The sequence below is a fragment of the Nuphar pumila genome, chromosome 1 (assembly GCF_984573655.1).
Source record: "Nuphar pumila chromosome 1, dmNupPumi1.hap1.1, whole genome shotgun sequence".
Classification (NCBI taxonomy): Eukaryota; Viridiplantae; Streptophyta; class Magnoliopsida; order Nymphaeales; family Nymphaeaceae; genus Nuphar; species Nuphar pumila.
In genome coordinates, this window is record NC_143249.1 from 174,270,793 (window position 1) to 174,342,881 (window position 72,089).

Below are 72,089 nucleotides of genomic sequence, written 5' to 3' on the forward strand. Positions count from 1 at the left end.
GCATATGAATCTGGATCTAGATCCATACACGCGTTAAATAACACACGCACAATGTAGTTTCATTAATGGCATTTCTGTAATATCGTCTATTGTATATTTGCTTTTACTTTATAAGGATTCGGGCTCAGTGGTCGTGAAGGTTTTGAGCCGCCCCAACCATTCTACATCTCTCTCTCTCTCTTCCTCTCCCTTTTTTCTATGCAGATTGGACTGCGATAGAGTCTTCTCAAGACATCTTATATGGTATCAGAGCTTGAGGTTGCAAAATCCTACCAGAGAATCGTTTTAACGAGATCTTCATTTCCTGTGATATCTTTTAAATCTAAATCCCTGTCGGTAAAGTTTCTGACCCTCTTTTCCTTTGATTCAAAGCTTCACGCACAACCCTCAACATTCTTTTCTTAAACCTCTGTCGTAAGTTCCCTTAATTCTTTTCCTTTTGTTTTACGGCATCCTTTTTCGATTCTGTTTTCTTTAACTTATTGTTATTTGTCTTTTGTCCCTAAGACAATAAGTTATATCAGATAATCAATATCATTGCTCTATTATGCATTTCTTTTTCTCTTTTCCTTGACGTCATTGGTTATCAGGTTGTGATTTCCCTTTTAATCTACAACTTACACAAGTCTGAATCGTTTTCTTTTATATATTGTTGAACGTCAGTCACTGTTATATCATTCCCGAACTTGTATTTCTGTGCATTTCAATTATCAGTAAAACCAGTTCTGTGCTTATCTGCGCAATATCTATAGGCAGCCTATAACTGTTTAGATTAAAAAAAAAGGTTGTTTCTTCCCTTTCGACATGTTTGCTTATTCGTTGTTTCATCGACATGGATTTTTTTTCGTCTTCCGGTCCCTCTGTAAATTTCTTAAATAAACTTATTACAGAAAAACTTACTTATTCTAATTTCTTGACAAGGAAGAGACAAATACTTCTGTTTATACTAAGTCAGGATCTCGATAAACATCTGGATGGTTCTGTTCATGTACCATCACGACTTGTTTTGTAGGAAACCAATGATGAGAAGGGTGACATCATTACAAAATCTATTAAAAATTCAGAGTATACAACTTGAAGAAAGAGGGATCAATCTTTGGTTGCTTATATTACATTAACACTCTCTCACGAAGTGTTGGCGACTCTTTCAGATGATTGCACTGCAGCAAAACTATGGAGTAAGCTCTCTCAGACATACTCTCAGATATCTGAAGCTTGGGTTATGTACTTGAAAAATGAGTTTCAGAGTTTGAAGAAAGGCTCAATGACAGTTATGGAATACATAGGCCGCATGAAGAGTATCATTGACTAACTGGCTGTTATTGTAAGTGCTATTTCAGATGAAGATAAAGTACAACTTCTTAATGGATTGGGCCTTGATTTTGACATATTTACCATAGCTTTATCATGTCTTTCCCACTTGCTCAACTTTGACGATCTTCAGGCAAAACTTCTTCAGCATGAGATGATTATGAAACAAATGGTAGAAGGAAATGAATCAGCCCGTACTCACTCAGTTTTGGCCATGGACACTTCTGTTGGCTTTGGACGAGGATATGGCGGCAATCAAGGAGGCAAGAGTCGAGGACGTTTTGGGCAGAGAGGACGTGGTATTTTGCCTACACATAATAGTTCAGGTGTCTTTAATGCAGGGAATCAGAGGAGAGTGTCCACTTGCTTGTTATGTAACAAACGAGGACATGTAAAAGCCAATTGCTGGTTTAATTTGCAGAACAAAGGAAAAATAAACAAAATTAAAAATAAGCCAGCTACGATTATGGACTCGAAAGCAACATTTGCAGATATGCAACAACTTTTACTATCTGCATTGTCACAAATGATGATCAAGCAAAATAAACAAGGAGAATGGCATGTTGATTCTGCTGCTGCCACACATATCACAGGTAATGTGGGTAAGTTATCTCACTTATTGCCTTATCTTGAAAAAGATAGTATAGTTACGGGAGATGGAACTTATCACTCCATCAGTCATATTGTCAATGCACATATTTCTCTGTCAAAAACCTCACTTCACTTGTCCAATGTTCTTCTTACTCCTAATATTAAAAAGAACATTGTCTCTGTGGCTAAACTTGTTGACGATATGAATTCTTCAGTCGAATTTACTCCCTCCTCTGTTTATGTTAAGGATCTTTGAACGAATGAGACGTTCGCTAAGGGGGAACGACGAGGAAACATGTACGTCTTCAACAAGATTCCCTCAGTTCTGGTTCTCCAGATGGAGTCGTCCAAGCATTCTTCAGTATCTTCGCCTTTAGAGTCTTTGTCTTTCCGTCTATTAGAAATGTTTGATTCATCTCATTGTAATAATCCAGATATCTGGCACAGTCGCTTGGGACATTGTAGTTGGGGTTTCATTGAAAAACTTGTATCTGATGGTCTTGTACCAAAGTCTAGTTTATGTTCCTTTTTAGCGAATAAAAAATGTTCATCTTGTGCACTCTGCAAAAGCCATGTTCTTCTTTTTCATGTTATTAATAAAAGAGCTTCAAAACCATTTGAAATTGTTTCTTTCGATGTTTGGGGACCTGCTCCTATTCCTTCTCTCTCTGGCAGTCGTTACTATGTTATATTTATTGATTCTTATTCTCGCTATACTTGGATATATTTTTTGAAACATAAGCATGAAGTTTTTTGAATATTTTGGGAATTCTACTCGATGGTCAACACAAAGTTTTCCTGTAATATTGTGCATTTACAATGTGATGGTGGAAGAGAGTATTCATCGAATGAGTTTATTGCATTTCTTCGAGATAAAGGTATAAGTCGACAAGTTTCTTGCCCTCATACCCCTCAACAAAATAGGGTTGCAGAGAGAAAACACTGGCATATTGTCGAAAGTGCGATGAGCATGTTACATGACAGCAATGTGCTCATTGGTCTTTGGACAAAAGTTTTTCACACATCTGTTCATGTCATAAATCGTCTTCATATGACACTTCTGGATCAAAAATCCCCTTATTATACTTTATTTGGGCAACATCCCTCTTGTCAGGAGCTGTGTGTTTTTTGTTGTATATGTTATGTACATATTGATTCATCTTTGCGAAATAAGTTACAGGACAAGGCCACTAAGTGCCAATTTATTGGGTATGTGGATGAATATAAAGGCTATCGATGTTATGACTCTAGCGTAAAACGTATTAGGACCTCTCGGAATGTTGTTTTTGATGAACAAAATTTTCAGATCAATGACTCTGAACCGTTGTCATCTTGAGCAGTAGAGGTGTATGATCAATGGATAAGCGCAACCCTTTTTGCCAATACAAGAAAGACATGTCAGACGCCTTGTCTTCCTTCAACTTGAATAGAGAGTTGAGTAACACACAGATCCATGTCAATCCATCCTTCGTTGAGCCACCTCCAACTGAATGCTTTTCTGGAGAGGTCTACACTAGACGGGACAGAAATACAGGGCCGAGAGATGTAGAAATCATTTCTAGTCATCCGGCTCAAAGGTCGTCATGCATCAGGCACCCTATTCAGCGATGGGTGAGTTATGAGACATTTTCTCTTGATTTTCAGTTGTTTATGTCTCAACTCGCAAAACAGAATGAACCCACTTGTTTTAATCAAGCTCTTCAATCCCGTCATTGGATTGAGGCTATGAATGAAGAAATGGAAGCTCTTCATGAGTGTCAAACTTGGGAAATAGTACCTCGGCCGGAAGGAAAGAATGTAGTTGGCTCAAAATGGGTTTATAAGACAAAATATAAGCCTAAAGAAAGTGTTGATAGATATAAGACACGACTTGTTGCTCGGGGATTCACGCAATAATATGGTGAAGATTATGATAAAACTTTTAGTACGGTTGTCAAAATGGGCACAATTTGTGTCATCATATCATTAGCAGTCGACCGAGGATGGAAGCTTAGTCAGATGGATGTTAAAAATGCATTCTTGCATGGGGCTCTAAAGGAGGAAGTATATATGGAGCAACCTCTTGGGTATGCCGATAAGGATCCTACTGCCTGGGTGTGCAAGCTAAGGAAATCTCTATATAGGTTGAAACAGGCGTCTTGCTCTTGGTTTGAAAGTTTCTCCATGCAAATTCAAGGCTACGACTTTAGAAGATGCTCTCTGGACCACTCACTCTTTATTTACCAGGAGACATACATAGTTACACTTCTTATATATGTTGATGATATTGTGATCACGAGGAACTCAGATAATCATGTGCAAGAAGTGAAGCAGTTTTTGATGAAAACTTTCAAAATGAAAGATTTAGGGGAGTTGAGATACTTTCTTGGTGTAGAGGTTGACAGACAAGAAAACACATTGACACTCATACAACAAAAGTACACTCTTGATCTTCTGAAAAAAGCCGGAATGACGAATTGCAAACCTATCAACACTCCGAGTGTACTACATTAAAGGCTGAGCTCTGAAGATGGACACCTTTGTATCAATCCTACAACATATAGAAGTCTCATACGGATGCTACAGTATTTGACTTTTACCAGACCTGATATAGTTTATGCTGTAAATCAGGTATCTTAGTTTATGCATGCTCCAATGGAAGGTCATATGGAAGTTGTGAAGCGTATTCTACACTATTTGAAAGGAACTATAGGAGACAAACTTGTTTACTGCAAAAATGATAACCTACATACAGGACATGAACTCGTCACTTATACAGACCCAAATTGGGCAGGGGATCCAGATGAGAGACGATTCGTCTCTAGATACTGTGTATACATTGGACATAATTTAGTGTCTTGGAGCAGCAAAAAACAAAAGGCAGTGGCACGATCGAGTATAGAGGCAGAATACAGGTCGATAGCTGCAGGCACAACAGAAGTTACATGGATTAAACACTTATTGAGTGACCTTGGGGAGACAATTATTCGATCATTTATCCTATGCGACAATCAAAGCGCAATCAATATTGCATGCAACCCTATTCAGCATAGCAGAACGGAGCATATTGAGATTGATCAACATTTTATATGGCAGAAAGTCGAGATGAAAGAGATAGAACTACATCATGTTTGAACAGAAGATCAAGTGGCAGACTTGTTTACCAAGGGGTTAACAGGACCTCAATTTTGGCTATTCAAGAGCAAGTTGTACATGCTCCAAAACCATGTACAACTTGAGGGAGGGTGTTAAAATACAGTATGAGTATGGATCTGGATCCAGATCCATACACATGTTAAATAACACATGCACAATGTTATTTCATTAATGGCATTTCTGTAATATCGTCTATTATATATTTTATTTTACTTTATAAGGATTAGGGCTCAATGGTCGTGAAGGTTTTGAGCCACCCCAGCCATTCTACATCTCTCTCTGCTTTCTGTTTTCTGTGCAGATTGGACTGCGGTAGAGTCTTCTCAAGACATCTTATACTGTCCAGCAAAAGTTTGACATTCGTAGCTCTACTAGAAGCTAGTCGTTTCACTGATCTTTTATGGCTACAAAAAATCATAAAAAGAGGGTGTCAGAAATTTGAAGAATTCGGCGTACGAAACCCTCTAATGAAATAAATGAGCATAAAGAATACATATAAATTTTTATGCAATAATTTAGATGAATGCAATTATGATAGTTACATAATTCAAGTAAGCATTCATGCAACAAGAATCACAATTTAAACAAGCAAGATATTTAAAGTATATTAGAAATTTAACGTCATGCATCCACCAACATATGATAATTAAGAAAACAGGTAAAATGTACATGATCTAATGCATAGCAGAAATATGCATGATTTATGTGCAATGCATGAACACTTTATTATCTTTCTTTAAAGTTTTCCTTTCCATATGCATGCCCTATTAAATGCATAAATTTAAGTTCCTCTTTTTAATTACTGTTGCCCGCGGATACACCAAACGAGTAAAATTTTTCGATGTCAAGTTATGTTCCTAGGGCAACTTAACACACAAATTGTATTTTATTACTGAGTTTCAAACTTAGCCCTCGATCGAATCACCTTCGGAACATTAGACATCCACATCTAATGTCGGAATACCAGAGACCCTCCACGCCCACAAGTGTCACTTTCTTGGTATACCAAAACAATAGTTGTGTAGAACACACCACCCCCAGGTAAAGTGACGGGCTCTCTCTAAAACCATGGCCAGGAAAAAGAACCTCAATATCGGGTTTAGGGATAAACATTAGTGTACACAAAGTCTTTTTTTGTATCCTCGTGGTCCCCCAAAACCGAATCTCTAAGATTCTCATTCTTTCGATGAAAAATCTCAGAACGTAGATTACACTATTTTTATTCATTATCTTTTTATTAAAAGCCAATTATTGGGTTTTTCAAATCAACATGCAAAAGCAAAGGCAAAAGCTCGCATCTACCTCTACGAGAACCATCACGGGACTCCCACCTGTGGAAACACATAGAACACTGCAATAAAAATAAATGTGATTTTTGCGATGCATTTAAAATACATAAAGAAAGAGCAAACCAATGCTCGAGGCCCATGATGATTCATTTCGATCATCAATGCATCGTATGCAAAAATCATAATAATATGCAATTTATGCAATGATTCCATATGCACATTCATTCACACCAATTTAACAATGTGCATGAGCTACCACAGTCATATGCACGTGTTCACCATCTATGTGCAATTGCTTTCTTGTAATCACTTAGCACACATGCATTCATTCATAATTCATAAGTACATGAGAACATTTATGTAGGATTGTACATGTTAAACACACATCGATTTCATGTATGCACATGCACTTGAAACCAATCCATAAATGCACGATAATTAAACATGTCTCATAAATGTAGACATATGAAACTTTTCATTCATAACATGCATTAACATCCACACACATGAACATAACCCGGATCTAGAAATTGAATTTCAGGGTTGCACACATTCATATCATGTATGCACCTGTACCAAAACAAGCTTTGCAATAACATGTTAACAGACATGCATTCATATCCAACATGCTAAATTCAAACTAAAGCATAAGAAGAACTCCATTCATCAGATTAAGTCCACCATACTTAGCAAAAATTCTGGAAAATAATCACATGATTAGGCAAGCCTCCATTAAAGAAACATATAATAAATATTTTTAGTATTATGCGTACATGTAGTTACAAATTAGAGGCTCAAATATGCACGTTTAAACATATGTTCATATTCACATATAACTGTCAACCAATTGAGCTATATGTGCATGATAAAAAATCTAACGTGAACTTTAAACGCATTTGTACATACCTATTCAACAATGCGTATTCATCCAATGTTTTCAATAAGCATGCCATTACATATATGTTTTCTGAAAAATATATGCGTATAACATCATTTCCACGCCTATATGCATGCATATACACAACCCATATTAAAATCCACCATTGGAAATCGATATTTAGCATAGGGGTCCCTCATAGGACCACTCATTTCACGAATAAAAATTTTGTTATACATGGATAAAGTTTTTACTTCATGAAAAGAGGTAAAAATATGCAAAAAATTAGCCATGGAGGACGATCCATGGATCATCCTCCATGCGTTCAATGGATAGAGGCAAGCCCCCACCCTGCCTGCCCTGAAAATCCGATCGACCGGAGTTACGGCCCACTATCAGATGGAGAAGGGGCAGGCAACAGCTCTGCCACCTAACAAAAAGGAAAAGAAAAGAAAAAACATGCAGAGGAAGAAAACAGATAGAGGAAGAGAGAGGTGGAGCAGGGAGGAGGGCGATGCCCCACCCCTGCGAGCCTCACACCAAGCAAGAGAGGGGAAGAGCAGAGGAGCCCTCCCATCCTTTGCAACAGAGGGAGAACGAAGAAAAGAGAAAGAAGAAGGCAACACGGGGGATTTACCTGCGAGGTGATCGACGAGGGAGAACCCAGGGGCACTGGCGACGATGAGGGACTCAGGCGGTGAGGGTCGTCGGTTGGTCGGGCGATCGTCCGAGATCTCAGCAGAGGGGGCAACGGTGTTGCTGGAGATCCCAGCTACGAGAGCGAAAAGGGACAGGAGACAGAGAGGGGTTTCTTTGGAGGGTCTCGCAAGGGGCTGCTGGATTGGGGTGGTTGCCGGCGACAGCGAGCGCTGGCGGCGATGCGCCGCAGGGAGGGAGAGACGGTGCAAGGAGGGTAACAGGGTAGCAGGGAGAGAAAAAGAGGTAGATGACGACGAGGTCGCTGGCGCGGTTGCCCGCAACTCTGGTCGTCGGCAGCCGCAAGGAAAAAGGAGGAGGAGAGGTGGAGGAGGAGGAGAGAGGTGCCTTCGATGGGAGCCCTCCCTCCCCTCATGCTCTTTTAAACGGAGGTCAGGGAGGAGCCCAACAGGAAACCCCGAAGGGTTTCCTGTTTCTTCGCGTGGAGTGGGAAACACAGAGGCAAGGGGGGGGGGGGGGGGAGAAGAGGGATTAAAAGAAACCCTCACCCCCGATAACCCTAGCGGGTCCAGGTCTGACCCGGCTCCGAATTTTTTTCCGAAAAAATGTGGGTTTTACATTCTGTCCAAACATTTCTGTTCTGGTTGGCCAGTCTCATTGTCCTTTATCTTTTAGGCAAGAAAATTAGGGAACAATTCCTCTTGGCGAAAGCTGAGTAGTAGTTCTTCAGAACCTCCATTGGTTAGTCAGTATTTAGTGATGAAATCAGTCTTAGCTAGAAATTGATAGTGTTCTGGGTCAATGGTTACTGTTTCCAAAATCAACGACTGCTACATGGATAGTTTTATGTGCATACGGTATTCTATTTTCTGAATTTTGGATGCGTTGGGAAAAGGCCACTGCCTATTTCATCCCTAGTGACACAAGCGGACATGATTTTAATACAACCTTTAATGCCTTTAAAGTCGGTAATACAACCTTTAAAATGCTGACACATACTCTCAATATATTATTATTATTTTAATATTATTTTAAAAGTTTTTTTTAAATATTATTTCATAAAAATACATTTTATTGATTAAAAAATAAAAAATTGTGTCCTTTTGACCTATTTCTAAAAAAAATCAAACTTACGAGCTGAACCTGCATCAGGCGTCCTTGTGTCCACATATCTTTGTGAAATAGGGTCATGCTAACATTGATGAAGACATTAAAATATTACCTGTAGCTTTGAGAATAACATCACATTTCATTTATAAAAATGAAATCGCTTGGGGCTGTATGATTTCTTAAACATCTTTCCTTCAAATATTTCTTATTCGTGTAAATTTTAGATTTACTAATCTTCACACCTAACTCTGAAATTATTTAAAATGACATTTTTTGCAAAGCATTGTTCTTCTTTGGATGATTTTGCATTTTTCTATCTGTATTTCTCTTCGGAGATTATGTTATTTAGGCTTTCCATGAAATGTATTTTTTTTCCATCCATGATGTCATCTTTGGCAGCATAAAAATATTTGTTTCTTTTTTTTTTGGATCTGATTAGTATAAAAAAATATTATCTTGTTTGTCCAATATTATCTACATTCCACAATGTCACATTTTTCTGTTGTTTAGCTTACAAAACATAAATGTGAGTAAAAACACAATCTAACTGCCATTCTGGAGGCAAGTCATGCACTCGGATTACAGAGAAAAATATTGTATTTGTTAGTCTAGAAAAATTATACTTTAAGTATTCTGCTGAAGAATACATCAAAGTATTTTTGCCGTTGATACCTGAGTTCTGAAAAGGAAGTATTTTGAAAGGCCTGGTGTCCTAAGGCAGTGGTGGTCCTGGTGCCGGTGAAAATGGGGTCAATGGTGTCCGGGATTTCCTTTAGAGAAGAGGTGCAAAGCCTGTTTTGTTTGGCAAGAAAATGTGTCCTAAGAAAATGAAAGTGATTGAATGTGTAGGTAAAATTTGGAACTGTTTTTTGCATTACCACTAATAGAGAAGGTGCATTCGTGACACTACAATTTATATGAATGATGACCATGACTTTCTGAATTGCTACACGCTTATATGATGCAGTTATGCATGCCTGTCTTTGTTTATGTATGTGTGGTTGCAAATATGCACACGTGTGCACGCGTTACACTTCTGTGCTCCAAGGATAGCTTAAGATGTCCAAGAAAAAAAAACATATAACGTAACTTAAATTGATTTAGCTTACTCTTTTGTTCAGAATGGATGAGATTGAGGCTGATCCCACAGCCTTTATATATTCTGCAAATCAGACAGCTGTGGTTGTCTCTCCAATAGGAAGGTATGCCCTGATTCTCCAAACAGCTTATGTTGCACATGAATTATGTTCAAAGACACAGGACTGTGATCAGGATCTGGCTAATTTACAAGGTTTAGCTTGACTCAGGAGCATTGAGATCCATGGACTGGAGCAACTTGGTTGATTTTGGTGAGCCAATTTTGGCTCACATTGGGCCAGTGTTGCTCTAAGTTGATCCGTGTGCAATTTGAACAAGGACAGCAGGATATTCTAGACTGAAGCTAGCTGTCCATGTCATATTGAACTATGGATTCTTGTCACTTATTTTAAAGGTTGTATTACTGAGTCAACCATGTATTTTTAATATTTTTCATGAGCATCGTGACAGTATTCCTGTGTCTTAGATGGAAGTAATTTCAGTTACTATTTTCATGAGCATTGTAACTGTATACTTGTGTCTTGGATGGAAGTAATTTCAATTAAACCTCACCTCTGTCATGATTAAATTGTGAACGCATGATTTTCTGTTAATGCAGTCCTGAGAAGGTCAAACCGAAATCTTTGCCGAGGAAGAGAAACATAAGAAAACCGAACAAGGAGAGGGATATTTTCAGCAAGAGCTATTTTCATGCATGTGAGAACCTGCTGACAGTGCTTGTAGATAAACATTCAGATAAAACATTGATCTTGGCCTTGAAGAAATCCAGTCCAGTGTTGACACAGATGCTTAGTAATTTCTCGGTTGGGATTGCTGGAACCGGCCTTGCTGTCATACTCTTTATCTTCATCAAGGCTGTCAATGGCAGGTTCATCTTCAGTGCAAATAAGCTTCTAAACATGGGGTTTAGATTTGGTCTTGTCAGGGTTTCGTGGGCTGTGAACAGTTTGAGCGAGACCATTGTATCTGTTAGTAGGCCTTCAAGCAAGCTGAATGTGGGGAATCAGAAGATTGCTAGGAGGCTGAAGAAAAACCTGAATCAAATTGTGTTTAGGGCTGCAACTGTGATGGCAGTGGTTGTGCCGAGGTTTGCATGATTAAGAGACTATAATATGTGAAGTGGTCTAGCAAATTTTCGTGTCCACCTTTGTGTAACTCTATGGAAACTTCTTTCTCTTGTTGGTTTGTAGAATGTCCATGTAAAATCCAACTTCATTATTATTTAATTGTATATGCTCTCTCTCTCTCTCTCTCTCAAGAAGCCAACTCGTCCCCTGAGTGGAAGCAAGCCATGCAAGAGGAGCTCAATGCCCTCTGCAAAAATCACATTTGGGATATACGATTAACTAACCAGACATGTTTGATACGTAACGGAGTCAGATCATCCTTTTGATTTGGATTCAGACCCAAAACTGCGTACTAATAATTGGATTCATATTTGGTTGGATATACACGGGCATGATGTCAGAAATAACCACGATATTTTAAAAGTACAGAGGTTTTACTGCTTTATATGTTTTAAAAGAAATTCTGTCAAAAATCAAGTAGTTTCCAAAGCAAAGCACGCTTCAAAATATACCTTTAAAAATATCGTGACGTTATCACCGTATTAGCAGTTTTAGTATTTTATATTTTTATATTTTTTGCAAGTTATTAATTTTTTATTTCATAAAATGATGATATTTTCTCGAGATCTTATAGAAGCAGCCCAATTTATCGTGAGATGTTTCATTTACCAAAAATTAGAAAAAATAAAAAATAGTTACCGTCGATTTAGAAAAAATAAAAAATAATCCTTCAAAAATTAAATTGAGTAATTAGCTACAAAAATAGTTAACAGCTACCACTTTCTCTCCCTTACCATACCTTACAAATCTTGCAAACAGCGGCTGGAAAACGCGAACAATTACCGTCGATCATATTTTGTAGTATATGAGGTTATATTCCATCACCACCGCACATCTCGCATGAAAGGCATACGGTGGGCCGACAATCACATTTCTCACAATTTAACAAGTGAGATGTGCGGTGGGGATTGAATGTAATCGACGATCCGTTGTACACGAAAGAGGAGAAGGGGAAGAAAAGAGAGAACATGTTCTCCGTTTTTTTTCAGTCGTAACGCCTGATCTTCAAAATGGAGAGTCTGAGACAGGGAGGCGACGGTCTAATGGTATGTCCTTCCCTTCCCCTGCTCTGTAATATCAGCCTGTCTCTGCCATTGTGGTGTTTTGATTCTTATTTTGTTTAGTTATAGTTTGATTATAGTTTTTCAGCATATCTTTTCAATTTTGTCCTGCAAACTATCATTGCCAATCGCTTGAAACTGGAAACTAATTCTTCTGGTAGTCTGCCTTTCTGTTCAGCCAAGCATATTAGAAACCATTAACCGGTCTTTGGGTGTACCCACTTATCTAGAAAAACGGGATAAGCTGGGAAACTGCATTATTTACCATAATAGAGCACCCCACCTTATCCCGTTTATTTGGATAAGTGGGCGTATCCGCTCCTTAAATTCGTTTTTTTTGTAATTCTCTTTCATCTTCCTTTCTAATCCTAGAGATCTTTGTTGCTTCTGTGATTTAGTGATTTCTATGGCTTATGATGATAAATTCATGGTGGTGGTAGGGCTGTTTTAGCCTGCCAAGCTTCTCTCCCTCCCTTAGCACCTAGTTGCTTGCCTATGGAAGTACCCTGCCTGTGTCTCTTTCCTTTAAACATCTAAAGCTCAAACTTTCAGGATAGACACTTGTGCTGCTCACTAAAGTTGAAACCCCACGACCCACTTTTAGATTCCGGAGTTGATCCAGTTTTAGTTCATCCTTACGCTATTTCCCTTCATTGTCCCCCACCATCAAGCTCATTCACACCTTCTCCTCCATTCCATCGCTAGCGCTTTGACGCTTGTTGTTTACTTGTTCTATTTGTCTTTCTAACTTCTTGTGTAGGTGTAGGGATCCTGAGGTTGTAGCTGCCCAGTGAAAGAAGCAAAATGCGAGCACTGTGCTTACCACCAAGGGTGCTACCATTTAAAAACTGTGGTAAACACTCTCTTTTCCTGGCCCTTTCTTACAATGTACTGGATCATGTCAGTCTGATTAGATTGAGTCTGTACATGTGCCTGTGTCAGAACTGGAAAGGATATGGATCTGGAAGGATCTGCATTATGTTTTGCTAATTTTTAACAATTAAGGTATATACACGGTTACAACTGAATACGTGTATAGGGTTTATCTAATATTGAACTTTTTAGAAGCACTGAACTGATTATAATGATTACAATAAGCTTAAAAGCAATTGTATTTCTGAAAATACATGGTTAATTTTTGAGGTAAAGTGAGTCTTGTGTATTGGAAGAAACAAAATGTCAAATCCGCTTTTCAAAAAGTGGCATTATGTACTTTAATAATTTGAATTTGAAAAGTGAAAGCGTTTGTTTTTGTCCTCAAAATTAACTCTGTATTTTCAAATGTGTGTGTGTGTGTGTGTGAGCGTGCATGCATAGTATACACCTGCAACATAGATACATGCTTAACCAATTGAACTTGCTTTCCATGCCTGCATCATATTGGACTTTTCTGCACAACAAACAATAGCTTTCATGCGTCATGCTCAACATTGAGAAATTGAGGGAAATAGTTTTCTCTTAAATTGCTTCATGCTTAGACATCAGTCAAAATCATCATCTGATCTCTTCCATTTGTTCTTCAGATTTTTTTTTACTTGTACTGTTTGCAGCATGCTTGAGATTCATAGGTTGAACCATGGTTGCCAGTCGAGGAAGCGGGAGCTGGAAGCGGAAGCGGAAGCGGAAGCGGAAGCAGAAGCGGGAAGCAGGAAGCAGGAAGCAGGAAGCAGGAAGCAGGAAGCAGGAAGCGAGGCACTTCCAAAATTTTAGGAAGCGGGAAGCGTGGGACGACTTAGAAGCGAATCAAGAATTATCTCGGAAGCGACCTAGGAAGCGAACTGGAAGCGAGGGGGAAGCGAAAAAGAGAAAAATAAAATAAAATAAAAATACAAAAAAAATGAAAAAAACGAGGGAAGCGCGCTTCCCAGCGCGTTTCGGAAGCGCGACGTTTTGCACTTCCGAAATGCGCTTCGGGGAAGCACGCTTCCCTGCTTGGCTAGGCGTTTCCGGTAACTCTGGGTTGAACATTTATCAACCTTTCTTGCATCAAAAGGCATTTTCTGTAACGCCTCAAAAATCCAGGACTTGTAACTTTTAGAATAGTTTAGAAAGCTTTAAAATCATACAATAATCAGAGTTTAAATAGTACTTTAGCGGAAAATGATATTTTTAAAACCACAAGTCAATGAACCTTGAGCGCATTACAGCGTAAACTTTCCTTTACCGAATTCCGCACGACTATTGAAATCAAAGCGTTTTTAAAATGCAATTTCAATGATTTAGAATTTGTTTGTTGAAACCAAGAAGAAGTTTACTAAAACAATTTTAGTAACTCAAGGTTTAATAAAAAGAGAAATTTGAAATACACTTTATACCAAATTTACCAACATGTCCTCAGGTGCGAAACGTCAGGGAAAATGCTCTATCTTGAACTCATCGCGCCATCGTGTCATCGCAGAGTGTATCACCTATACATCACCTGCCAATAAAATGGGTCAGTTTCACTAAAAACTGGTAGGTGCACATACAAGACGATATAGAACATAGTTAAGCAAAATAATTTAATATGTCAAGTAGACAGGCAATTATATAGCGATTTAATTTCAACAGATTCATGGAACAACTATCATGAGTAAAATGCTAAAACTAATACAAGCATTTCACTGGCACATGTAAGCTAATTATTATAAGCAAAGCATTGCATAAGCAAGCAAAATACGATGCTACATCAACCACACACACAATTTCATAAGTATTGAAACCCGTTGCATGCTATAGCTTTCATACGTGCATAACTCAACAAATTGTGTGATCGGATTTAAATTATGTTTCGATAATAACTGGCCAAGTGGGTACGCACAAGGCACGACTCTAGAAACAGCCTAGACTGATCTGGGGGTTTATTATGCTATGTATTTTAAGATAACCCGGATAGTTGACTAAGTCTGCACCTAAGGGGACGATCGCTGAAAGGGAAATGGTTCCACAAAAAGAAACCCCAACAGATATTATCTGCAAAAGAATTAATACAACACAGCCTGGCAAGATAAGTCTTGAATTCACTTCAACAACATTTTTCATATTTCATGATGCAAGGTCATCTCAGATCTCTCGTCCGATCAACAAAGTACTTAACATGTTGTGCATGTCTAAAAGTACGCTATACTAAACCAGGGAGGTGTGTGGGCTTCTCAAAAGGAACACCCAACACACAACTTCATAACGATCCAAAGAATAAAGGAGTGCTCATTTGACACGATTCATCCTTAAAAGCCATAATGCCACATTAAGTCATTCACGCAAGGCACAACACTACCAATCTTACGTCCAAAATTTATCTTAGTATCGACATGTGACACTAGATTGATAAATAAAGAATGGGTCCTTCAACAGAACCCCACTCATTCATATGCCCATGCTCCTGATCGGGGTTATTCGAATTGGGTCGCAACTCGAATCGGGGTTATAAAATATTTCTCCCAAGTGTGTGGACCTGGGAGGGCCTATATGTGACTTCGAAATCCGACAGGACTTAAAACTTAACTTTGCAAAAGTTGTGCACTTTGAAGAGCCCTGGGTTCGCAGAAGGAAATCCTCTTTAAAAGAACTATAGCGCACAAGTACAACTTCTAGTGTTTTGAAAATAAGTGATAACAGGATAGGCACAAGACTACATTTATGTAAGTACATATTTACCATGAGTGTGAGCCAGTGTTATTAAAAACGCGCCTCAAGGCGCAAAAAGCGCGCCTCGCCTTAAGGCGAGGGCCTTTGTGCCTTGAGGCACAAATGCACAGAGGCGTACGCCTCAGAGGCCTTGAGGCGTACGCCTCGAGGCGAGGCACGTCTCAGGGTGAGGCGTGCACGCCTTATGATTATGGTCAAATGAGGGTCAAAGCCCTCATTTGACCATAATTAAAATCTTGCCCCCGACCCTAACGAGGGTCGGGGGCCCTAAATAGTCTCTCACAATCTCTCCCTCTCTCTCGCAGCCTCTCTCCCTCTCTCGCAGCCCCTTTCCCATCTCTCTCTCTCTCTCTCGCAGACTTTTTTTTTAATGACAAGGAACTCTCGCTGAGAACTGGGTCACTTAATGGGGGAATCCCACTGAAAGGTAAACCCTGGGTGGGGTCACCAACACCCAAGCCATTACAGAGCTACTGGGAATTCTGTGAGGTCAGGGGTACCCTTTACCGACCCCTTAGATGCTGTTCAGCCATGCGAAACCACCGATGGTTCTCTCAGAGGGAACTTGTGCTTACTCCATTGTCCATTTTGTATGCTCTAGATGCTGTTTTTCTAGAAAATGGATGGCTCAAAAAAAACTGTGGGATCCATAACAGTAAGGGAAGAAGCAAAGCAAGGAAGGAGAATATGTAGTCAGTGCACGTCTCCTTGAGTTGGGACGTTGCAAGTTCGAACCCCAAATGGTATGGTTGTATTAATTGGTAGGGGTCTGCCTAACCCCAGCTTTCGCTGTCGATAAAGAATAAGTAGTTATAAATTGAACAAGCAGCTGCTGAATTTGTTCAAGCAACTGAGAGTGAGCAGCTGTCATTGGGTCAGAGGAAGTCAGTCTCAAAAGCATGACTTAGGACCAGTAGAGCAAATTTTCTCATTCCCAACAGTATTACCTGTGGATGGTGCAGAAATAACAAATTTCTTCTTTTTTCAAATTGAGACGTATACATCATTTGTTTCAATTTCAACTCCTTATGATAGAATTCACCTTATGGTGCTCATCTCAATGTCAGAATGGTATAGAGTAGACCACCTCACTGCAACCAACACTAAATCGTATGCAACTCTACTTTATTTGTCTCTTCAGCCATAATCTCAACTAAGGTCTAAGTCAAAGAAAAAAAAGCCACTATAAACTATAGCAATTCTTACATTATCATGTTGCCTTGATTTCCTCCAGTTGATGTCTCTCTCATTGATGTTTTGCTTCAGTTTTTTCTCTCAACATTGCAAATATTCTGTGAAGTATGATTAGTTATTGTTGATATGAAATTCTGTGCAGAATTCTGTCTCCTAGTTCTGTTTCCCGTGAATTAATGTACCCCAGAAAAGATACTAATATAAGCTAAGGTTTTGTCTAAATTTTTCTTTCTATAAAAAAATATAGACATTATTTTTCTTTATACTAATTATCTCATATTTTTTTCTGTATTTATTTGAGATTTTTTATTTCGTGTTGGTTGGTGCTTCATCAATAAAACATTTCTTATTTATTTATAATTTTAGATAATTTTTATAGTTTTTATAAGATTAAATTTTTTTTTGAGGCTTACGCTTTGCGCCTCGAGGCTTACGCCTCGCCTCATATTTTGGTGGAGCACCTCGCTACGCCTCAATGCTTTTCACAACACTGGTGTGAGCATATGCAGGTTATAACATGTCAACAAACAACTCTCGACTTGCGATGCCACACATCGAGGGAAAAACGCATAAGTAACACACGAGGTGCCAAACCATACCTTGACCACTTAGATAGGTAGACACATAAGGTCATAAGTAATACATGAGACACGAAGTCGTACCTCACTCAAAGGAAATATGCAGCCATAAATGTATACATGCAAACAAGGGCATATGTATTTCAAAAAGTACGAAACCACACCTCAAATTCATAAACAACTACGCAAAATAATAATCGAAGAATGAAATTGTACATCAACCCATAGGACGTACAAACAAGTATATATGCAAGCAATTAAGGGCATAAGTATTGCAAAAAGTGCGAAACCACCTTCAACACATAAGCAAATACGCAAATTAATATTCAAAGAGTAAAATCATACCTCGACTCATAAACATGCAGACAAGAATAATACGCCACACAAAAACAATATAAATCTAAGTACAACTAGCATGGACATCTTAATTATTTCAACTTAATTAGATCTATTGCCCCTTGTGCGACTTTACCCTACCTTGGGATGTCGTGCAGTTGCGTACGCCTACGCGTGAGGATAATACGAGGGTCGGCCCACGGAGCACGAACGTGACCTGTTGCGTAAACTGCAAAGGTACGTTATTAGTATGCATTTAAATGAATAGGAAAAACGACAACAAAGGATTGGGGTCTCGACTTTTCTGCAAAACAAGGCAGGGATCAACGATCCCTGCTGACCTGAAACAGAATGGGGTAGGGTCTAATGACCCATGCTGCCAAAAGAAACAGGTGCAGGGGCCATCGGCCCCTGCCGGATATCTAAAAAAGGGCAGGGGCCATCGGCCCCTGCCAGACGACTAAGAGAGGGGCAGGGGCCATCGGCCCCTGCTGGGTTTCCGAAAAGGGAGGCAGGAGCCGAAGGCTCCTGCTGGCTTTAAAGGAAGGGCAAGGGCCATCGGCCCCTACCAGAAAGAGAAATGGAATGAGCAGAGAGAGGGGAGCGCAGGGGCCAAAGGCCCCCTGCGGCTTTCAAAGAGGAGGTAGGGGCCAATGGCCAATGGCCCCTGTCGTTCATGGAGAAAAAGGGCAGGGGCCATCGGCCCCTGCTGGTCTTTAAAAGAGGAGGGCAGGGGCCAAAGGCCCCTGTCGGTCTTGGAAGAAAAATGGCAGGGGCCATCGACCCCTGCTGGGTTTTAAAATAAGAGGGACAGGGGCCGATGGCCCCTGCCGGAAGGTAAGAGAGAGAGAGAGAGAGAGAGAGATCAGGGAGGCAGGAGCCACCAGCCTCCTGCCGACCCCCTACGCAGGTCAAGGAAGAGGGGAGGGTGACAGGGGGACGACCGACCTCCTGTCGGTCGCCCGATCTCCCACGGGGAAGAGAAGGGGGTCCGCAGGGGCCATTGGCCCCTGCCGTCACTCCGGCGTACCCCCAGAGACGGGGGTCCCGTAGGCCCCCTGTCGGTCTCTGATGGCTACGCAGGGCGCGGCAGGGGCCGTGTGCCACCTGCCGGCCCACCTGTGAATCCCAAAGAAGGGGGAAAAAGAGGGAGGTGAAGAGGGTGGAGACGGCGTACCTGGAAGGGGCGGATCGCCGGCGGTGGTCGCAGCGGCGGCGGCGATCGGACCAGCAGGAGGAGGCGTCGGTAGGTTTGCCGGCGAGGTTGTCGCCTGCAGGGAACGAGAAGGGGGGCGGGGCATCGATCCTCCCCTCCCGCAACGCTCTTTAAAGAGCTCGGGGAGGGGCGACAAAAGGGGAAACCCCGATGGGTTTCCCTTATCGGGTCGAAGGCGCGGTGGGGGGTGCGGCGCACAGGAGAAAGGGTTTTCTCAAAACCCTTTCCCTTGTGTCGGGTTTTTTAAAAACCCTAACGACGATGAGCCCGGGTCGGGTCCGGACCCGACCCGGCCCGGGTCCGATAAATTTTTTTAAATGCGGTTTTACATTTTCACTCATACAGAATGAGCCGTTCATGCATTCAGCTCATTAAAACCACAAAATGTTAGTCCATAACATCCAAAAAGTCCTCTAGGAAAATGGCTTTATGGCATCAGCCACCATGACTGTTGGTGAAAATGACACCCTAGTCTTTTGCCTTTTTATGATCTATCAGTAGCATTCTCGAACATTTAGAAGGGTCTGACAGCCTTTTTAATATTATGCTCCATGCACATATTCACGTGAATGTTATTATGCTCTTTAATAATATTGGTCAATGTCCTATGCTTTTTCATTTCGTTTAGGAGTTTGTAACATAGAAATTGGGCTCCAACATATAGCCAACTCTTTGTATCCTTTCAATTTGGGGCAGAGGAAAAGATCTATCAGTTTCAAGTGTAGGAAACTTGGGCAGTTGTATAATGAGGCTGTAAATGATTGGTCTATTGAAACATTGCTTCCAACAGCGGCACAAGATATGTTGGAAATGAAAAAGGGTTGAAGGGCATAGATGGTTAGTTCAATTGAGTAGCTGTTGTTTAAATGATTTTTGATACATTAACTGGCAATGTTCTATCCACCCTTCTGTCTTTTTTCTTTTAAACTTAGGCTTTGCCTTGAGACTTTGTGCTATCCATTTCTGCCAGACACAAGTTGTCAACTTTGTGAGCTATTTGTGCTACTTCCTGTTTTCTTAGAACTAACATTTAATATTGCCATTATTATTTGCTCAATTACATTTATCATATTTTATTCTTGAGACCTGCTGCTTCCATTGTTTCCAAACTTAAGCCAACAAGTGGAGTGCACCATTGGTGTTACCTTATGTAAACTAATCATGTTTACCTGGCTTTATTCTTTGTCTGCTTGATTACAAATTTTTATGGTCGATTGCTTTGTTTGGAACTGTTAAGGTCCTCAGGCAATTCATGGGACCAATAATGGCTCGACCAATTTTGCCATCCAAGGAACAAACCTCAGTTTTTCCATCATGAAACAAGGAAGGGTTGTGCCTATCCTCAATGATTGTTCCCTACACATTCCTAAGGGACAGTTCTGGATGTTGCTTGGTCCAAATGGCTGTGGCAAATCAACCCTTCTAAAGGTATCTCTCTCATGACTTTGACTTTTTGCAGTTATGGGTTTATATATGAAGTGCTGTGGATGACTAAATGTGCAAGTTATATTTTAATGGCCTTACATGTTTATCCATGTACCATATCATATGTAAGTGCTACAGATAACTATATGTATAGGCTACCTTTATCATATGTAAGTGCTACAGATAACTATATGCATAGGCTACCTTTTAATAACCATAACTGTTCAAGGATTTATTTTAAGTTGTTTCTGGTAATAGTGTCCCTTACATTGTTTTATTGTCAAAAATTTGACATTTTGATTTGCCGTCAGTTTTTTTGTATCGTTATTAGCTTTTGACATTGCTTTTATATTTGACCATACAATCTTTAGTTCAGTTAAGTTCAATTGTGCTTCATCCAAGACTAGATTATGGAGGTCAATAGAGCACTCTAAAGTTAAGCATGCTTTGGATCAACATGTTTGTATGCTAGTTTCTTTGTGAAGGTCATTTTGCAAAATCTGCCCCCTTAGTGTTACTAAAACTCACACATGCAGGAAAATAAAGAAAATATTTAACATGGATAGGCAGGTTATGCCTACATCCGCGACCCCAATACTCTCTTCCTCTCTCAACTTGAACGTGAGGAAGAGTTTCCCTTATATGCAAAACCTTTACAATCCAATAGAAGCTGTTTACAATGAGTTTCCATAGAAGTAGGTTTCTTTTCTGAATTGGTTTCGTTATAAACCTTACAATCTGACTGTATATCATTAGAAACTTTCTTGATTGCCTTATCTTGAGTTTGCTTGATCAACACGTTGGAACTCCTGTAGACATGAATTTGGATCACAACCACCACCTTGATGTTTTGGAACCCTCTAGGCATGTTTTGTATTTGATGAAACTCGGTTCTCATTTCAAGAATCTGAGCCTAAACTGAATCCATCTTCATCCGACTCCATCAACCAAATCAGCTCTCTTACCTATAACTGTACCCTTAGTTCAAGCTCATGAATCGGCCACAGACCATGACTTGCATGAAGATCAACCTTAAAATATTCAAACTGAACCTATTTCTCCCATTCCTGAGTCTCAACAAGTAGAAAAACTTGTTTCTGCATGTATAAATTAACTATATAAATTATTGCACGAAACTTATTTTTCTGTTCCAACTTCACCGATTCTATCGGACCTCTCGGTATTGACTTCTATATCCAAACAAAAGGAAAGAGGTTGAGTTTTTTCTGTTTTTCATTTATTTATCCTCTTGCCCTATTTCATCAAGTATCTCTGGAAACAGGATGTGCAAACACTCAAATGTTCACAATATATTGTTCGCAACTCATCTCCTTGTTTGACAAATGGGCCATTCCTATACAATAATCACAATGTAGCGGGTATAGTTTAGTGGTAAAAGTGTTATTCGTTCTATTACCAATTGAAATAGTTAACCATTCTTTCAGTTTGATACATTCATATTCCGATTAAAAACTTTATTTCTTACAAGGGTTTAATCCTTTCCTATCAATGCCACAATTGGGGAAGAATATACACTTTCATGATTTGCATCCAAAAACTGGGATTATGAAATCGTGAAGCATAATTTTTTTTAGTTCTCCAATTAGATAAGTATGAGTAAAAGATCTATGGATCAAGATACAAGAGTGTTTTTAATCATAACTAGATCAATTTTTTTGAAGGGGAGATTGAATTCAAATAGCTATTAAACAAAGACTTCGGTTTACTGGGGTCATCGACATATATATTGTTTTAGCTCGGTGGAAATAAGATTCTTTTCCTAAGGATTCATGTCACTAGAAATAGGGAACAAAATAGCTAGAATAGAAGGATTCTTATAATAACCCTCCCCTCTTCTAGGGGATCATCTAGAAAGTGAATAGCTTTGGATTAGATACATAGGTGTTATGGATCAAATTTTTCTTATTCCGATTTGCTTTGCTATGACTTCCTTAGACAAACTCATGGGCCCAACTTGAGTGGAGATATTTGAAAGTTCAATAGAATAGTTTCGAGAAGCTTTTCAACCACTTTCTTCTGTCGTGCCCACAAGTGTTTACATAGAAAAAGATCTGGTCATTCAATGTGGATTCACTCTGTATAATAGAAAACACAAGCTAATTGCATTCAACATTGGAGCTGCTACATGTTTGTGAGAACACTCGTCTTGCAAACCTCTGCAGCTCAGGAATATGACTGCAGTAGAACTCCCATCATACCACATGCCTATACAAGACAATTACAAAAACATCATGAACCCCTTTCACAGGTGAATCTCAATGAAAGTTAGAAACTGGGTGTGTACAAATTTCTGGCTTGCATGACCTCATCAAATCGAAATGCTCCCATCTCCCTTTTAGTTCTGGTCAACTGTAGCACAATTGTGTGGAAAATAGGCTGTGTGGGTCATACCAAGCATTAATAGAGGCCCTGACTCTGGATCATCCAACATTGAGTCTCACAAAGTACAGGTTCAGATAAGCCCCTGCAACATGTATAGGTCTATGGAACATGCCAGTCCACCTCCTATCCGATATGTTAAAGGACTCTATCCAAAACATCAATGTGGTGGTTGTGATCCAAATTCATGTCCAGAGGTTTCCAATGTGTTGATCAAGCAAACTCGAAATAAGGCAATCAAGAAAGTTTCTAATGATGTACAATCCTCAGAATGTAAGGTTTCCAAAGAAACCAATTCAGAAAAGAAACCTACTTTGTGAAAAAACAGTAAACCAAACAAACAAACTACTTGATTCACTATCCAAAAAGTTGGGTGTCCAAGATGCTGATGCCACTTATCAATACTTATCCTTTCTTCGTCACAAACCTCCTTTCGACCAATCGACAACTTGATCTGGTACAACCCATGATCACTCTTGCCCCACATGATTTCTTTCCTCATTACCTGGTCCTTAACACAACAAAAATTCGGGTGAAATTCAAATATAACTTGGTTATCTCAAGAGAACTTATTTACAAAAAGTAAATTTCGAGCAACTTCGGGATCCCTGTAGAACATCATTAAGCATAACCGAGAATATGAAACTGAAAAACTTGTGGACCCAATGTTACTAATACCCAAACCTGTACCATTTGCTATTTTAATAACGTCATGACCTTCATAGGGAGCATGTACTGACAGGTTATTCAGGTCATACATAATATGATGTGACACACCTGAATCAGGATACCAACTTCCTTTTCTAGAAACGGATGGAGCAATGTGATAAGCTTGCGGCTGATTGTTATTTCCAATGTTCCCAGGATTTGCACCGAGATTGCAGTTGATTTAGAAGCAAGACTTAGCCATATGCCCAGGTTTTTCGTAGTATTGGCACAAGATTCTGTTCCTGTCTTGATCTGGCCGATTATTCTGTTGTTGTTCACATCCCTAACCTCTACTTTTATTCTGGCCAAACTGACGATTGCCACAACCACCATTGTTAAATTGGCGAGGCTGCTGATTATAGCCTCGCTGCTGAACATATTTCACAACAGGGGTGGACGGTTTAGATTCATAATCAGCAAGCCACGACTCTTGCATCAAAAGCAAACCATGTAACTCGGTGACAGTGATAGGATCACTATGAGTGGATATAGTGGTCCTGAAAGCCGAGTATTCAATTGGAAGACCACGTAGAAGATGCAACACAATATTTCGTCATTGACAGGTTTAGATGCCATTGAGAGTTGGTGGGTGATCATTTTCGCTCTTTGACAATATTCATCAATGAAACAAGTCCCCTTTTTGATGGTTTGAAGCTGTTCTTTTAACTGCATTACACGAGATCGAGAATGAGCAACATAGTTTTTTTTGAGTGTGCTCCAAACCTTATAAGAGGTCTTCAATCTGACAATCTGAGCATGCGCGCTTTCAGACAATGAAGATATCATCTAGCTCAGTAGTAGCTGGTCTTGCCTTAACCAAGCATAGTATTCGTGGTTAGCTTCTTGAGTCTTGCCATCACTTGAAGCTTTAGTCGCAGGAGGACAAGGTTTTGAGCCATCAATAAACCCATGCAAGTCGTATGACAACAATAGAGGGGTAAACTGATATTCCTTCATCCGAAAATTATCTACTCTGAGTTTTGTGCTAAAAAAGTATTGCAAATTTGATGGGGCTGGAAGCATTGGAGGTGAAGTTGAAGATAAACTTAGCTGTGAGGAGGCCATGTCTGAAAACGAAAGTCATGCGCTGCAAAGAAGGCTATTTTTCTATGGAAGACACCACCACTCTCAATGACGATCAAGATTAGTTGAGGACAACAAAGACCAATGACAAGGAACGTATCAGACCCTGTGCTCTGATACCATACTAAAATTCACACGTGCAGAAAATAAAGAACAGATTTAACGTGGTTTGGCAGGTTATGCCTACATCCACTGCCCCAATACTTTCTTCCTCTCTCAACTTCAATGTGAGAAAGAGGTTCCCTTTTATGCAAAACCTTTGCAATCCAATAGAAGTTGTTTACAATGAGTTTCCTTACAAATAGGTTTCTTTTCCGAATTGGTTTCTTTAGAAACCTTACAATCTGAGGACTGTACATCATTCAAAACTTTCTTGATTGCCTTATCTTGAGTTTGCTTGATCAGCACGTTGGAACCCTCTAGACATGAATTTCGATCATAACCACCACCTTGATGTTTTGGGTTGGCTCCTTTAACAAGTGTCTGAAATTTCGAACTTGTTAGGCTCAGTACTAGGAGATATTAGATTTTTTGTTCCTGTAAAGTACTATCATATCATGTGCGCGTCTTATAATATTTTCTCCAGTGGTGCTGATTATGTACGCTAGGAGGTTTTTAGACCATAACTGTAATTGTTAGGACTCCCTTAAGGCATATGATGTAAAACCCACGTTAAAAAAAAAAAAAATTATCGGACCCGAGCCGAGTCGGGTCAGGACCCGACCCGGGCCCGTTATCGGCAGGGTTTTAAAACCCAACACAGAGGGAGGAAAACAAATCCTCTCCCCTGTGCGCCGCACCTCACTCATGCCGCTCCACCCCCCCCCCCTCCCCCTCGACAGCAGGATAAGGGAAACCCTTTTAGGGTTTCCCCGAAGATCGCCCCAAGCTCTTTAAGAGCATCCCGGGAGGGGAGGGGAGGTGCACCTCCCTTCTCTTCTCCTCCTCCTCCTCTCCTCCCGACGCTGCTGCCTCTCTCCAATCGCCGCCATCGACGACCTCGCAAGTGAGCCGACATCGACGACGGCGCCCCCTTCCTGGTACGCCCTCTATCTCCTCGGCCTTCTCCTCCCCCGCCTTCTAATCCTCTTCCCGCTCCCTCTGCATCTATCAGAGGCCCGACAGGTGGCCTACGAGGCCCCTGTCGTCTCCCTCTCTCCCTTGAAGTCACCCCTGCGGCACCCTCCTTTTCTTTTTTTTTCTCTTGAAGGGTGGCAGGAGATCGACACCCCCCTGTCGCACCTTCCCCCTTATTTCGCCGCTGTTCCGTCAGGCAGGGGCCGGACCCCCCCTGCCATTATTTCGTTTTGTCAGGCAGGGGCCGAGGCCCCTGCCAGTTTTTGTTTTGTCTGGCAGGGACTGAAGCCCCTGCCATTCATTGTTTTGCAGGGGCCGAGTTCCTTGTCGTCCAGTATTGTCAGGCAGGGATCCAAGTCCTTGCTATTTGTTGTTTTCGTGAGGCAGGGGCCGAGGCCCCCGCCATTGGTTGTTTTGTCAGGCAGGGGCCAAAGCCCCTGCCATTTATTTATTTCGTTAGGCAGGGGCCGAGACCCCTGCCGTTTGATGTTTTGGCTGGCAGGGGCCGAGACCCCTGCCGTTTGATGTTTTGGCAGGCAGGGGCCGAGACCCCTGCCGTTTGTTGTTTTAGCAGGCAGGGGCCGATACCCCTGCCGTTTGTTGTTTTGGCAGGCAGGGGCCTCGGCCCTTGCCATTTACTGTTTTGTCAGGCGGGGGCTGAGGCCCCTGCCATCCGCTGTCCTGTCAGACAAGGGCCGAGGCCCCTGTCATTCGTTGTTTGGTCAGTCAGGTGCCGATACCCCTACCACTCATTTGATTCCGCCGATAGGGCAGGTCTTACCACTGCCCTTCTATTCTTTTTGTCAACTACGTCATTATAACTCTCACACTCTTGCAGATTTACGCAATAGGTCCCGTTCGTGCTTCGCGGTCGAACCCTCGTATTATCCTCACGCATAGGCGTACGCAGCTACACAACATTCCGAGGTAGGGTAAAGTCGCACAAAGGGCAATAAATGAACCTATTTAAGTTGAAATAATTAAGATGCCCATGCTAGATATGCTTAGATTTATATTGCTTCTGGATTGCATATTTTCTTGTCTGCATATTTATGAGTCAATATATGATTTTACTCTTTGAGTATTAATTTGCGTATTTGCTTATGTGGTTGAAGGAGGTTTCGTACTTTTTGCAATACTTATGCCCTTAATTGCTTGCATATATACTTGCCTGTACGTTCCTATGGGTCGATGTGCAATTTCATTCTTCGATCATTATTTTGCCTAGTTGCTTATGAGTTGAGGTGTGGTTTCGTGTTTCTTGAAATACATATGCCCTTGTTTGATTGCACATTTCCTTTGAGTGAGGTACGACTTCGTGTCTCGTGTATTACTTATGACCTTATGTGTTTGCCTATCTAAGTGGTCAAGGTATGGTTTTGGTACCTCGTGTGTTACTTATGTGCTTTTCGCTCGATGTGCGGCATCGCAAGTCGAGAGTTGTTTGTCGTCATGTTATAACCTGCATATGTTGACACTTATAGTAAATATGTACCTACATAAATGTAGTATTGTGCCGATCCTGATTTCACTTGTTTTCAAAACACTAGAAGTTGTGCTTGTGCATTTCAGTTCTTTAAAAATGAGTTTCCTTCTGCGAACCCGGTGCTCTTCAAAATGCACAACTTTTGCAAAGTTAAGTTTTAAGTCCTGTCGGATTGCGAAGTCACATTTGGGCCTTCCCAAGTACACACTTGGGAGAAATGTTTTATAACCTTGATTCGAGTTGCGACCCAATTCGAATAACCCCGATCAGGGGCATGAGCCTATGAATGAGTGAGGTTCTGTTGAAGGACCCATTCTTCATTTATCAATCTAGTGTCGCATGTCGATACTAAGATAAATTTTGGATGCAAGATTGATAGTGTTGTGCCTTGCGTGAATGACTTAATGTGGCATTATGACTTTTAAGGATGAATCGTGCCAAATGAGCACTCCTATATTCTTTGGATCGTTATGAAGTTGTGTGTTGGGTGTTCCTTTTGAGAAGCCCACACACCTCCCTTGTTCAGTATAGCGTACTTTTAGACATGCACAACATGTTAAGTACTTTGTTGATCGGACGAGAGATTCGAGACGACCTTGCATCATGAAATATGCAAAATATTGTTGAAATGAATTCAAGTCTTATCTTGCCAAACTATGTTGTATTGATTCTTTTGTAGATAATATCTGTTGGGGTTTCTTTTGTGGAACCATTTCCCTTTCATCGTAGTTGTACTTTTGACAAGTACGACCGTACTTTTTGACAAGTACGTCTTCTTACGTTGCGATGATTGGATGAGTAGGTTGTGGCAACCTTGACGAGTGCAAATAACAAAATGCTAAGATCACTTAAATGGGTGATGATTTCGCCTTCACCGGCAAGATACTCGAGTTTGGTCGAAAGACCAGAGTATGTAGAATGGGTCTTCAGTTAACTACCCCTGATGTACTCATTCGAACCGCTGACTCCTGTCAAGAGAGAGGACGGGAAAGTACAAAAACTTCGATGGACAAGCCAGTAATGGCAGTTACGAGCAAAAGACTCGGCTTCCACAGTCATCGGAGTTAGGGGAAAGGGACTACCATAATTATCCTAGGTGGTAGCTCTCCATGTTCGGGATGCATCCATTGTTTATGCTGCTTTGGGGATTTCTCTCTTGGTCACTGACCGTCCCCTTAGGTGCGGACTCAGTCAGTTATCCGGGTTATCATAAAATACATAGCATAATAAACCCCCGGATCAGTCTAGGCTGATTCTAGAGTCGTGCCTTGTGCGTACCCACTTGGCCAGTTAATATCGAAACATAATTTAAATCCGATCACACAATTTGTTGAGTTATGTGCGTATGAAAGTTATTGTGTACAACAGGTTCAATACTTATGGAATTGTGTGTGGTTGATGAAGCATTATATTTTGCTAGTTAAATTTCTTATGCAGTTCTTTGCTTGTAATAGTTAGCCTACTTGTGCCAGTAAAATGCTTGTAATAATTTTAGCATTGTGCTCATGATAGTTGCTCCGTGAATCTGGTGAAATTAAATTGCTATATAATTGCCTGTCTACTTGACATATTAAATTATTTTGCTTAATTATGTTCAATATTGTCCAGTATGTGTACCTACCAGTTTTTAGTGAAACTGATCCATTTTATGGGCATGTGATGTATAGGTGATACACGCTGCGATGACACGATGGCGCAATGAGTTCAAGATAGAGCTCTTTCCGTGACGTTTCGCTCCTGAGGACATGTTGGTAAATTTGGTATAAAGTGTATTTCAAAATTTCTCTTTTTTATTAAACCTTGAGTTACTAAAACTGTTTTACTAAACTTCTTCTTGGTTTCAACAAACAAATTCTAAATCATTGAAATTGCATTTTAAAACCCTTTGATTTCAATAGTTGTGCGGAATTCGGTAAAGGAAAGTTTATGCTGTAATGCGCTCAAGGTCCATCTACTTGTTGTTTTAAAAATATCATTTTCCGCTGAAGTACTATTTAGACTCTGATAATTGTATGATTTCAAAGCTTTCTAAACTATTCTAAAAGTTACAAGTCCTGGATTTTTGGGGCGTTACATATGATATAAGCACGTTGCAATTATTGTTTTTTCTAAAGTCCTTGCTATGATCCAAGTGATAAGATATATATGTAAAGATTAAATATCCAATATGTATACCAAAGATATACCTTTAATACAATAAAAAATACAAACAAAATAAAAGAAAAAAGGGTATACAAAAGGTATTCTAAGTACACCTAAGTATAGTTTGGTATACATACCCGACAATACATATATCTTAATGTATACTTTTAGGGGCAGAATAGGTATTTTATTTTTATGTTTTTTATCATTATTTAAATGACTAATTTTATATTTATATTTATTTTTTTATTGCTTTTGGTCAATCTTGGTTGACCAAGCTAGCTGCTCTAATGGCTAGTTTGATGATTAGTTAAAGTAGCCATTGGGATTTGCTTTAACGCTATGTCACATAGACACGACGAAATAGGGCACATACCTGTGCTGACACGGCCCAACATGCGTACGGGTACAGGGCGGGGCATGATTACATGGGCCTATGGGTTGGATTGGATTCAACTAAGACCCAACTTGAAACCCACAATTTCTATTTTTTTTTGTTTTTCCTTTTTTTTCTGTCGAAATCCTCCCCCTTCCCACCCTCGACAGCAGGAGAGAGAGAGAGGTGTATATATATATTTTCTTTTTTTTAAAATTATATTTTACCTTTTTTTATATTAAATCATATATATATATATATCCCATGTCGCCATACCCTCATTTTTTAAAATTTCCGTGTCGTACCCTCCATACCCGTACCCATGTGATATAGCTTTAACAACTAGTTTGAATAGTCAAACTAGCTGTTGGGATTTGCTATAATGGCAAATTTGAGTAGTCAAAATAGCCGTTATGCCTTTCTCTATGTATCGTTTACTCTTTTATTGTATAATTGAGAGAAGATGGATGTAAAATATGAGTGTGTGCTTGACTGTTGTGAGGATTTATTTTGTAACTTTTGTAGTTTTTTGTGACTAATAAAATTCTTTATTTTTATCCTTTATTGCTTTTATGAATATATGAGTTTGTTGTTTATCGTGTTTAGCTAAATGCATTATGTTAAATGCATTTAGTGTCACGGGCTTACTTTTTTCAATAAGTCAGTGCGGAGCGATGGTCCTTCCTTACCGCCGCAAGCCTTTATATCGCTCTGTCACGGGCGTAGAATGCTTCGCAAACCCGCGACCCGCCAAGCTGCCCAGCCTAACAGCCAAAGGCCGCGTACCAACACTTTTCCATGTGCTGAATCATTTTCATTGGCCCTGTGCAGCACCTCGTGCGCAGTTGCCTAGCGAAAGTTGATCAATCACATTTTCAAATGCATATTCTATGTAGTCCATGCCGCTTAGTGCATAGTCGTCTCATACCAACTATCATATCCGAAAAAGGCACAAACTTTGCCTTAGCCTTGAGTGCTATGGAGCGTATTGCGACTCCATGCGCACGACACAACAAAACCTCGCCACTGAAGGAACAAGACCTTGCGGCCCCAGTCCGAAGACCAGTTGATGATTGAACACCATAGCGAAGAGCACCACCCAGACTCATTCGCCGCCGCCTAGGCATTCACTCGCCTAGCCCCGAGTCATCATACTCGGTTGGAACCACCTAAGGTGATCCCTGGGGGAATTAGCCCTAACCCACATGCACCCTCGTTTGTCCAACCGCTACACGTGAAAAATCTTGCAAGTCGAGAGGTCCTTAACCAAATCTCCAAAGGCAACATCTTCTGATCCGCTGGCATTGTTTAACCAAACAACGCTCCATGTCTATGCTGCCATACAACGATGCACTGACGACGATATCGATGCCTATCGCATGCCATGCTACCACCACACGTCACCGATCAAGATAATACATACCGTGCATTCATACACTTGATGCATTTTTCACTCAGTAGAGCTCTGTTAAAATATGATTGTACACATATATATATATATATTTATATATATAGATCACGACACATACACATATATATATCTTACATATATATATATGTCTATGTGTCTATCTACATGTATAAATATATATATATATATATATTTATATATTTCCTTTGTAATACCCACTAGGGGTAAAATAGTCTTTTTACCCATTTCACGCCATGTATATTTTCCCCCTTTCCTTTTCCTTTTTCCTTTTCTTTTTCCTTTTTCCTTGGAAAAGCCCCCCTTGAGGGACGTTGGAGCCTCCAACGGTCACATTTGTGACCGTTGGAAGGGCTCCAACGTCCCTTAGGAGCCCTTCCAAGGGTCCTCTTCTTGTGCCTATAAATAAAGGGGTTCTCCCCTATTGTATGTATGCTTCTTTGAAGCCCTCTTGAGTGAAATATATTTTTTCACTTCATTTTGTGTGTTTTTACCACTTTTGTGGTTTGTTGTATTTTTGCCCATTAGTGGCTACTTGTGTATTGTGCGTACTTTGCTCTTGGAGATATCACTTCACTCATTCGGCACTTCATTACATGGTATCAGAGTTTGGTTAAGAAAGCTTCATCGGAATCTCACTTGACAAGTAATATCTATCCTCTCTCTTGCCTTTAAACCTTTTTGTTTATAAATGGCCGACAAGGATACCAAAATCGATCTCTGATTCAAATTGAATGGGACCAATTACCGAATGTGGGCGGCCGCTATGGAGAATAACCTCAAAGGTAAAAAACTTTGGGGGTATGTGTGTGGGACCATTCCAGAACCTCAATTGAAATTGACTAAGCTTGAAGGCAATGAGGAAAAAGCTTTGAATGAAGAAGAAAAAGAGAAGGCTATTTTTGACTTCTCTTCAAAAATGGAGGATTGGAAAAGTGAACATGCTAAAATTCTAGCATGGTTCATGAATAATGTGGATTTAAAGATTTGCGCCAATCTTGCAAATTTTAAGAAGGCCAATGAAGCTTGGTTCTTTATAAAAGGAATGTACACGCAAAGAGACCTTGCCAGGCATTTCTTTTTACAAGAAAAGGTAAGAGACACCAAGCAAGGTGATATGAGTATTAGGGACTATTATAGTGCCCTATCTTCTTTGTGGGATGAACTTGTTCTCCTTGAACCTCAATGGGAAGGTAGTGCTATTGCCATGAGGCAAGAACAAATGGAGAAAGAAATATTCTTTCAATTTATTCATGGGCTTCGTCCCGAATTTAAGCAACTTAGAGGATCCCTACTTCATAGAGCTTCTACTCCTCTAAGTGATATTTTGGCCGACTTATGTCAAGAAGAAACTCGTTTGGCCTTGAAAATAGATGTTGATGAAGTTCATGCCGTATCTAGATCCGACAATAATGTTAAATCATATAAACCACCCCATTTTTGGAAGAATAATGGTAGTGGAAGAAAGATTATTTGTCATAATTGTAATGAACCGGGTCATATTCGTCCGGATTGCCCTAAATTCAAAAGGAAGGTTGCTTCCGTTGGTGAAATTCTTCCAAATACAAATGAAGATTCAAAGAAGGATGAAGACATAAAGGAGTCCATTGCGCATCTTACAGAAACTCTTCAACAATTCATAAAGATGAACTCCTCTACATCATCTTCTTTGCCTTCCACTTCCGGTGTCGCCATTTCCTCTTTTCTGGGTATGTCTTCTTGGAACCTTGACTTGGGTGCCTCCTTTCATATGACCCCAAATGCATCGCTTTTATCAAAACCAAGTCTCAACAAATTTAAATCATATGTTTCAACCGCCGATGGAACTGTAAAAGTATCTTCAACAAGATACTTTAGTCGATAACGCAATAACCTTGAGAATGAATGTGTGAACATACACACCCAAGAACACTTGTGCATAACAAGCACAACACACCGAATCACAAATGTGCAAATGCACTCATAAGTTCATAAACAACTAAAGAGGTTGGGCTATAATCCCAAATCCCTTAAGAAAATACAAGAGGAGCTGCCCATATATATAGGGCTTTGAGGAGGCCTTGGGAGGGGCTCCACATAGTCGTTGGAGCCCCTCCAACGGTCACAAATGTGACCGTTGGAGGGGTCCAACGACTAGTGGGTTGGGCCCCTCCCAATGCAAGTACAATGCATTAAATGCAAAAAGAAAAAGGAATAAAGAAAAAAGAAAAAGAAAATAAATACAAAAACATATTCTCGAAAAAGAATATGTGTAAAATTCCTAAACTACCCTTACTAGGAATATATATATTTTATATATATAATTGGTAAATACATATACATATATTATATATATGTATATGTATTACCTTATATATATAAAATATATATGCGAAATTACAAGTTTTGATTACATAATTTAACACCCCCCCTCAAACTTAGGGCAAGATGACCGAAAGTTTGCCGAGAAGGAAGTTGAACCGCGGAGCGCACAAGGCTTTAGTAAAAAAATCTGCCAACTGATATTCAGACGTGACATAAGGGAGATCAATAACTCCTCAGAGATATGCTTCACGAACATAGTGACAGTCCATTTCGATGTGTTTAGTCCGCTCATGAAAGGTGTGATTCTTTGCAATGTAGATTGCACTCTTGTTGTCGCAGCATAGCTTGGTGGGTCCTTCAATTTTGATCCCCATGTCTTCTAGCAGTTGGTGAATCCAAACAATCTCCATGGTAGTAGTTGCCATGACACGATATTCAGCTTCAGTTGAGGAGAGCGACACCTTTTGTTGCTTCTTGCATCTCCACGAAATTAGTGAGTCTCCTAAGAACACACAAAAGCCAGTGGTGGAGTGACGGTTATTTGGGTCACCTCCCCAATCTGAGTCAGTATAAGCAATCAATTTTAAGTCAGAAGAAGAGGACAAAAAAACTCCCTTATTTAGAGTACCCTTTATGTATCTTACGACTCGTAAGATGGCACTCATGTGAACGGATGTAGGCGCATGCTGAAACTGACTTGCAGTATGGACTGCATGGGATATATCTGGTCTGGTAATACTCAGATACATCAGAGATCCTACAAGCTGTCTGTAGGGTGTAGGATCCAAAAGGGAAACCCCATCATCAATTTTCATCTTTGCTCCTACTACCGTAGGAGTTTCACAAAGCTTCTCATCTGTAATACCTGACCTGTCAATGATCTCAGAAGCAAGCTTAGTTTGAGATAAGAAATATCCTCTAAGGGAGTATGCTACTTCAATTCCCAAAAGATAAGTTAGAAAACCCAAGTCAGACATTTCAAATTTATCTTTTAAGATAGATTTTATACTCTTAACCCCGTTAGAATCACTCCCAGTGATGAGCATGTCATCAACATACAGAAGTAAAATTACAATCCCTGCATTGGATTTTCTAACAAATAGAGCAGTGTCAGTAAAACAAGAGGAAAAACCATTCTCAATCATAACAGAGTTAAATCTATCATACCAAGCCTTGGGAGCTTGTTTTAGGCCATAGAGTGCTTTCTGAAGACGAAGCACCTTTCCCTTAGGAGTCTCCATTCCAGGAGGAGCATCCATGTAAACTTCTTCGCTTAAGTTGCCATTTAAAAAGGCATTTTTCACATCCATTTGATAGATGTTCCATTTGTTGATAGAGGCAACAGTTATAAGACATCGAACAATGACCATACGAGCTACATGAGCAAAAGTTTCTTCATAGTCAATCCCATATTCTTGACTATATCCTTTTGCAACCAAGCGAGCTTTATACCTTTCAAGGGATCCATCACTTTTAGTTTTTACTTTGAAAACCCATCTGCACCCTATTGTTTTCTTGCCTTCAGGAAGATTTTGAAATTCCCAGGTTTTGGCTCTTCTTAGAGCCTCAAGTTCATTGTCCATGGCATTAATCCATTCAGGGCACTTTCGTGCTTCTTCAAAATTTCTAGGTTCTATATAAGAGTGGATGGCACTAAGGCAGACTCTATATCTTGGTGAAAAAGAGTAATAGGAAATGAACCTGGAAGGAGGCCTTCTACTTCTCTCAGTTCTACGAGGGATCACTTCATTCTGAGAGGCACTGGAACTGGCATCATTATATCTGTCAAGAGCACTCCTAAAGTTGTTTTGATCTCTATGAGAGTAGGTGATAGGGTCTCTAGGTAATTCAATAGGTTGATGTGACGAAGGAGGCAAGGAGATGTTTTCCTCGGTTTCAAATTCATTTGGGTTACTTTGATCTGACTCATTATCACTAGTATCATCATCTTTGTTCAGTAAATCAAATAAAAAAGAATAATCCATATTTTCATTATGGGGATCACTCACGTTTCTGGAAACATACAATTTATCACTTTTGATATCATAGCAACAAAACCCTTTTTGGGTTTCAGAATAGCCAAGAAAGGCACAAGGAATGGCTTTAGGAGAAAGTTTGTCATTCTTATCAGTGAGAACAAAACATTTACACCCAAAGACCCTTAACCTGCTATAATCAGGTTCCTTATCATACAGTTTTTCAAAAGGAGAAATTTTGTTTAAATTTTTCGATGGGAGTCGGTTTATGAGATAGACAGAAGTAAGGGCTGCCTCAGCCCAAAGATTTTTTGGAATGTTTTGAGAAATGAGCAAAGTCCTAGTTGTTTCAATGATGTGCATGTGCTTTCGTTCGGCTAACCCATTTTGTTGAGGGGTTTTCAGACAAGATTTTTGGTGAAGAATACCAAAATTTTCAAGATAACTCTTAAATTCATTTGAGAGGTATTCTCCTCCAGAGTCAGACCTAAAGATTTTTAAACATCCATTGAATTGATTTGAAATCATCATGTGAAAATTTTTAAAGGTTGAAAAAACTTCATGTTTATATTTAAGAAAATAGATCCAACAAAACCTAGTATAGTCATCCACAAAGATCACACAATATGAAAATCCTCCTTTTGACATTACCGGAGCCGGTCCCCATACATCGGAATGGACAATTTCAAATGGTTTTGTCGTAAACATGGATCTTTGAGGAAAAGGCAAACATTTCATTTTCCCAAGAATACATTCATTACACAAAAAGTCACTTTTACAAAGATGTTTAACAAAAGGCAAATAGGAGATTTTAACTATATTGGGATGACCCAATCTCTTATGCCATACATGAATATCTTTGTTTTGGACGACGTTGCAAAATTGACTCTTGGGAACTTGAAGAAAATCTACGTAGTAGAGGTCTCTTCTTCTAGAGCCTTCCCCAATCAATCTCTCGGACTGGCGATCCTGTATCCAACATTTATTAGAAGAAAATTTTATATCGCAACCATGGTCTGAGAGTTGGGAAACGGAAAGAAGATTTAGATTAAGGTTTGGGATAAAACGAATTTTTGGAATAAAGAAGTCTTGTTTTTCAAAATTACCTATTCCTTTAATCTCATGAGATGTTCCGTCCGCGGTTGATACAAAGGATGGAAAAGAATTTTTAGAAAAATTTGAAAGAGAGCAATAGCTAGGGGTCATGTGAAAGGATGCCCCGGAATCTAAAAGCCAAGATGTCTTACTGGGGGAAGAGGATGACATAGCGGCTCCGGAAGTACCTCCCTTGAGAAGAGGTTGTAGGGCTTCTACGATTTGTTGAAGAGAAAAAGACTCACTTGATGAAGAAGGTCGTTCTTCAACTTGAGATGCCATAGCCGTTGCAATCAATTTCTTCCATTTAGGACACAAAGGTTTGATATGTCCGGGTTCTTTACAATGATAGCAAGTCACTTTGCTATAGTCTCTTTTGCCATACCGATCATTTCCTCCTTGACCTTGATTCTTGAAATGAGGAGGTCTATAGGTCCTCATGTTATTTCCCGATCTTGACACGACATTAGCCATTTCACCATCTTCTTGAGTAGAGGAAGTAACAAGAATGCTAGGATTATTTTTGCCAATCCCCATACGGGTTTCTTCACCACTTAGCTTGGTGATAACATCTTCAAGTGAGGGGGATGTGAAGGCGGAGAGAAGAGAGGACCGAACTTGTTCAAATTCGGGTCTAAGGCCATTTAAAAAATTGAAGAACCGGTCTTCTTCAAGTTGTTTGTGCCTTAATTCGATTGCCTCACCACTCCATTTAGGTTCAAGGATTGCGAGCTCGTCCCAAATAGAGGATAATTCGGCAAAGTACTCCCGAATGGTCATGTCATTTTATTGGAAAGTCAAAGCCCTCTTTTGGAGAAAGTACTTGTGGGATAGATCTCTTGAGGTGTACATTTTCTCAAGATATACCCAAGCTTCGGAAGCCCTTTTAAATTTGATGATATTGGCATTTATCTTGGTCTCAACGGATGAAAAAATCCAAGATAAGATCTTGAAGTTCTTCATTTCCCAATCATCATGTTTCTTAGAATACTCTTCAAGGGCCTTTTGTCTTGCATCCCCTTCAAGGATCTTGATATCCCCTCCTTCAATAATGGTAATTTTGGGTTCCGGTTCCGGTATGGATCCATGAACGTAACCCCAAAGCCCCTTTCCTTTGATATGAGCTTCCATATTACCGGCCCAAACATCATAGTTTGAGCCATTAAGCTTAAACCCAAGAGAGAAATGGGAGTCTTTTTCGCCCATTAGAGAGGAAAGAAGGCAAGGGATAGTACGTACCTTAATTACTTTTCGCGTCTTTCTTGACAAGAGAGGCTCCTAAAATATTGCTCGAAGAAGGAGATCCTCTTTGATTTCAAAAAACTTGAAGGCACGCTTTTCGAGGAATGCAAGAGGAGGCGAATCACAATTCTTCTTCTTCAACGAGGCTCTGATATCATGTAAAGTATCTTCAACAAGATACTTTAGTCGATAACGCAATAACCTTGAGAATGAATGTGTGAACATACACACCCAAGAACACTTGCATAACAAGCACAACACACCGAATTACAAATGTGCAAATGCACTCATAAGTTCATAAACAACTAAAGAGGTTGGGCTATAATCCCAAATCCCTTAAGAAAATACAAGAGGAGCTGCCCATATATATAGGGCTTTGAGGAGGCCTTGGGAGGGGCTCCACATAGTCGTTGGAGCCCCTCCAACGGTCACAAATGTGTTGGGCCCCTCCCAATGCAAGTACAATGCATTAAATGCAAAAAGAAAAAGGAATAAAGAAAAAAGAAAAAGAAAATAAATACAAAAACATATTCTCGAAAAAGAATATGTGTAAAATTCCTAAACTACCCTTACTAGGAATATATATATTTTATATATATAATTGGTAAATACATATACATATATTATATATATGTATATGTATTACCTTATATATATAAAATATATATGCGAAATTACAAGTTTTGATTACATAATTTAATAGGATCATCCTTGGATGTTGAAGGCATTGAGAATCTTGAGAAAACTTATGATCAAAACAAATAATTTTTTGTTCCCGAAATCCGAATTATTCCAAAACTTAATTTAAATCTTTTTTCCGTTTCTCAAATTACCGATTTTGAATGTAATATCTCTTTTTCACCAATCCATTGCTATGTGCAGGATCTCCGGTCTGGGAAGCGGATTGGGCAAGGCCATAGAAGAGGGGATCTTTACTATATGGATTTTTCGTCTTTGTCGTCTAAATCATTTTGTAATATTGTTCAATCGAAAGATATTGAGACTTGGCATAAGAGGCTTGGACATCCTAGTATTTCCAAGTTGTATCTCTTTCCTTTTTTGGAAAAATTTTGTAATACAAATATATTTACATGCAATGATTGTATTCTTGGAAAGATTCATTCGCTTTCGTATTCGCATAGTAATTTTGTGTCAAAAAGATCTTTTGAACTTTTGCATTCTGATGTATGTGGGCCGGCACTCGTTATGTCCAAAGGGGGATATTCCTACTATGTTACCTTTATTGATGACTTTTCTAGATATACATGGGTATACATTATTAAAAACAAATCCGATGTCTTCAATACTTTTAAAGAATTCCATGTTCTTATTCAAAATCAATTTTAACACAATATAGCTATATTTAGATCCGATAATGGAGGGGAGTACATGTCTAAAGATTTTCAAAATTATTTTAAATCAAATGAAATTTTACATCAACGTTCTTGTCCTAAAACTCCGCAACAAAATGGTCTTGCGGAAAGGAAACATAGACACTTAATTGAAACCACAAGAACACTTTTTGTCTCAAAAAATGTTTCTAAAAATTTTTGGGCCAAAGCTCTTCTTACCGCAACATATCTTATCAATCGTATGCCCTCCTCTTCATTAAAGAATGTATCACCTTTTGAAAAAGTGTTCAAAATTACTCCCGATTTTAATAGACTAAGGATCTTTGGATGTAAATGTTTTGTGCTTATTCAAGGACAAGACAAATTATCACCAAAGGCCCTTGAATGTGTATTAATTGGCTATGGTGAAAATAAAAAAGGTTATAGATGCTATGATCTTCAAAATAATAAACTCTATGTGTTAAGAAATGTAAACTTTCTTGAGGATCAAAATGGTTTTGATATTCACACATCTAAAGAAGACATTGATTATTCCTTCCTATTTGATTTAGCTCCTAGAATTGAGTCCCTAGATACAACTATTTGTGATAATACTTGTGATGGGATCTTACATCATAATGACATACCTCAACATGATGAGGCTTTTCAAATTGAAAACCCTAATGATTTAAATGTATATACCCGGCGGTTAGGAAATGGCCATCAACCGGCCCTTGAAAGATATTCTCAAAACTTAGAAGAATTTATTGATGACAACCAACCTAGAAGGTCTTCTCGTAATAGTAGGCCATCACAAAAATTTGTATCGTATGAATCCTTTTCACCCAATTATAGAACTTGCCTCATGATGATATATTCGTATCATGAGCCTACCTCTTATAAAGAAGCTAAGAGTCATCCTCATTGGATTGAAGCAATGAGAATTGAATTAGAGGCGCTTAACAAAGCCCAAACTTGAAGCATTATTCGTCAACCATTAGGAAAAAAGGCTATTGGGTGTAGATGGGTATATAAAGTCAAAACCAAATGCGACGGATCTTTTGAAAGATACAAAACTCGTTTGGTTGCAAAAGGTTACGCTCAAGAATATGGGATAGATTATGAAGAGACCTTTGCTCCAGTTGCTAGAATGACTAGTGTACGAACGTTAATTGTCTTAGCCTCTATTAAACAATGGCTGATTTATCAACTTGATGTTAAAAATGCCTTTTCAAATGGAACTTTATGTGAAGAAGTCCTTATGGATCCTCCGCCAGGTCTTGAAATTGGTAAAAAAAATATTCTAAAGTTAAACAAAGTTCTCTATGATCTCAAACAAGCACCAAAAGCTTGGTATGATCTTTTTAACAAAGTAGTTCTTGATAATGGTTTTTCTTCTTGTTATACTGATACTGCCTTGTTTGTTAAAACTTCTAATGAAAAGATAACAATCTTGTTGCTTTATGTTGATGACATGATTATCACAGGTAATGACAAAACATGTATTAATCTTATTAAGAATATTTTGAAAGAAAATTTTGATATGTCCGACCTTGGTTTTCTAAGGTATTTTTTAGGTATTGAAGTTGTATATTCCCCTAAAAGGTATGTCCTCTTTCAAATGAAGCTTGCCTCCGATAACATTGCCCGGTCTGGGCTCACAGATGACAAAAAGGTGGAGACTCCAGAAATGATCAACGCCAAGATGAAAGCCAGTGATGACACTCATTTAAAAGATCCCACGCCTTATCGTCAGTTGATTGGGTCACTAACATATTTATCTATCACCAGGCCAGACATTTCTCATGCGGTTCATAGTGCAAGCCAATTTCAGACTGCTTCTTCTACCATTCACATGGCTACAGTCATGAGAATTATCAGATATTTGAAGACCACTATAACTAAAGGATTATTCTTACCCTCTTCTTCATCTCTTACCTTACTTGCTTATACTGATTCTGATTGGGGTGGTAACCCCGATAATCGTATTTCCACCACAGGTTATTGTGTATTTCTTGGAGAGTCACTTATTTCATGGAGGTGTAAGAAGCAACAGAAAGTATCCCTCTCTTCTAAAGAGGCAAAATATCGTGCGATGACCACTACCACCACTGAGATTGTATGGTTAAGAAGTCTGCTTAAAGATATGGGCATTTCATTCTCAACTCCTTCGAAGCTGTGTTACGATAACAAGAGTTCCATCTACATTGCCTGCAATCAAACCTTCCATGAACGAACCAAGCACATTGAGATGGACTGCCACTATGTTCGTGATGAGTTCTTCCGTGACACTATTCACTTACCATATGTTCCTACCGAATACCAGTTGGCGGACTTCTTCACCAAAGCTTTGCCATCGCCTCGCTTTTACTTTCTTCTCAGCAAACTCTCGGTGATCTCCCCGTGTATTTGAGGGGGGGTGTTAAAATATGATTGTACATATATATATATATTTATATATATAGATCACGACACATACACATACACACACACATATATATATATATATATATATATATATATATATATATATATATATTTTACATATACATGTCTATGTGTCTATCTACATGTATAAATATATATATTTATATATTTCCTTTGTAATACCCACTAGGGGTAAAATAGTCTTTTTACCCATTTCACGCCATGTATATTTTCCCTCTTCCTTTTTCCTTGGAAAATCCCCCCTTGATGGACGTTGGAGCCTCCAACGGTCACATTTGTGACCGTTGGAAGGGCTCCAACGTACCTTAGGAGCCCTTTCAAGGGTCCTCTTCTTGTGCCTATAAATAAAGGGGTTCTCCCCTATTGTATATATGCTTCTTTGAAGCCCTCTTGAGTGAAATATATTTTTTCACTTTATTTTATGTGTTTTTACCACTTTTGTGGTTTGTTGTATTTTTGCCCATTAGTGGCTACTTTTTGTATGTGCGTGCTTTGCTCTTGGAGATATCGCTTCACTCATTCGACACTTCATTACAAGCTCCGCACTGCACATGTCCTATTCCGAAAGATCGGCCCGGGACATTTAGTATCTTGTTCATTATTTTCAATCCTTGTTTGTGCCTCGGCTTCCGTGCTACTTCGTGACACCAAGGAAGTATATGTGTGTGTGCATATAATATAGATATAAAATTACACACACACAAACACTTTACTCACAGACTTCAGTGGACTTTATATCCGATTTCGGTTTGTTACTAATTTGGAAGAACCAAACTAAAAGGCAGTCAGTGGATGAATGTTTAGGAGAAAGCTAATGCAATCTTACTAAGATGTTGGCAACAATCTCATGAAACTTGCATGTGGTAAATTTCATGAGATCTCCTGCTTTAGAGTGGGCAATTGAAGTACTCTACCACATTATTCCAAGTATGGTTCGAAACATCATCACAATTTTAAATTCACTTTAAACAATATACTTGTAATTGTCAAAATTGGCAACACCTTTCGTTTACCTTGAATTTCTTTTATATCTTAATAATACTGCAACATCTTTAACAAGGTCTGTTTGTTAGACAAGATGCTCTGAAGATTTGCAAATGTTGGCTGAATTATATTTGTTGCGACTTATTAAGTTCTCATGTAATTCTTAGTTCTTAAATTTGCAGTATATTCCTAGCAAAAAGGCAAACTGTAGACCTCCTAATGCCTCTTGCATAGAAGTTCCCAAGAATGGCCATAGGGAAAAGTCTGATGTTTATGGAAGCAAACAATGTGGGTCGTTGAAAATTATTTTATACTCTTCAACAAAGAGAAAAATAAACTATTAGTTTACCTCTACAATATTATTCCTCAATTATCTTTGCATCAAAGAGAGCAGTCATGACTAGGGTTATCAGAAGCGTTATAGGATCCGAGGGAAGTGCGTTTCGGAAGCATGAAACACACTGGGAAGCGCCATATTTGAATGGGAAGCACGCTTCTCTCCCCTTAATGGGAAGATCACTTCCACTTCTTTTTTCCTTTTTTTCTATTTTTTTTCCTTTTTTCGCTTCCCCCTTGTTAAGAATAGTCGACCACTTAAAGTTTTATTTATTCTTAAAGTTGTTTTTAGGTATTTTATATATAATAAGGGACCCATATGTAATTTTATCCTTTTTAGAGATATGACCCAGCCTTCGATGCCAAAGCATGTAAGATTTATCATTTATTAAGCTACGTTTATTTTCAACCAATGCGTATTCATAAGTTAGGGACTCTTGAGTTTGGATTTCCACGTTCAATCTATACAAACCATCATAAACTGATGCATAACTAATTTCAATTGAATTTCTATAAATGAACAATTTAGAATTTTCAAACTTAAAACAATATCCAAATTTATCCAATTTCAAAATTGAAATTAAGTTTCTACTATATGATGGAATATAAAAGACATCATAAAGATCTAAAACTACGCCTGTATCTAGAGTAATCCTGCAGATTTCAATACCCTTCACATGTGAATGTATCTTGTTTCCCGAATAGATGCTCTTCTCATATATTGTTGGTTCCCTTCTGCTCATGAACAACTGTAGACAGTTGAAAATATGAACAGTAGCACCAGAATCAATCCACCAGTTATTTTCAGGAATTTGTAATAAATTACATTCATGAGAAACAAATGACAAATTATCTCTCTTTTCTAACCACTTCTTATACTTTATGCAATATGCCTTCTTGTGTCCTTTCTTCTTGCAAAAGAAGCACTTTATGGAAACAGAGTCAGATTGCTTGTCTTGGGATGATTTATCCTCAGTTGGCTTCTTCTTAGCATTTCTTTTAAATGCATTCTTCCTTGATCCTGCCTTGGATGCATGACTAGAGGAGGTTAGACCTAATTAAGCTTTTGATGTTTTTCCCTCTCTCTCTCTCCCTCTTCCTTTCTCTCTCTGCCTCGGTTTCTATGTATTTCATTATTCTACATGGTATCAGAGCAATCGACCTTGGGAGCGTGATCTCGTGTTCTACGCCAAAGTTCGAGTGAAGGATAGTAGATTGCGTGAAGAAAAAAAAAGGTGTGATCAATCTCTTTTTGAAGAATAAGTGATACAGATCTGAGTCATGATATTTGTCATGACTCAGATCTGAAGGTCACGATGGATCTATATATCCATGTTGACCGGATCGAGTAGCGACAGGTATGGGTGCTGTGAAAAAGTCGTGAAACTGATTTTTTTTTCTCGTTAGTTCAGATCTGATAACATATCTGAGTGGGGTGAAGAATAACTATGTTGTTCAATCGTGGATCTGGTTGTCAAGAAATTTTTTTTTGAAGTAGTCATTTTTTGGTTAAGTTCGGATCTGATCACAGATCTGGTGTCGCCGTGAATCCCTCATCGTGTGGAGCAGTTGGTCTGAGATTTGTTCATATCAAATCATCGATTAAATGTTTTTTTTTGTCGTGGACCTGGATCGATGTCGTGGATTTTTTTTTGTGAAACTGGATTTTTTTTGGATCTGTTCTGGCTAGTTCAGATCTGATCTCAGATCTGGTGTCGTGATTCTGCACCGTCTCTGGTGTCGTCGTAAGTTCTGCATTGTGTGGAGCAGACCATATGGTCTTGAAGCATTCATATTTGAATTTTTAGTGGATTGGAGAGTAAATCTGAACGATTTTTTTTAGAATCTACCAGATTTACAAACCGTGATAAATTCTGTTTCACGTGGTCGTTTATTGCAACAATGTTATTGGCAGTATCTCTTGAGTTAGCGTCATTCATTATGGGTGAAGTTCTGAAATCCGATTCCAAGAATGAGACTATTGGGGAATATAAAGCCTTTGCAAATCCTTTCTCTTATGGTTCTTCTGTGAAATTAAATGAAACGAACTATGCCAGGTGGTCCAGAACGTTTATGATGTCGGTATCTAGACATTGTAGAAAACATATTTTGTTGGAAACTGAACTAAATGATAAAGTGGGAAAATATATTACTTGGGACGAAGATAATGTATTGTTATGTCATGGATCATGAATAACATCGAACCTCATATTGCAGATGGTCTAATTTATTATACCACAGCTAAATAAATGTGGGACAATCTTCGAGATACGTACTCTCAAGAGACTAATGTGAGCCGTATTCTCCAAGTTGAACAAGAGATATATAATTTGCAGCAGGGTGATCAGACCTTGGCACAGTACTATGCCTCCGTTAAAGCTGCTTTTGAAAGACTTAATGCTCATAGGTCACTGTGTTATTCAAAGCAAAAAGATCATCAAGAACAGACTAAGGTTGCTCGGTTCCTCACAAGCTTATCTTCAGACTTCTCAGTTGCTAAAGTTCAAATGTTGACCGGGTCTGATGTTCCTACCCTTGCTGATGCATACAATTGTTTGAGTAGACTTGCCATCTCTTTTCCACAATCTCAACCTATATCTTAGACATCTGCTCTAGCTGTTCCATCTAGTTATAGACGAGAAATCCTCTGAATATTAGAGGACGAGGTCGTGGAAGAGGTATGGGAGGTAGAGGTAAACTCCAATGCAATTTTTGCGGAAAATCAGGACATTTAGAAGATCGTTGTTGGGATAAACATGGACGGCTTGCCTTTCCTACATCAAAGCCTAATGGTTCAAAAGCTAATGTTACAAAACTAGAGGTAGCGAATGACACCACTTCTCTAAGTGATTGTATCACCCTTAGTCGTGCAGAATATGATGAACTGGTCGCTCATCGTCCTTCAAGCTCCTCTTCTCCTGTAGCTAGTGTGGCCTACTCAATAGGAGACCATCTTCATCCCCATGATAGTAAGTGGATCATTGACTCTGGTGCATCTAGACATATATGTGGAAACTCTAAAAAGTTTTCAGATCTAAAGGATATTATTGCACATCGGGGGGTCTCATTAGCAGATGGGAGTTCCTCTCCAGTTATTGGTCAGAGAAACGTTTCTATATCCTCTTCCTTACAATTGAAAAATGTCCTTCATGCTCCTTCATTTTCTCAAAATTTACTCTCAGTGAGTTATCTTACAAAAGAGCTAAACTGTAGAGTGATATTTGATCATGTGTGTTGTCATTTTCAGGATTTGGTGGCGGGGAAGAAGATTGGTGGAGGCTATGAAGAAAATGGAGTCTACTATCTACATCACCTAGTGGAAAACATTTATGCTGCAATCGATTATTCCTCCAGTCCTGTTCAGTGGCATCGTCGTCTCGGACATCCTTCATTGTCAAAGCTTCGTTGTGTCTTTCCTCAAATTCTGTCTACTACATCATTTCAATGTGAAGCATGCCAGTTGAGCAAGCATCATCGGAGTTCGTTTCTTTCTAATCAGAGTCAGTCCAGTCATAAGGTCTTTGAACTCCTTCATGCGGATGTATGGAGTCCTAGTAAGATTCCTACCAGGACCCAGTGTCGATATTATCTTGTTATTGTTGATGATTTTTCTAAGTTGTCTTGAGTGTTCTTAATAAAAGAAAGATCTGAAGTTCTGAGTATCCTCAAATCTTTAGTTATTGAAATAAAAACTCAGTTTGAATCTGTTGTCAAGATTATCCACACTGATAATGCCCTTGTGTTTAAAACCAAAGCATTGTTGCAATTTTATCGAGATCATGGCATTCAACCTCAAACCACTTGTGCCTATACTTCCCAACAAAATGGGGTGGCTGAGCGAAAACACAAGCACCTTCTTGATGTAGCACGTACCCTTATGATTCAATCCAATGTTCATGCTTCATATTGAGGTGATGCGGTTATCACAGCTTGTTATTGATCAACCGCATGCCTTCATCATCCGTGGAAGACCAAATTCCTTTGCACATCTTGTATCATAATGTACCTCTTTTCTCTTTCTCACCTAAGGTATTTGGGTGCGTTTGCTTTGTGCACAGACTTGGACCTGACCATGATAAATTAGCTGCTTAAGCCACTAAGTGTATGTTTATCAGCTATCCAAAAAATAAAAAAGGTATCGATGTTATGATCCGATTTCCCGTCAGGAGTATGTCAGTGCAGATGTATCTTTCTTCGAGTCTATTCCATATTATTCTAGTGCTGGTGCTCAGATGCAAGTTGATCAAGATGACTCATTTCCTCTTCCTGTTCCTCATTTTCCTTTGGAATCCGTGCCCCAATTACCGCGTCTACCTTTACCTACCTCACGATTTCATAATCCTCCATTGATATATGTGCGTAGAGCTCCACCTCCTCCAGTGCCTCCATCTTCTTCTTCTCCTGAAGTAAGTGCTCCTAATAGCAATGACCTTTATGTTGATGATAACAGGTCAATCACTCTAAGAAAGGGGCACGACAATGTACCTTATATCCTATGTCTCAGTTTGTCTCAGATGCTAGAATTGATAATCAGATGGAAGCATTTATTTCAACCTTATCTGCTGAAACTATTCCTTTGAATTATCAACAGGCAGTACTCGATAGCAGGTGGAAGCAGGCAATGCAAGATGAAATGGATGCTTTATTGTCTCAACAGACATGGGAACTGGTTGATCCCCCATTGGATGCAGACATAGTTGGATGCAAATGGGTATATACCATTAAGTACAACTCAGATGGTTCAATTGAAAGATATAAGGCCATATTAGTAGCAAAAGGTTATACTCAGACATATGGTGTTGATTTCTTTGAGACATTTTCTCCCGTTGCACGGATGGGTACCATCCGTCTTGTTCTCTCCATAGTTGTTCACCATGGATGGAGTCTGTGTCAACTAGATGTGAAAAATGCATTCCTATATGGGGATCTGTCTGAGATAGTATACATGCAACAACCTTCTGCGTTCGAGGTTGAGGGGGAGTGTCAGAAGGTGTGCAGATTAAGAAAGGCGATATATGGTCTCAAGCAAAGTCCTCGTGCATGGTTTCAAAAGTTGTTGAGGTGATGTCAAAGTTTGGTTTTAATCGGTCAGTGTCAGACCGCACATTATTTATTAAGAAAACTAACTCAGGTCTAGTCGTTATGGTGGTATATGTGGATGACATCATCCTTACAGGAGATAACATGAAAGATATTGTAGCTACAAAGGCTCATCTTCAAAAACATTTTGTTACAAAAGACCTTTGTCCACTTAGATACTTTTTGGGCATAGAAGTGGTTAGGAACAATGAGGGCGTGGTTTTGTCTTCTCAACGGAAGTATGTTCTTGATTTATTAAAAGAGACAGGAATGTTGGGAGCTAAACCAACAAATATTCCCATGGATCACAAAGTTCATTTGAAACCTGTTGATAGCAGAAGATATCGCTCACTGGTAGGGAAGTTACTATGTGTGACAGTGACTAGACCTGATATTGCTTTGGCTATAAGCAAGGTTGGAGCCAATTCATGGACAAACCGACTGAGGTACACTGGAATGTTGCAATGATGATACTTAGATACTTAAAATCTTCCCCTGGAAAAGGGTTATTATTCAAGAAAGGTGGTACCTTGGAGGTAGTTGCTTACTCTGATGCTGATTACGTTGTGTCTATAGAGGATAGGAAATCTACCACAGGATTCTGTGTATTTGTGGGAGGTAACTTAATTTTTTGGAGAAGCAAGAAGCAAGAAGCAAACCGTGGTTGTTAGGTCGAGTGCCGAATCAGATATAGGGCTATGATCCAAACAACAGATGAATTGATGTGGGTTCGAACTATGCTGAGTGATCTTCAAGTGAAGGTTTCATTTCCTATGGTGATGATGTGTGATAACAAAGCGGCTACATATATAGCAAATAATCCGGTATTTCATGGGAAGACAAAACATATTGAAGTTGACTGTCACTACATAAGAGATATGGTTCAAGCTGGACATATCTCTACCAAGCATGTAAACTCTGAGGACCAAGTTGCAGATATTTTTACAAAGCCTCTTGCTAGACTCGGTTTCTCAAAATGTTGCGGCAAGCTGAGCATGATTGATATCTATACTCCAGCTTGAGGAGGAGTGTTAAGAATAGTCGACCACTTAAAGTTTTATTTATTCTTAAAGTTGTTTTTAGGTATTTTATATATAATAAGGGACCCATATGTAATTTTATCCTTTTTGGCTAATCTCTATTTAACTAGAGGAGATTAGACCTAATTAAGCTTTTGACGTTTTTCCCTCTCTCTCTTTTTCTTTCTCTTTCTCTATCTCTCTCCCTCTTCCTTTCTCTCTCTGCCTCGGTTTCTGTGTATTTCATTATTATCCTACCCGTTTGGGTCCAACCTAAAGTACATCCAACCAATCCAAGATCCAAATAAAACTTCTAACTAGACATAGAACCAAAATAACCCATATAAACCCAAGCCTAAATATACAAACATGTAGATCATACTGAAACATACTATTGAGCTAATCTACCTATACCATCAAGGTATTGGGTTTGTAACAACTTGTTTGTGACACTTTATAGGCAGAACTTGATACTAGACAAAATAAGATTGATGCCATGATTGGCAGCTTCTTAATATGATCAAACATGTAACTAATTATGACTTCCATATTATGTAAAATTTTTTGTTTAATCTCTTTCATCTGATCAATTTAATCAATTTTAGGATCTACTTGTCAGAACTTGACTGTCCAGCCACGTCAATCCACTTTCAGCAGAAAAGGAGATAGAAGAAGACAAAAGGGCTGCTGCTTGCTGCACAGAAAAAGGTCATCGTCGTGACCTAGAAAGGCTTTGTTTATATAGAGTGTTTACAACATACTATGGACGATAATGTCCCTGAAGATAAATATAAAATACAAATATGTGCACATGTGCAAATTAGAAATACAAAATATGATGTATGGATATGGAGCAAACGTAGGTCCAAAACCATATCACGACTTCTTTAACAACCTCCCTCAAGTTGTGCATGATCTTGAATCATGGACAACTTGCCTTTTAAGAACCAAAAATTATATTTGGTCAGCCCCTTTGTAAACGTATCAGCCACTTGATCTTTAGTGCGAACATAGTATGGTTCAATTTCTTTCTCTTCAACTTTTTTCCTGACAAAATGTTGATCTATCTCGATATGTTTAGTGCGACTATGATGTATGGGATCAAAAGAAATATTTATCGCACTTTGATTGTCATACAATAATAATGATCTTGAGATAGATTCTCCCAATTCTGTTAGTAAGTGTCTAGCCCACGTAGTTCCTGCTGTGGCTGCTACCATGGAACGATATTCAGCCTCAGTACTAGATCTGGCAACAACCTTCTGTTTTCTACTACTTTAAGACACAATGTTACTGCAAGAAATATACAATAGCCTGAAACTGACCATCTCTCATATGGATCTCCTGCCCAGTCTGCATCTGTATAGATAAAGATTTTATGAAGTTCATTATCTATAGGATTGCTCTTGTAAACAAGTCCATCTCCTACCGTTCCCTTTAAGTATCTCAATATCAGTTTAACTGCATCCATGTGCCCAGTTCGAGGTTCATGCATAAATTGAGACACTTGGTTTACAGAATAGACAATGTCAGGTCTAGTGAAGGTAAGGTACTGGAGCATGCCGACTATACTTCTATATATGCTGGGATCATCATATAAGTCTCCATCATGGGAACTTAGTTTCTGCTGTAAAATACTCGGAGTAGCTAAAGGCTTGCAATCTTTCATTCCTGCTCTACTTAACAAGTCAATGGTGTATTTAAGTTGTGTTAGAGTCAACATTTTGTCTTTTCTGTCAACTTCTATTCCAAGGAAGTACCTCAGTTCTCCAAGATCCTTCATTTTAAAATTCTGACTTAAGAATTCCTTGACTTCCTGGATATGACTGCAAGAGTTGCCTGTGATAATTATGTCATCTACATAAATCAACAAGAAGGTGGTTGTATGCTCGTCCCTGAAGATAAATAGTGAATGATCAAAGAGTGCACCTGTGAAAACCAAGGTTTTGAACTTTGAGAGAGAAACTATCAAACCAAGACCGTGATGCTTGTTTTAAGTAATAAAGAGCTCTCTTCAATTTGCAGACGTACGCCTTAGGATCTCCTTCCGCATATCCAGGTGGTTGTTCTATATAAACTTCTTCTTTAAGATCCCCATGAAGGAAAGCATTCTTCGCATCCATCTGGCTCAATGTCCATTTGTGATGGACAGCTAGAGATAATATGATACAAATTGTCCCCATCTTGACCACAAGGCTGAAAGTCTCATCATAATCCTGGCCATATTCTTGAGTAAAACCACGTGCAACAAGTCTTGCTTTGTGTCGTTCTTTAACACTACTGAAGTATTGAACCCTTAAAAATGTTAAAAATATGCCAGAAGTAATTTGCATTTAGTAATCATTACTGAAAATTCCTTTTGTGTTGTTATATATACAAAAATATTGTGGTCATAAATAGCAGTTATGTAGGTGTTATATTGTATCTCAAGATTACTTGAACTGGTATGAATGTTCAGATTTTGGCTGGCCTGATAAAGCCTACTCAAGGAACCATAAATGTTCAAGGTCCTACAAGCTTTGTTTTCCAGAATCCAGATCACCAGGTTTGTTTTCTTTTGTAGTGCAATGTAACTCATTTGTTTGCATGTGTATTGAGTAATTTACAATCTGTACTATCTTTTTAAGGAATTTTGAAGGGTCTGCTCAAATAGGGATTTTGATATGGGTTTTCAGTCTGTCATTTCTTTAAATATTTGAAATTGTAAATGTTCTAAATTTTCTTTGGTCTCTGAACATCATGAACTTGCTCCATAATTACAAGATTCTTTGAAACTTTTGTTTGGTTTTTTCTCCCCCTAGGAGTGAGAATTCTTTAGATCAAGCTTCCAAACATGAAGAATTCTATAGAGCTTCCAAACATGACTAATCCACATCAAGAACCGGTTGTTCCTGGAGCAGAATTTTGGTCATATCTAGATGATATAAAATTTATGATCTGACTAGGTTGAATGTTAGGTAGGTAATATCCATGATATAAAATTTATGATCTGACTAGGTTGAATGTTAGATAGCTAATATCCAATTGATATTACCTATCCCATAATTGACTTGGTTCCAAACTTTTAGATCCACGGACGGAAAAGGACCATACAGAACTTTTATATGGGAAAGTAAAAACAGACAAATTCCAACATGGTTGGCAACACGTGCTTGGATCTAACAGAGTTCTCTAACCCATGTTTGATTGTCACTGTGAGGATGCTAGACTATTTCTGGAAATGACCCTTATGGTTGCTATCTTCTAATTATTTTTAACCATAACTATACTCTGCAAATTCACCCCACTCGTAGTCCAGTTCTTTCCTACTCTCTTCACTCCTTAGTGTGCTTGGGGTGTCTGCATGTCACCCCATTCAGTTTCCCTGAATTCTTTTCTTTTGCCATTCAACAAAAAAAGAGGGGGATTTGAATCAATTCAAATTTTATTGGTTTGAATTAGTCTTTTAATTTTGTGATGATAGATATGAAGTTACTTGATACCTCTTTTGTTTTAGATACAAATAGATGGGATCCTGTATAAATTAAAAATCTGGAAGAATAGCAAGACTTGCTCATAGGAGAAATCTTTGGCCCTGGGATTTTGAAAGTTGGTATTGTTAAGAGGTTTGTGATAATGAACATGGATTAAGCCTCCTATGAAGTTAGACATACGTTCTTTAGGGAAAAATAATAGATGTGGCCATGTGATCCATTGTACTTTTCATCTTAATTCCTCAGGTTCTTAATTTTAATATAGGTTGTTTTGCATTCTTTTGTAGTCAGATTTATGTCGTATATTATCCATGTCAAAATCACTTCGTCGGCAAATTCACCAGTCAGCAGAGGAAAGAGTTAGATCCATGTATGAAAGGTACTAGAATGATTGAAGTACCTGTAGGTAAAGAATAAAATAACAGAGAATAACTATATATGCTGCACATTTTTAGAGGCCAATGGCAATCGTTGATATGATGAACAGTGGTCCTGAGTAGTTGTAAAAATTAGTTTTCTTGCAGTTTCCAAATGGTCAATGGATGGCAAGACAAGCTTTTAGAATTGTCATTTAGCATAGTTGAATTAAGCAGTTGAAATGTGATTTTTTAAACAAAAACGATAGGCATCTCTAGGTATTTATAGAACCATAATCCTCTGGGCCTTAGGTTGATGGTCACATGCTTTGACCTAAAGGGGACTTGATGCTCTGGGAATGCTGGATTTCTACCTGTGGCTCACAGCCCAAAATAGAGAGCTTTGTTACAGTCAGTTGAATGATGCACATGAAAAATGTCTCCGCTGTCTGTAGTTTATTTCTGTGGCTTTAAAATGAGTGTTTGATGAACTTGAGAGTTCTAAACACTTAGACCAGTTAGAAAATAAAACTTCAATTAATCATTAGATGTTGTGTGCAGGTGGTAATGCCCACTGTTGAAACAGATTGTGCGTTTGGTCTTGGTAAGTTTGATCTAACACCAAATGAAGTACGATCTAGAGTGGAAAGATCCTTAGCAGCTGTGGGCATGTTGGAGTATTTGCAAGTATGCCATGTGATGTTCCAAAAATTCAAACCATTTTTAGAAGTAAAGTCAGAATACACCTAATGATCATTTTTATTTTTGTGTTATGATTTGCAGAGGCCAATTCAGACTCTCAGTGGTGGGCAAAAGCAAAGGGTTGCCATTGCTGGTGCTCTGGCTGAAGCAAGCAAAGTACTACTGCTAGATGAGCTTACAACTTTTCTAGATGAAAATGATCAGGTACTTAAAAATTTTCTTCGTGCTCTTGCCAGCATATTTATCCTTGACCTGAGGAGGAAATCACTGTTTTCTTTCACAACATTAATGACATACAAATGGGTAAATCGTTGTTTCCAGATAGGAGTCATAAATGCTGTTCGGAGTTCCAAAGGTGGCCCTGGTGAAGTAACTATTCTGTGGGTTACCCACCGCTTGGAAGAGCTGAACTATGCAGATGGTGCAATCTACATGGAAGGTGGAAGAGTGGTCATGCATGGTGATGTTGCTAGTGTGTTGAATTTTCTAAGAAATCAACATATCCACTGTTGACTCTGGCAAACTCTTAAGGTTGCTGATACAATTAATTCTTTTGGCATATCTTGTAGTTGGCACTTTTGTCAGCATTCTCCAGTTCTACCTGGGCCTGCATGTTTCTTTTAGTCACATATTGTTTCCTGCTGTGATTTGCAATGTAAATAACTTTAATTTCATAGAGGAATATCAATGGGGTGACTGGAAGAGTTGATCCATGTAGGCCCTTTTTTATTTGGTGATGAACCTCCTCTATTTTTGTTGTGCTCTCTCCTTTGGGAGTTCTATTATACATGGCTAAATGGTAAAAAATTTAGGTGCAAGATAGCAGCATCAATCACTGGAAGAACTTGGGTGCCGGTAAATCCAGATGTTCATGTCTGCAACAAGCTACCATCTAGAAATAAGACCTTGTAGCTCATTTCATTGTAATGATTAATATGCTCGTCAGATATTGCTTTTATTCTAGAAATTTTGATATAGCCTATGACCGGTTTTTCTTTTCTTAGTAAATTACATAAACCTGCCTATTTTACGTTTAAATGCTTAAGCTAACTTCCACTTTTAAGTGTTTGAAGTTTCTTGACCAAACCTCAGAACCACCCATTCCTTATAACTGATGGAAATTATGACAATTGTAGGGTGCTTAAGTCATTAAAGATGCCTTTCATTGGCCAACTTGATGTTTTTGGTAAGTGAGAAGCATCATGACCGGCAGCCCAATTTGGTCAGTTCTTGAAAAATCGCCAAACTGTGGTTAAAAAGTGCACTGATGAAGGAATTTTTTTGGCTATTTTGGCAAATATGCCAAATACATGGACAATCTTGGGTTTTGTAGGTTGTCAGGACTTAGTTTTATGATGAAGTAATTGTAGATGCAATACAAATAATTTGAACCTGTTGAAATCACATTAAAAATGCGGCATTTTTCAAAATAGGTTACCTTTTCTTTTGAAATTAATCGCATTTTGTAGCAGCAACATAACGGCCATTGAAAATATCAAGTTTGTCAGTTTTCCCTAAGCTCTATATGCCTTCAAACTGAGGATGGGTCAGGTTGATCAGCCTGATACCTGAGCAGCCATGCTGACTTTTCAAGCAAAACTAACATCTAAGTTTAAAGATTAAAGGAGAAGGACAAAAATCAATTCATTGATTGATCTCTCATTTTGATTATGTAGTTATTTTCCAAGCCAGAATATCCCTACTAATGGGGTTAAGATGATGGATGGCGACCATTGAGAGTGAAGTTGGAGGGGTGGGGATCTTCCCTTCCTGGTCAGCTACCTGATCATGGTGAGCCACCAGGAGATGCTACCATGGTGGAAGAGACCATGCTGGTGGGAGTCGGCCTTGGCGAGTGAGAAGACGGTGTAGTAGCAGGAAGATATGAAAATGATTGTGAAATGTTGCCAGCAGAACACCCATCGTTAATCCTTAAAAGTACTCCCTTTTAAGGAGGGGGAGGTGTGCGGCCCCTTCTTTGAAGGACTGGGCAGGCATGGGGTGTGGCAGGCAATCATTGTGCAAAGTACTCGGCCGATCACTGAGTCTGCTCGCATCCTAACGGCCGCAATGGTGGGAGTCAGTGTACAAGAGCCCTCCCTGCTGTAATTAGGAAGTGACCACTCATAGTTATGGTGATAATTAATATGTAAAACAATGTGAGCTATCAAACTTCTTGTTGTAATTCACCATTGAAGCACCTTTGGTTGCTTATTGGATGTTGGAATGTTGCTCAACAAATAGGAATGTCAACAAGGTTGTGGTAATTCGAAGGTAAGAGTTCAATGGATTTATTGAAGAGTGTGGTCTGACTCATAGACCTGTTACAACAGTCAGCTCAACAATGAGTTCAGAACAAAAAAAAAAAAAGGAAAATGATCATACTGTACAGGTAATTTGACGTGTTTTCTTAAAAATTCTACAATTTTCGATATTCTCCGCATGTCCAAAATCGCAAATAGCCAGCATTGGACTGTCCCTTTTACCCTTCGCATACGCGGAACAGATGAAGTTCGCGCGATATATCGCTTCGCTCCTCAGGTGCCACATAAATCCTCTTAAAAAACTAGATATATAGAACACTTGTTAACTCCTCCTATGTCACAAAGACACGTGGACACGTGCATGATGCAGCTCCAACTTGCAACTTCATATTATTTTTGAAAAGTAGGACACGAGGACATGTTTTTTTTTTTTTTAAATTAATCAATAAAAAACAAATTTTTGCTATTTCAATGTTAAAAAATGCAGTTTTATTAAAAAGCTTTAAAACAATAAAAAATATTAAAATAATATTAAAATATTGTCCGTATGTGTCAGTGTCCGTGTGCATTGTTAGGTGAAGATATTGTTTGGTTGTGTGCGTGGGTGTAAGGTATATGTTTGACTGTGTGTGTGTGTGGCATTGGGCACATTCATGAAGCCTGGAACCCAGGCTGAAACCAAGGTCCAACCTTAGATCGTGCGTGTCATGGTGTGAGTGCTTGAGTTTATGCTAAGCAGCAGCCGATCCCCATTGCTGCAAGCCACGATGTGTGTATTGGTGTTGAACCTGGTGCATTGTCAATTCTCTCGAAAATGGGTTCAGATAGAATAAAATTTTTGATTGATCCAGGCAGTTAGGATCCTATGGATGAAAACATGGTCTTTATGGACCATGTGGGTGTTTCAACTGCGATACTAGTACTAGAACAGGCTGTTAGTTCTTTCTCCCGTTTCAGATCATATTGGAATGGAATGATGAATCTATTTCTTTGCCTCTTTGCCAATAAGTAATAATTCTCTTCTTCCTCTCACTTCATCGTCTTCCCAATGTTCCAAACCGATTATACCGACTCAAACCGATATTGGTGAACCCATGGTTTGGGTCGGGTTCAAAAACTAGACCCGTAGCGAAAACGGGTTTGGTCTTCGGCATTGTAAATGAATACAGACCTGAACCCGAACCTGAATGGACCTGACATGATTATAAACCCGAACCCAAATTGTCTTTCCTATTTTAAAACTGAACCGACTCGAATCCGACCCGATTATGTACCTGAACCCGCTTTGTACCCGAACCGATTATACACTCGAACATGAACCAACCCGATTTTGTACCTGATCCCGCTTTGTACCCGAACCCGAACCCGAACCAGCCCAATTATACACTCGAACCCACTTTGTATCTGAACCGATTACACACCCGAACCCAAACCGACTGTACCCAACCCGACTATATACCTGAACAGGCTATGAAGGTGGAGTATGAGGAAATAACTGCAATAACCGGTAAATATTATGTTATATATTCAATTAAACATTTAAAGATGTTGATAAACTTAAAATTAATATGCATTACATTTTAGTAATCAAAACTTTAATTCATTTTTTTTGCAGACACTTCCCATTGTCCTCTCATGAAAATTGTTGGGTTAAAATGAATCTCAGAATAATACTCAAGAACTCATTGAATTTGATACATTTTGAATTATGATACTTCATTAGTATTTTTTCTGAACGTGTGCAGTGTAATGGCACATTGGCTTCAAAGTTTGCAACTATGAAGGCGTGCATGTCTTCGTTAGATGATTGTTAAACCAAAACCAAAGATGTATCAAGTGTATGAGGCACGTATTAATATATATCATGGAACTTTTTTCTACTCATTCTCAAATTATCTTTCAGTCTTCTGGATAGATATTATTGGAAGTAAATCATTTGATTGAAGGTAGAGGGAGAATGAGATCTAAGCAAATAAATATCCTTAATCTACTTCTTAGATTTTTTTCAGAATGGACCCATTATTGTGATTTAACAGCTCAAAACATAGCTAGATAAAAAAGAATTTGGGTATTAAAAATAAAATCCATCTCCTTTGATTATATATTTGTATGAGAGGCCATGCATTTGAACATCAGTGCTATCTTTAGCAGCCAAGTTGCCCAATAATTCATAAGAATGTTAGGTATCAAATGGATCATGACATCACATGCTTTGAGTTTGATCTATTTTTTAACAGCATGATGACAAAAGATAACGAATGATAATATCTTTTCCTTTTATAGAGACTTATCAAACTCGATCCCCTCACCTTCTAGGAACCCAGGGATGTGCACAACCAGCAAGTCAAAAAAAATCTGGTGGGAGGCTTCTTTTTCCAAAGAATCATTAAGAACTACTGATGAATGGTGGGGTTCTGTAATTATTTAATTGGTCCCTAACTTATCTTCTTGCAAGTTACTTTATAGTTTTTATTTTTGTTTTTTTCAAGAAAAGCAAGTCACCTTATAATGTGAAATCCATTAAGAAAATACAACCATGCTTCATGTCTCTCAGTATTTTCTTCTTTCCGTATTTTACAAATGCTTTTGAAAAGGAAATTAACTAAGAGTATCACTTTGCATCTTCAAAATTATACATAAGAGTGTACATCTACTTCCTCACGTGGTTGTGCGCTCTCTCTCTCTCTCTCTCTCTCTCTCATACACACCTATATAAGGTGGTTGTATACCATGATACCATACGGTGGCACACTCTTGTCTGTATGAATCTAATCAACAAATGATAGATATAACCGTACAAATGTATTTAGCATGGTTTAATTAATATGTTATAAGGTTTTATCATGTCTAATACATCATAAGAACTTATTTTTGAGAAAATGAAGATCAAGGGCTCACAATTTATGAAAATAAGGGTGGTCTAGAATGTAGGCACAGGAAGTGTACAATCACACGATGCAATGAAAGATAAGAAAACAATCAAGCATACAAGGCATCAGATTTACATGGTTTGACGAGACCTCCTATATCCATACATCCATGGGGACAATACAATTTTTTTTTATTATGCCAGCAAATATAAGATATTACATGGCTCTCAAAACAATAAGAAATGCTTTAATGTGCAACCGATATTATTACCTGGGTCCAATGTTGTCACTATCAGTGTGTATCGATCGATACCTATCGTATCGCCTGAAAATCAATATGATAATGTTTTTAACACATGTCACATTCTGATTTGACATGTAATATTTTTAATTATCTTTTGGCCGATTCAGAACAATACACTTGAGTACCAGTATCCGATACACCTGAATCATTGGCCAAACAATACAAGTCTGATTTCGATACTAACAACATTGTCTCGGTCTGACAAGTCGGTACCTTCAACCTGGCAAACCAAAAACCTTCAAGTGATACCCATGACTGCACCTCCTCCTTCCTTCTCCCTTGTATAAGCCCCAATAAGACATATTTTACACAAAAACCCTACTCACCATGCACACACAACACAATGTGCACAGTCATTCCATCTTTTTCTTTGCTTTCTTATTTTTCATTCCTTTTTTCTTTTGGATTTTCTCTCATAAAAGATCTCACGTTGGGCATCTCCCATATGAAATTGCAACTAACCCATAAAGGTGGGTTTTCCTAATTTCCCACCATCTCATGGATAGTTACCAAATTATCCTTACATTGATAGTTTTCAAAACAAAGAGAGAAACCCCAATATGGTGGGCTTCCCTAAGAGCCAAAGAAAAGGGACTCTCATGTGGCAAGACAAAACACATACCTAACAATCTCCATCTTGAGTTTGGCTTGCTATCACTCATGTCAAAAATTCTCTCTTACCTTTAATACCTCATCACTATGGGGCTCATGCTTCTAACCTAAATGCTTAAACTTATTATCTGCTAATTGCTTAGTCAACATATCAGCTGTCATGTTAACCTTTATCAAGTCTAATTCATCATCTTCAATCATATTTTGAATCTTATGATAACATACATTAATATGTTTTGATTTGGAACGACTTATCAGATTTTCTGCTAAGTGAATCACACTATGACTGTCACAATATAACTGCACTTTACTTTGCTTAATGTCAATTTCATTGATCAATCCCTTAATCCATATGCCTTCTTTTGATACTTTTCAAGCTGCATGTAATTTGCCTTGGTCATGGACATAGAAATCACCGATTGAAGTATGAACTTTCAACTCATTGTCCAACTTATTAGAGTAAATATATAACCACTAATGTACCTTCTTTTATCCAAGTCCCCTGCAAATTCAACATCAACATAACCCATAATGTCACATGAAGAATTTTCTTGCTCAAATATAATGACAACATCTATAGTGCTCCATAAATAACAATAACTGCATTCCAATATTTCTTTCCTGAATTCTTCATATACTTACTAACTACACTCACAACATGTACAATATTGGGTTTACATGTTTTACTTTTTTCATGTTGAATCTTTCAAGTATCTTTTCAACATACTTATTTTATGAGACCTCTAACTTGCTGGCTGCCTCTATGAATCTCTATGCCAAGGATCTTCTTCGCAACAACAAGATAATTTATATCAAACTCCTGACTTATGGTAGACTTTAACGTCAATTTCAATCATGTTTTTGACAATAATTAACATAACATCCATATATAAGATCAGAATAATATAAAAATCATCATCAAAGACTCGAAAATAACCACAACTATAATATTCACTTCGAGTATACCCAACTTTAATCATGTAAGAGTCAAAGCGCTTATACCACTTCCAAAGAGATTGCTTCAACCTATAGAGTGATTTCTTCATCATGCAAACAAGAATCTCCTTGCCTACTTTTCTGAAACCCTTAGATTGTTCCATGTAGATTTTCTCCTGTATGCCTTTGTGAAAGAACACAGTCTTTATATCAAGTTGATCTAACTTAAGATCATGCATGACAACCATCGCCAACAACACTCGAATCAACATGTTTTATAATTGGTGAGAAGACTTTATTATAGTCAATTCCTTCTCTATGTGAAAATCCCTTCTTTTTCTTATGCAACCTCTTTCTTCCTAAAAACCCATTTACACCCTACAAATTTTTTCCCTTATGTAACTCCACAAGTCCCAAATTTTGTTTTGGTGAAGTTACTCCATTTCTTTCATCATGACCAACATTCACTTTTACCATTGTTTTAGTTGATAGTATCTTTATAGCATAATGAATCACCTACACTCAACCTCCACCTCAAAGACTAGTTTCTTTCTACCATCTTTCTGTTGCATATTATCCTTCTTATTTGCTTTAACCATGTGCTCCTCATCAAAATATAATGTCTCTACTTATGATGACCTTATAAGAATTAAGATCTCATAACTTATATCCCTTTACTCCTTTCTTATATCTGAGACAGATGTATGGTTTAGATTTAGCATTTAACTTCCAATATTGTCTACTATGCACATAAACATAAGCAAGACATCCAAAGACTCTTAAAATAGAATAATTAGTTGGCCTACTTGTCTATATTTCCTCTAGAGTATTGCAATCAATTTCTTTATATGGTAGTCTGTTGACAATATAGCAAGCTCTGTTAACTGCCTTTGCCCAAAAACGTTTTTCTAATCTTGTATTCAATTTCATACTGCAAGCCCTTTCCATGAGTCCTGCTGAGGTGTATCTAGTGTCGTAAAGTGATGAAAGATTCCTACATTTCTATAAAACTCTATAAACTCATAAGACTTGTACTCCTTTCTATTATCTGACCTCAAGTATTTTATCCTTTTTTCTGTCTATGTCTCTACCTCTGTCTTTCACTGCTTGAATTTCAAGAATATTTTTGCTTTACTTTTCATAAAGTAAACCCAAACTTTTCTTGAGTAGTTATTTACAAAGGTAATGAAATATTCATCCCTACCATTAGATTTAATTGTGCACATAGTCTAAGATGCTATGACTTATATGCTTTGTAGTTTTGAAAGTCACCCTACATTGCTTTATCAATACACAATATTTATAGAAATCTAGTTTGTCTATTCAATAAATTTCTTTTATGAAGATCCATCATACCTCTTTCACGAATATATCCTAGCAGCATATGCCAAAAAGTGGAAAAATCAGCACTGATCTCTTTATTGATGGTCACAATTGCTCCACCTAAAAACATGTTCCTTATCAACCTATATAAGTTTTCTGTCAACTAACCTTTCTTGACAGTAAAAACTCTTTTGGTTACCTCAAGAACTCTACCTATTATTACAAACTTACAACCACTAACATCTAATGCACCTAAAGAGATTAAACTTTTCTTAAGTTTGAGCACATATCTCATATCAATTAAGGTTTTTATCACCCCATCAAACATCTTGATTTTCACTATTCCTGTTCATGTGCTTTTACACACAATATCATTATCCATAAGAACATAACCACTATCATAATCTTGATAGACATCAAACCAATCTTTATGAGGACATATATGATACAAGCATCTAGAATCCAAAATCCATTGATAAGAGAATTAATTCATGCCAGTAGAAACTAAAAGAATATATGCATCATCATCACATTCATTCATGTTGGCTACTACACTTCCCTATTTTGAGTTTCAGACCTTCTTTTCTTTCTTTTTGATATCCTCTTTGCACTTCAAGTAGTTCTTCTTCAAGTTCCTTTATTCTTGTAGTAATAGAAAGTAAGAGTGCTCTTTCTTCTTGACTTCAATTGGTTCCTATTTTCAGGACTCCGTAAATTCGATCTACCTATTTCTTGACCTAAATTACTTATTGTCAGAATCCCTTCTCATTGAGATCGATCAGTGTTAGGCTTTTTCCTTATCTTATTCGATAAAATAGCTGCACTAACTTCATTTAATTGAAAAATCTCCTTCTCGAATAAGAGAGTGGTCACCAGGTGATCATAAGATTGAGGAAGAGAGGTCAAAAGTAACAAAGTTTGATCTTCATCTTCAATCTTTACTTCAAGACTTAACACCTGAGTCAAGATCCTATTGAAGACATTCAAGTGGTCCTATAAATTCTAGCCTTCTACCATCTGAAGAACATATATTTGTTTTTTTCAAATAAAACTTGTTAGTCAACGATTTAGTCATATATAAACTCTCTAATTTCAACCATAGCTATGTGAAGAGTCTATACTCACGATATTATAGAGGACATTATTTGTAAAATTAAGATGAATATCACTAACCACACTTTCACATATATCGTTCCAATCATTATCATATATATCTTTAGGTTTCTTATTTTTCTCACATATGGCTTTAGCCTACCCTTGTTGGGTTAAGAGATTTTTCACTCTATGTTGCTATAACCCAAAATTTATCTTTTCATTAAAATTTTCAATCTTGTACTTCATTCTTATCATAAATAAACCTAAGACTGAGTCTTGCTCTAAAACTAGTTTGTAGGTGTGAGAAATGTACAATCACATGATACAATAAAAAATAATAAAATAATCAAGCAAACAAGATACCAGATTTATATGATTAATCAAAATTGCCTACATCTACTGGGAGAGTACGATAAAAATTTTTATTATGCCAGCAAGTACAAGATATTACAAGGCTTTCAAAACAGGAAGAAATGCTCTAGTGTGCAATCGATATTGATTACCTCGATCCAACAAGTCAGTACCTTCAACTTGGAAAACTGAAACCCTTCGAGTGATGCACATGATATACCTCTTTTTTTCTCCCTTTTAATAAGCCCCAACAAGTTATTTTTCACATAAGAACCCTAATCACCATGCACACACACAACATAATGTGCAAAGTCACTCCCTCTCTTTCTTTTCTTCTTTAATTTTTCCTTCCTTTTCTCTTTTGGTTTTTTTCTTGTAAGAGATCCCACGTTGGGCACCTCTTATATGAAATTTTAACTAACCAACAAAGGTGGGTTCCTTATTTTCTTATCATTCCATGTGTAGTTATCTTTTTTGAGAGAAAAGGCAATTCCATGGGTAGTAATCAAATTACCCTCACATTGATAGTTTCAAAACAAAAGAGAAACCCCCAATACATTGGAGTTTCTTTGGAGCCAATGAAAAGTGACTCCAAGTGCATCCCATGTGGCAAGGGAAAACCACACATCCAATACAGAAACAGTATAAAACATCATATTTCAGTCAGTCTTAATACATGAAAATAGTAAATAAAACATGTCAAACATGATTCAAGGGTTAGATTTTACATTTAGAGCTTAGATCTTTGTAAATGAAGTGTGTACCAACATAAGTTATGGTTTTATGTTACCACCATAGACACACACACATAAATTTTCTTGAATATGTGCTATTGTATACGAAACGTCTTGATGTTTAGTCAACAAAATTACAGGTAACATAACATATTCACAACCATGATGAGACGAAAGTCAATGTACTGTACTTGAAATAAATTAAATGGAAAAATGAATGTACACATTAGAAAAAGAGTGCACGCCATAACAATAGAATCTATATCCTATCCTAAACCCAAATCCTAAACATTAGAAAAGCAGAAGTGCGGGTACCAAGTGCAAAAAATTAAGTGCTTCATTATGATTTTACAAATCGACATTCTTCTCATGTGTTTTGACTGTAATTAAAAATTTGTTTGTCCCTTCTCTGTGTAATTAAAAAAGTATTACTTACTTGGCGTATTGTACTTTTTGAACAAACTGCTAGGTTTCCATTATAACTCCCTCTCTCCGTCTTAATTGTCATATTAAAATCATTTTAATCATATTAATAAAATAGGAAACCGTTGAGAACCTCTCTTTCTTAATAAGAAACAATGAGAATCTTAATCACAATTCTTTACAACACCTCTGTCATGAATAAATTATATTGTAATGTAAAATATTATTGTTTGGTATAACTCGATAGAATCCTGGTTATGGTGTTGTTAATGCAGAATTATTTATATAGATATAAGCAAAAAGAAGTCAAGCATTTCTTTTTATTTCTTAACCTCAGGATGACTGTATAAGAGTGTCAGTAACGTTTTTCTCAATTGAAGAAGAAAGGTTGGATTGAAGAAATACTTCCATCCATAATTTTGGTGTATCTTAGGCAGCATGCATTCATATAGACATGGTTTTACTTTTTCATATCTTATTCATTACACAAATGGCTTATCTGGAGTTTGATCATCTACAGGATAGCTGATGTTTGATGTGTCTTGCGTGTGCGTGTTGCTTACTTGTATGTGAATGCGCTGTGCACAAAGAATGCAATTAATCATCCCCTTATTCAACATGTTTTGATATTCAGGTTCGTACTATGCTAATTCTTCCAATTCTTAATATAGCTTTATTTCCTTAAAAAAAGGTAAATTCGTAGGAAAATTCCAGAAAAAACAGTAGCATATAATAATCTTAAACTATATATGGTGACGTGCACGCACACAAACTGCAAAAAATATATGCATACACATCATGACACAGTCATGCACATACACACACACACACACACACACACAGAGAGAGAGAGAGAGAGAGAGAGAGAGAGAGAGAGAGAGAGAGAGAGAGAGAGAGAGAGAGAGAACCAGTCCCCTAATATTCCATGCTAAAATTTTCATTGAAAATAAAATGAAAGATATTACCTTGTAAGCATTTTCCAGTCAATTGTGTGGAACCGGTGCGCCTAAACGCTGGATCTCCGACAAGATCTGACGCTTTGGGGTGCCCCACACCTTGATTTTCAGCTTTGTTAAGATCTCCGCCTGCTGCTACCTTCAATCCGGATCGGACCTAGGTCTTCCAAAGGTCCGATATCAGCATAGTCTTCTGGTTCTGGACAGCCGGTTGGGCCAGATTTCTGTTCTTGCTGGTGCATTGGCGAGTTGTGGCTTTGTTCACATACCCGAAAGCAAACTCCTTCCAAACTATAAATTAAGTTCAACCTGTTCAAGAAATTATTACCACAAATACGAGAAAGAGTTCATCCTTAAGTAATCTTTAATTTTTATAATTATGCATAATAATATTATTATTATTATTATTATCATTACCAACATCATTATTATTTGATGCTATCATTATCATTATTGTCAGATTCCTAGAATAACAAAAATGGGAAGAGTTCATTTCTAAATCTTTAAAATTTCTAAAATCCACCCCCAAAGGTATCACCATAAGGATGAGGGTCAATAGCGGTGACTTTTCCTGCCGTTATTGCCCTCTTTATCATCGAGTCTATAATGACGATAAAAAATGGCTGCCAATTTTTGTTCTCAATTGAGTAATAATGATGACATTTATAGGTCGCCGTTAATGTGTGATCCAACATCGACAAAGAATCTTGCCAGAACTGAAAACACCAATAGCGGTGACCCACCCTATAACTATCACGGGCTGGGAAGCGAAGGCCCCCGTGACGTAGCTTCGGGCAATCACGCACACCGAAGGCAGGCCTTTTAAGCGCACAAGCAACACACAACACACGCGCACGAGCGGAAGCAAGAGTACGTGTATGCACAAGCACAAAGAGAGAGAGATGCAAAAAGCTTCTTTATAGATACTTGAAAGCAAAGTACATCAAGAGGGGAAGAGAGGGTCCGAATACACGGGGTGCTTAGTCCGTAAGGCCTTGTGGGGCACTCTAGAGTGCCAAAGAGGTATATACATCAGAGCAAAAAGGTGAAAAACATGGCGGTCCGGAACACGCTTCCCCGCCTAAGTTGGCGCCGTCCTCGACGCCAATTGTTCATGGTAGCCTTCTACAAGCTGTCGGTGCTGAAACATGCTGCTGGCTTTCTCCCAGGTGGCTTCACATTCTGGCAATCCTTTCCACTGCACTAAGTACTTTTTGACTTCCCCTAGATAATTGTTGGAATGGTTGAGGATGATATCTGGATCTCTGTCTGGTACACTAACTGTTGAAGGAGCTCGCTGCGGGATCAGAGCACGTTGAGGCATGCTCCGTTGAGGATCTCCTTCATCTTCGTGGAATGGCTTCAAGTTGCATATATGGAATACCGGGTTCTCTTGAAAGTTTGCTGGCAAGTCCAGCCGGTACGCCAAGTTTCCAACACGTTTGATAATGGTGAAGGAGCCATCATACTTGCGAATAAGGCCTCGGTGGTGGCCCCGAAAGATAGCTGTGCGGTCAGGAAAGAGCTTGGCCAACACTTTGTCTCCAACTCGAAATTCTGCTGGGCGACGCTTCTCATCTGCCCATTTCTTCATGCGCTTGGTTGCCTTGTTTAGATATGCCTTCGCCAATTCTGTCTGATCTTGTCAGTTCCTGACAAACTGGTATGCATAAGGTGCTTTTCCACGTCCTCGCGCAGCAAGGGAGTGCGGAGTCTGCGGCTGTTGTCCAGTTGCGACTTCAAATGGACTATGGCCGGATGACTCGCTCTTTTGAAGGTTGTAGCAGAATTGAGCCGCATCAAGTAAATCAACCCAATCCCTTTGGTTGGCACTGACAAAGTGCCGCAGGTATTCCTCCAGCATGCCGTTTATTCTCTCTGTCTGTCCGTCGGTTTGGGGGTGAAAACTTGTGCTGAAATGCAAGTTCGTCCCCATTAAGCGAAACACTTCTCGCCAAAACTTGCCAGTGAAGCGTGCATCACGATCACTGACGATGCTCTCTGGAATTCCCCAATGCTTAATTATGTTTCGCACGAATAACTTTGCAGTATCAACGACTGAGCAGGTGGTCGGGGCAGACACAAAGATAGCATACTTCGAGAACCTATCCGCAACCACATAAATCGAACTGCAACCTTGTGCTTTCGGCAAGCTTACAATGAAGTCCATGGTTATGCACTCCCACGGGCGACTCGGCACAGATAGGGGCTCCAGTAGTCCACCGGGTCTCTGATTGATGGGCTTGTCTTGTTGGCAAATCAAGCAAGTCCGCACATAGGCATCTACGTCATCGCGCATCTGCGGCCAGTAAAATGCACGTTCCAACAATGCCAAGGTCCTCTGTTGTCCTGGGTGACCCGCCCAAGTAGTATCATGGCACTCGTGCATCAAGCGCTTCCTCAAGGTATCTTGTCGCAGAATATATAGACGATCGCCCGCAGCGCAGAGCAAACCATCCTCTTGCCAGAATCTCCGCGTCTTTCCTTCCTTTACTAATGCAATCAATTGTTGAGCCATTGGGTCACTTTTCAAAGCTTCTCGCACTTGTTCAAGAAGATCGCTCGTCGGTTGGCTCACACTGCCCTCCCAAGAGAGCAAAGCTGCAAGTTCCGCCTTTTGACTCAAAGCGTCGGCCACAACATTGGTCCTGCCTGGCTTGTACTCGAGGACCATATCGAATTCTGCCAAGAAATCCTGCCAACGTGCTTGCCTTGGACTCAGCTTCTTCTGAGTTTGGAAGTAGCTTGTCGCAACATTGTCAGTGCACACAACGAATTGTAATCCCAAGAGATAGTGTCTCCATGTGCGGAGACAATGCACGACCGCCAACATCTCGCGCTCGTGCACCGTGTATCGACGTTCAGCGTCGTTCAACTTCCTGCTTTCAAATGCGATGGGATGTCCTTCTTGGAGCAACACCCCACCAATAGCAAAGTTAGACGCATTGGTCTGCACTTCAAAGGGTTGCCGACAGTCAGACAACTTCAGCACTGGCTCCTCTGTCAAGGCACGTTTTAACCCATCAAAAGCCTTTTGACAGGCATCAGACCATAGCCATGGTCTGTCTTTCTTCAATAGATCTGTGAGCGCAGCCGCAATCTGCGAGTATCCCTTGATGAAGCGTCGGTAATAATTTGCAATCCCCAAGAAAGAGCGCAACTCAGGAACCTTAGAGGGCTGCTCCCATGCTTGAATAGCTTCAATCTTCTTGTGGTCCATTTTGAGAGTGCCTCCTCCAACAATATGCCCCAGAAAATGGACTTCCTTCTGACTGAATAGGCACTTCTCTCGCTTGACATATAATTCGTGGTCCTTCAAAGTCTGAAACACAATCTGAAGGTGCTGAACATGCTGCTCCATCGAGTCGCTATACACCACTATGTCATCCAAATACACGACGACAAACTTGTCGAGGTGCGGGTAGAAGATCTTATTCATTAGGGTCGAAAAGGTAGCGGGCGCGTTCGTCAAGCCAAAGGGCATAACAAGGAATTCGAACGCCCCATATCGCGTTACACAAGTAGTATTTGCTTCATCCCCTTCTGCAACTCTCACTTGCCAGTAGCTCGATCTCAAATCCAACTTAGAGAAGACCTTTGCCTTTCCAAGTTGATCGAACAAGTCTGCGATCAAAGGAAGCGGGTACTTGTTCTTCACCGTCATTTTGTTTAGTGCCCTATAGTCGACGCACAACCGCTTCGACCCATCATGCTTTGCTTGAAAGAGCACGGGCGCTCCAAAGGGAGCTTTGGATGGTTGGATGATTCCTGCTTAGAGCATACCATCCAATTGTCTGCGTAATTTCTGCAGCTCAGGAATTGCCATGCGATAAAGAGCCATTGCGGGTGGCCGTGCACCCGGCATTAATTCAATTTGATGATCTACCTCACGCCTCGGAGGTAGCTTCTTCGGCATCTCGGCGGGCATAACATCACCGAACTCCTTTAATACTGACGCTAAGGCCTCTGGGACATCCGTGACTTTTTCTACCTCATCTGTAGCACGGATTGTGACAAGAAAAGTCTCATCACCACTTTTCATGCCTCTCTTCAACTGGAGCGCAGACACCAAACACTCACAAGGTTTTTCTGTCATCGCAGTAACCATGCAGGGCTGACTCTCACTCTCAAAGCTGACAACGTTGAGGTGGGGCATCGACACTGCCTTGTTGCTTCTCAAGAATTCCATCCCGAGGATGACTTTAAAATCATCCATGGGTGCGACTGATAGCGCGATCCTTCCTGACCAGTTGTGGATCCGCACTGGTACATTCCGAGCAACGCCATAGATGGCTTTAGCCTCTGAATTAACCGCTTTCATGCGGCTCTCTTTTTGTTCCCACTGTAATCCCAACCGTTCTGCTTCTTCACGCGAGATGAAATTGTGCGTGGCACCCGTGTCTACCAATGCCTTGGTAAGTCTTCCGTTGAGCAAAAGTTCCAAATACATCAATTCTTTGCATACCATCGGTTCCACACTGGTTGTGACCTTTACTGCATTCATCATCTGCATTGCGCCAACTGTTGGCGCTTCTGCAAGTTGATCCTCTTCCTCACCCTGAACAACATTCGCAACTCGGGGTGCGCGGTTATCTCCATTCCCTTGACCGCGGTTTCTATTGGGACATGTATCCTGCCAATGATCCCCATGGCAGATGCGACAGTCGCAGCGACGATAATTACTACCTTGGAAGTTATTCCAATTATGATTATTATTTTGGCCATCTTGCCGGCCATGATTCTGCTGGTTTCCCCGACCAGCATTTTGTCCTTGGTCGTTCCTTCGATTGTCCCTTCGATTGTTGCGGTCATTTCTCTGCTGTCTGCCTTGAAATGCAGGGTCATTCTTATTCAGCTCGGCAAGTTTCTCTGCAACCGCAAGCGCCTCAGCTAGTGTTGCGGGGTCATGTCGAATGAGTTCTTGGTTTGCCCATCCTTGCAACCCGTTGCCAAAGTAAAACAACCGATCCTCATCATCCATTCTCTCCACTTCCAACATTTTCGAAGAGAATGCCTTGACATAGTCATGTACTGACCCTGTCTGTTTCAATGCCAATAACCTTTTGCAGGCCATTTTCTCTTGATTTTTAGGTAGAAAGTAGTCTCACATTTCCTTCTGGAGGTCTTCCCATGAGACTATAGCAACCAATCCTCGTCGAACATCACCTAAGCGACGTCTCCACCAAATGGTCGCTTCATCCGCAAAGTACATTGTTGCGGTGCGCAGCCTATCTGCGTCCTCTTCTATCCTCGCAGCTTCTAGAAATTGGTCCATCTCGTAGATAAAATTCTCGAGATCCTTTGAGTCCTGCGTGCCTTTATACTTTGTGGGCTCAGGTAGCCTGTAACGTGGTCTATCCACATATGTTGCAACACCGCCAGCCGTGGCAGTTCTCAACTGCCGCTCTAACTGTTCATTCTTTCGTTGAACAACATCCAATTCAGCAGACATGATGTTGAACCGACCCAACAAATCATCAAATCTGGTGGAAAAGTCCTCCACCGAGTAGTTAAGTTTAGTGGCAAGACTTTCCACCGAGTCTTCCACTCCCTCTACTGCTGTCTTGATCTCTGCATTGAGATCTCTAAAAGCGACACAAGTTCCATTAACCAACTTCTCCATGTTGGTCACTGACCCAGTCAGCTTCGCCACATCGCGCGAGATGGCTGACACCCGATCATCGTCCATGAAGTCTTCTTCAGCAAAAACCACACTGCTTGAAGGAGTTATGACAATCTTCTTCGGCGCCATTGTCACTCCCAATGTCGACAAGGCTCTGGTACCAACTTGTCACGGGCTGGGAAGCGAAGGCCCCCCGTGACGTAGCTTCGGGCAATCACGCACACCGAAGGCAAGCCTTTTAAGCGCACAAGCAACACACAACACACGCGCACGAGCGAAAGCAAGAGTACGCGTATGCACAAGCACAAAGAGAGAGAGATGCAAAAAGCTTCTTTATAGATACTTGAAAGCAAAGTACATCAAGAGGGGAAGAGAGGGTCCGAATACACGGGGTGCTTAGGCCGTAAGGCCTTGTGGGGCACTCTAGAGTGCCAAAGAGGTATATACATCAGAGCAAAAATGTGAAAAACATGGCGGTCCGGAACAATAACAATAACATTTCTATGTCTCCTTTATACTATGTAATGGAAAGAATTAACTCATCGTTATAGTCGATAATGACGAGAAGTAAGTCATTGTTATAGGTGATGAAGGTGACAATTAAGTCACCGTTATAGGTAGTAACGTCAATATAGGGTTAAGGCCGATAACGACAACACATAAATGTCACCGTTATAGGCCTTAAACATGCAAAAATAAAAAATTTATATTAGTCTTAATTTTTTTTTACATTACATTAAACAAAACAACAAATACAATTCAAATATACACTTCAAACATCCTCAAACATACATCCATTCAAATATAAACATACACTAGTGTTTATATATTCTAAAACATACATTTAAATATAAACATATACTTTTCCAACCTCCTCAAACATTAAACTTTAAATATACAGTCAAATATAAACATACATT

General features: G+C 39.1%; 1 protein-coding gene across 3 annotated transcripts; it reads left to right on the forward strand.

The window, feature by feature from the left end:
• The first annotated feature begins 12,164 nt into the window (after positions 1–12,164).
• ABCI10 (ABC transporter family protein) lies at positions 12,165–54,380 on the forward strand. Of its 3 annotated transcripts, none has more exons than XM_090000105.1 (7): positions 12,165–12,241; positions 13,017–13,109; positions 20,445–20,635; positions 51,606–51,692; positions 53,538–53,663; positions 53,760–53,882; positions 54,000–54,380. In XM_090000105.1, the coding sequence occupies exons 2-7, from the start codon at positions 13,061–13,063 to the stop codon at positions 54,189–54,191; spliced, it is 768 nt and encodes a 255-aa protein (XP_089856231.1). In that variant the 5' UTR covers positions 12,165–12,241; positions 13,017–13,060; the 3' UTR covers positions 54,192–54,380. The 3 variants fall into 3 exon arrangements, with proteins under 3 accessions (XP_089856231.1, XP_089856248.1, XP_089856239.1); XM_090000113.1 differs by having other exon boundaries at positions 12,194–12,241; positions 13,023–13,109; XM_090000122.1 differs by lacking the exon at positions 51,606–51,692.
• Positions 54,381–72,089: the final 17,709 nt, after the last annotated feature.

Excerpts from the sequence above, each read along its gene's own strand:
- ABCI10 (XM_090000105.1), top strand. The coding sequence starts at position 13,061 with ATGCGAGCACTGTGCTTACCACCAAGGGTGCTACCATTTAAAAACTGT. Across the intron at positions 13,110-20,444 it reads GCTACCATTTAAAAACTGTG|GTCCTCAGGCAATTCATGGG; the intron begins GTAAACACTCTC and ends GGAACTGTTAAG. Across the intron at positions 53,664-53,759 it reads GCATGTTGGAGTATTTGCAA|AGGCCAATTCAGACTCTCAG; the intron begins GTATGCCATGTG and ends TATGATTTGCAG.